The 57,909-nt window shown below is 31.6% G+C and overlaps 4 protein-coding genes across 6 annotated transcripts; 2 read left to right on the plus strand and 2 right to left on the minus strand.

The window, feature by feature from the left end:
* Positions 1–9,498: 9,498 nt before the first annotated feature.
* Positions 9,499–17,945, minus strand: LOC134725336 (uncharacterized). Of its 2 annotated transcripts, none has more exons than XM_063589063.1 (2): positions 17,840–17,945; positions 9,499–11,183 (listed from the first exon to the last, which is right to left on the minus strand). In XM_063589063.1, the coding sequence occupies exon 2, from the start codon at positions 11,168–11,170 to the stop codon at positions 9,725–9,727; it is 1,446 nt and encodes a 481-aa protein (XP_063445133.1). In that variant the 5' UTR covers positions 11,171–11,183; positions 17,840–17,945; the 3' UTR covers positions 9,499–9,724. The 2 variants fall into 2 exon arrangements, with proteins under 2 accessions (XP_063445133.1, XP_063445134.1); XM_063589064.1 differs by having other exon boundaries at positions 9,499–11,175; positions 17,840–17,879.
* Positions 17,946–20,131: 2,186 nt separating this feature from the next.
* Positions 20,132–23,154, plus strand: LOC134727154 (uncharacterized). The gene is made up of 2 exons (XM_063591536.1): positions 20,132–20,464; positions 21,192–23,154. Exons 1-2 carry the CDS (start codon positions 20,155–20,157, stop codon positions 22,832–22,834), a joined length of 1,953 nt encoding a protein of 650 aa, XP_063447606.1. The 5' UTR covers positions 20,132–20,154; the 3' UTR covers positions 22,835–23,154.
* Positions 23,155–27,551: 4,397 nt separating this feature from the next.
* On the minus strand, positions 27,552–49,551 carry LOC134725338 (RNA polymerase I-specific transcription initiation factor RRN3-like). Of its 2 annotated transcripts, XM_063589066.1 has the most exons (16): positions 49,490–49,551; positions 46,708–46,841; positions 45,762–45,818; positions 44,857–44,946; positions 42,092–42,227; positions 41,369–41,504; positions 40,419–40,587; positions 39,832–39,909; positions 38,686–38,836; positions 37,766–37,896; positions 36,314–36,444; positions 34,658–34,833; positions 33,178–33,286; positions 32,281–32,424; positions 31,662–31,734; positions 27,557–30,720 (listed from the first exon to the last, which is right to left on the minus strand). In XM_063589066.1, the coding sequence occupies exons 2-16, from the start codon at positions 46,774–46,776 to the stop codon at positions 30,577–30,579; spliced, it is 1,794 nt and encodes a 597-aa protein (XP_063445136.1). In that variant the 5' UTR covers positions 46,777–46,841; positions 49,490–49,551; the 3' UTR covers positions 27,557–30,576. The 2 variants fall into 2 exon arrangements, with proteins under 2 accessions (XP_063445138.1, XP_063445136.1); XM_063589068.1 differs by lacking the exons at positions 44,857–44,946; positions 45,762–45,818; positions 46,708–46,841; positions 49,490–49,551 and adding an exon at positions 42,937–42,968 and having other exon boundaries at positions 27,552–30,720.
* Positions 49,552–49,565: 14 nt separating this feature from the next.
* On the plus strand, positions 49,566–56,766 carry LOC134725337 (coilin-like). The gene is made up of 7 exons (XM_063589065.1): positions 49,566–49,822; positions 50,654–51,827; positions 52,124–52,267; positions 53,332–53,379; positions 54,675–54,747; positions 55,304–55,377; positions 56,579–56,766. Exons 1-7 carry the CDS (start codon positions 49,566–49,568, stop codon positions 56,624–56,626), a joined length of 1,818 nt encoding a protein of 605 aa, XP_063445135.1. The 3' UTR covers positions 56,627–56,766.
* Positions 56,767–57,909: the final 1,143 nt, after the last annotated feature.

A 57,909-nucleotide genomic window follows, 5' to 3' on the forward strand; every position in this document is an offset into this window, starting at 1 on the left:
TAATTTATAATAATTTCTAATATTTTGTAACAGCAAATTTTAATAACAAAAAAAAAATCCGAATTTTCATGCCAGTACCGAGGTCTACTGGGCTGGTGATACCCTCGGGGACTAATAGTCCACCAGCAGAGGCATCGACCCAGTGGTAGTAATAAAATTATAACATATAAACTATATTAAGAATATGGTATGTTTAATCTGGTTTTCAAGCTAGCTGTACCTCCTATTTGTGTAATAAATTGTATACCATGAAAGATCTATGCGGGTTTTTTTATAAAGTCATAAGAAGTTAAAAAAATTCGTTTCTTATAAATACATTCAGCAAATTCAATCCAAGGTATAAAAAAGTGGAAGTAAGCAGGAAATCAGGCTACGTATATAGAATTGTATTCGGTGGAGATCAATCCGAACCTTTTAGGTCAAGAATGTTGTTCTATTCTTTTTATGATATACTGTTTTGTTGGTGAGAGCATCCATTCGTTAGCATAATTAGACATTTTTTGTTTGGTTTTTTTTTTTGGTAAATTCAGAACCGTTCTGACATTTACTTTCCGTAAATCCAATACGGCGCATTAACTTTTTAATTTAGTATGATAGTGTTTCGACTTCTGAACAGCCGGAAACATTTTCAATAAATTCTAATCGAATGTAGTTTATTAGTTTGAAAAATAAATTAAGCACAAACATGTCTGAATAATTTATGATTGTCTACTGATGGTATATAAAACAAACCAGAATCTAATAACAAGTATTCCTATTTATGCCTGGAAAAACTATTATTTTAGATTTGTGGCTAGCGGCTAATCGTAGTCAATCTATGCGCAACAGAATCTAAATGAGTTGTCTGTGTATCCATAAATGTGTTTTTTTCTTTTATTTATTAAAAGTGTTGCTAGTTAATCAGCTCAATAGTTTTATACCCTTTTTAGTTTTATGCCCTTTAATGCGTGCTGTTCGGTGTGAGCCACGGCTTCATGTTGAAGACTGTACCTTGACCTATGATGATTCAATTTTATAAATTGTGACTTGGATGCAGAGTTTTCTCATTGTCACTTATACCGCATCTTCTTATATCTAATAGTGTAGCAAAATGACGAGGGTGATTTGGATGAAAATTTATGTTATTAATGTAGTTAAATTATCTATCTGAATATTACTTTCTTGGAATATCACAAACCGGATTGTATAAGGAAACTGGCAAAGGTTCATGACCGTACTGAGAACTCTAGACAAAAAATAAAATTGCATCATAAAATATTCGAAATAGAAAACCAGAAATTATTGATTTGTATCTCTAACTTGATGATAACAGATAACATAGTAAAACTGCTAAACTTTCAAGACCAGATATTACTATCTAACTCATTTCCGAAAACAGGAAACCGCAACTTTTGTTAAATGAATTTGAATAAGGAATTTTTAATTTTTCCCACAATATATACTTAATAAGTTGATTTATTAAAACCTCTCATGACAATGAAATTTAATTTAAGATGAAGAGATTAGTTAAGAGCTTCATTTAAGGGGGATCATTTAAAATTGAAAGGCGTTGTCTCTTCTACAAACACTTTCTGAATAATCGTATAGCTATGTCAATATTGATCTTGAGCTTGAAAATCAAAGACATTTTGAAACTGGTTACGTCGAGTTATAGAAACCGTTAAAAATTTGGTATAACGCAGATAATAATTGGTATATTTTTAACCAATGTGTGGCATATATCATATCTGAGAGAAAAACCTCCCCTCATTCTTAATGTGAATGTGCATGAAAAAGAGAAGTGGTGTGATTTGTACGTGAGAAAACTATCATCCTAAGTACAAATAAGTGTAACCAACAATAGATTATATTCACATGCGTTCAGCATGACCACATGGTTGTCCTTGTTACTTTTTGACATTTTGTTTTGGACAACTGCAAGATAAGATAACTAGGTTTTTGCCAAAGATTTAATGTGATAATTGTGAGAAATAATGCTCACATTTTTTTTCCTTTATGCATAGTTGTATGACACCTTGGCAAATTTTCAGGCTTACGGTTTATAAGTAAAATGTCATGCTCTTTTTCAGAAAATGTATTTTGAATTATTGTAATAAGGTTAGTTCATAATTCGGCAATGAAAGTTTTTGATTATCTTTTTTTATAATATTTCTTTTAACTTAAATTTATGATTGATGCCGAATACCTCATATGATGCAACGCGTAACAATTTATATATTTTTTTATAACATGTGGCATCAATTGCCAATGAGACAACTCTCTACCTGAGACTAAATGGCGTAGAAGTAAACGAACTATAGGTCTCTTTGTTTCGTTCACTTTTAAAATACATGCAACGACCTCCAACAATCATTTTATAAGAAATATTGAAATTAAATAGATATAAAAATGGCTTGTCTAATATACATTTAACATCTTATAGACTTTAGAGAGATATAATTATATTTGCGATGTCAAGTGCTGAACGTGATGTGTTCACAAGTTGTTTATATTTCTAGGCATTTGTTAAATAATCATATCTAAATATAGATAATCATGGACTTCCTAAGTATCAGATAGTCTGAAGGATAGAAATACTTCACAGTCCATCAATGACCTAATATGGTTTAAACACGCTCTTACCCATACAAATTAGCTTACTTGATATATACAACTTACGAAATTGACGCCCTTAGTAGTATAAATATAATGACAGTGTTCGTGGCTCATGATTGTGGCTCAAAGGTTGTAAACGTACAGTGCCTTCATGAAATACAGCGTCGTCTAATGTATTGGTTTATGTACGGGTATTGTCCTCATTACTTTATAGTTGAAAACAATCTATTCGAGGGACTGCTTCCGGAAGAAAGAAAACTCGTAGAAGTTGCATTGCATAACCTATTTCCATTGCTTCTCCGAAGCATTTTCTACCAAAAACCTAAGTTACACCTCACAGCTTTTAATGATTTTAAAGAAATAAACACACCGTTTATTGAGAGAAGTAAATCTATTTTCATATTACTCAAAATTGCCCGATCAACTTTGTCTTGGTGTACTGTGAATCAGAGTAGAAGCATAGTGCACAAAGCTTTATTCAGACTTTTACATAATAAATCTTCATATTTTACTAAAGATTTATATATGCTATTCTTTTGCTATGCAAACCAAGTTTTACCACAAGATCAACGCAATTCTTTTTATAAAGAAAACAAAAGGATGTACTCGAGTTACAAGCAGTGCATGGCTCATTTTCTTATTGGAACCAAAGTCGACGCCATGAATGGCTGGTTATTGCTAGCTTCATATTTTTATAGAATGGACAAGCCTTTAAACACCCTTAAGATTACAGAAATCCTTCTTGCGAAACCTAGAGAGGATAAAATGTTAATTGATGATGGTTATCACGAAGACGTTATGATGACATATTTAGAACAAGTGGCTGCCACCAAGTGGAATCAAAAGTTTTCATTCATGACCTGCATGAAAATTCACTGTGTTGACATGCTTTATATAATACCATGGTCAACACTGAATCTTGAAGAACTATTACCAGATGTTTATTTTAAAGTTTGCAAAATTCCGCCAGTTATATATGCACATTTTCTACGCTTTGTGTGTTATAATGCTGATGGCAACATCTCTCTACGGGAAAGAGAAATAAGTGAGATAATTAAAACGTGCCACAATAATTGTTTTCTTGGAGATTGGAAGGGAAGGGCTACTGCATATGCAATGCTAGCAAATATTTATAAATCAATAAACAAAGATCAATCTGCGGATTATTGGAAATCGCATTTCCTCCGATTCTGTAGGGAACACCCTAAATTCTAGACTAAAGCTAGCACTAGGAAACACTCGCCAGTTTTACCTTATGTTCCTTTCGCGGATAAAAATGTAATTGTTTTTTAAATGACATGTATGACTGCATTTGTAAAGTTAATTCCAAATAAACACCATTTTCGTACTCTTTTATATATGGTTTTGTTTATTTTGAATTAATGAAATTTTTTGGACAACCGTTTGAAAAACGCTAAATTCCCCTTATCTATGACAAATGGTGAAGTTGAAATCTTCCATTCAGAAATTTTACGGACGCCATCACGAGTTGGTTGACCGTCGGAATAACCGGTTCACAGATGATATCGGATATGTTCCTTACGTCGAAACTACAATCCCCTTCCCTTTCTTTGAATGTGACCTACCAAATTATACTACTTACCGGGTTTGTAATAACACGACTGGTACCACATGTGTAGCAGGATCTGCTACCCCTTACGGCACACCTGATTTCACCCCCATTTTGGGTGGGGTTCATATTGTTTAGTCTTTAGTTTTCTATGTTGTGTGAAGAGCATTTCTTTGTCTGCTTGTCTTTTTTATTTTTAGCCATGGCTTAGTCATAAATGAGACAACTCTCCACAGGGACCAAAATGACACAGCCATTAACAACTATAGATCACTGTACGGCCTTTAACAATGAGCAAATCCCATTCAGTTTAGTATCGATCTATGAGTTTGACTGTCCCTCTGGTATCTTTCACCCCACTTATATATATCAATAAATGCAATTAACAATAATGGTACGCAAACATATATCAATCCGGATTTCTTTTGTTTGGTTTACTTATTCAGTCATTGCGTTATTTCAGAGACGGGAAACATGTACATTATTTTGATATAACATTGTCAGGTGTTGAAAGTAGAAATAAACACCCTTTCTTCAGATTACAAAAAAAAGAACAAAGTTTATTGCAAAATTAAATTTTCCAGCCCTTCATCTGCCACATTTCTGAAATACATATCGAATTCGTGAAATCATGAATAAAGCTAATAATCGAGAATGTTGATTATATTTCTTGTTTAAAAATACAAAATTATGTTTAATAATTATGTTTTAGAGAAAAAGAAAGACACACATGCCCTTATTATCAAAATGAGGAGATGTGGTGTGATTTCAGATGAGACAATTATTTACAATAACAAGAACAAGAGCTGACGGGGATAAAAGCAGATATAAGTAACAGTGCAGCCTCCGACAAACCTATACAATAAAGTCAGTTTCAAATACCCCAACATTCGAAATTTTAAACGGTTCTTTCGAAAAAGGAAGCCTCATTTATGACAACACAGAGAAAGAGAATAAATATGACCAGCGGCATTACCGAATCGAAGGGACGATTATTGGGACATGCATATACAGAACCCAAAATTGTCGGTGAACATTTATTCTCCATGAACTGTAATGAAACAGCATCACATAAATATTTCTCTTATTTTAATCTTGATTTTTTTCTTCTTATTCGTTTTACGGTATTTGCACATCAGAAATTTACTTACACTTTACAAACGTCTACATACACTACTAACCTAGGAGTATGCGCAGTTACTAGAAAAAAAGACGGCAGATATAAAATTGATAATCATTTGTTGAAAATGAACTCAAAAGGCTATGGCAAAAAAACGACCCTAATACATAATTCGCATTCAAATAGAAGTCTACTAAACACAACATAGAAAACTAAAGACAGAACCCTGCAAAATAGTATACAGGTCCGTGTGCTTGACATGTTGCATCCGTCGTGTCATTTTGTACAAGTACAAATCAGGTATAAAGTCTTATCAGTCGTCCCACTGTCTATATCACTCTGTTCAGCTCTTAATATTATTCCGTATCATGTCTTTGTGACGTCAAATACTTTGACCCGGCCTTAATAACTTTGACCCGAACTTATCAAGTCATCTTTTGTGTGCTGGTGAATAAAAAAACCACTTCTGAAACACGCAAATATAGCCCGAGAAATCGATTATCAGATTATCTGCATATTGATATTGTAAAATATCAGCTGCTTGACATTATATGAAGGCTTTTTGATCTTGTTCGCTACGCTCACTCGACAAAAAGCTTCATATTATGTCTCGCAGCTGATATTTTACGATATCAACATGCAGATAACCTGATAATCGGTACTTATTCAGGAGGTAACTTTTATGGACAATAGGAATGAATTATGGTTATTGAACCATGTTTGTCGTCACCTGTAATACCGATATTCTATAACGGTTAACAAAGCTGTAATATGTCGCAAGGATGAACTTCACTAAATGGAACTTTTGTTGAAATTGTTTCTTGTAACAAGGAAACCAGGCAAATACCAGCTATGGAATAATTAATGATTGAGGGATATATACTAAATACATGAAAGCTATTTCAAAACTTATTTATTGGTGTTGGACTATGCCCCTAGGGTATCTTCAGCTGAGTAGTGAGTACTTTGGAACTGACATGATTTTTTATAAAAAAAAATCTAAAATTGTCCGTTAAAAAAATTCAAATAATAAGAAACTCCCTCAGGCAAGGTTTATCTTAGATGGATTTGGCTATTTTTTAAGGTCGTTTAGGTAATACAACTCTTCAACTGTCTCAGTTATTATACTTCCTTGGATTTTAAATATTTGGCGTTGAGCAATTCTGATGAAAGTTTATCAAGAAAGGCGCTTCGGACGTATGAGTTTTATGACTTGTTGTTTTTGTTACTATACACAATATATGTAACAATCAGAAACGTGTTCATCCTTTCCACCAAAACACACGTGTCATTTTTATAAACACCTTATTGTGTCCGTTTCTCCGAGGTTCATTTTCCCAAATGTGTCCAACTGAAGCCTTAACGTCTTCGTTTTGTGAAAGCTTTTTGGGTCCATATCTTAAAACACCTAAACGTTTCTTATCTTTTTTTTTTTGTAAATATGATGTCCAAAACATGCATGAAATATTTGCCACTGGACGTTAAGTTAAGCATTCAACAACCAATCAATCTTAAGTCATAAAGAAGCATGAAAAAAGTGCCACAGAATTGTTAGCAAGCAAAATCCCTTTATTGGTTTTCATTCAATCCATCCTTTTCTGTTAATACCAAAATATAGAGATGTAGAATGATTGTCAATGAAACATTATTCATCAATGTTCAATGAAGAGGTTCTAATCAATTAGAAGCAACTGTGCGGACTAGGCTCCGAGGAAAATTCAAAACGGAAAGTCCATAATCATAATATGCAGTATCTATTTGTATACATGTATGCTATAATTTAAATGCGTGGGAAAGGCAATGTTTGCCGAGCTTTCTCCTTTTTCGTAGCGAGTACAAATACATGTTTTATTTTCCTACAATGTACAGTACAATCAAAAGATTGAGCAGACAAGTTATAATTCACGCATGTAAACATGTATCTCTATTTTACTGACGCTACCGTTTTCATTAAAATCGACAGCCTTTTAACGTGGATCGCAAAGTAAACTGCCACATAACACTAATTCAAAGGTATCCGTTCGCAAATAGAAGAAGGATAAGACATTATTAGTATGCATATACTATTTTGTATTTATATAGCAGAATGGTCGACTGTAGGATACAAGTCCTTCTTTCAGCATGAAAAATATAATCATATTGCTTCAGCAGACAAAGAACAATTAAGTTTAAATCAATTTCTTATAAGTCGTGAACATTCGGTGTAAAAGTTGTTATTAAAATATTCCTAATCTATCTTCCGGCATGTTCATTTTTTTGTTTTATGGACAACTGTTAACGTCATTATCAAACTACGTTTCTAGCGTCTATATTTTCGCGGACCATCGGACATCAGCGTATAGAAGCATCGCACTTTAGCCTATACCATCGCACTTTAGCGTTACCATCGCACTTTAGCATGACCATCACACTTTAGAGTCCTAAATATGTACCAAAGAAGCACAAAAAGTCATTTAGACAAAGCACATAATCAAAAAATTAAAAACATGAATACAAAAATGTACAATAGCACAATAACACAATGACGGGATGTATGAGTATAGAGCCATGTCATATGTATCAAAGAAACACAAAAACATATATAGACAAAGCACCTATAATTTATAATTCCTATTATAAAAGTATGAAAAACGGCATTAAAAATAAATGTACAAAAAAGAAATTGGAGTAATCAGATTGACACAGAAACTAACAATTATTGGTCATCGTACGGCCGTCAACAATTAGCAAACCCCATACCGCATATAGTCATCTATAAGAGGCATAATTAATGTACATAAATGAACGAAAAACAAATTTGTAATACATCAACAAAACGACAACCACAGAATTTAGCGGGGTAAAACATGCTAACTGCTCACAATTAAAATTCCACTGATTGGTTGAACTACGTGACAGCAAATTTTAACAACACATTATCTGTATTTTCATACCAGTATCGCAGTACTGGCTACTGGACTGGTAATATAATCGGGGACTTGTAGCCCACTAGCAAGGGTATCGACCAAGCGGAAGTAATAATAATAACAGTTCCATTTATTTCTGTTATACTTATAACTTATTATCATGTCAAACCACATTTATACTTCGTAGGAATCAGCATTGGAGCCCGTGCAAAAGCAATTCGAATGACAGATACATTTATGGTAAAATAACATTTCCATGATATTTTATACATTTTTTTGTATGTTTTCAGAGTCACAAAATATTGACCGCACTCAGCTCTATCCCTATTGAATGAAAATCTATCGATAACTTTACACGATATTATGATTGGAGAATCGTGTAAAAGTAACAAGAAAGCTTTATAAAGTCTTAGATGATTGTACGAAAATATCATATGTGTATATCAATATAAGCAGTGGTGGTCAAGGTGGAGGTTTAAATACCCCAAATGAAGACTATGAATTAATGACAATTCTGGAGCAAATAAGTGTAAAAGAAACGATAGTTCTGTTATTGAGGAAGACCGTCCAATCATAGTTTTGATAGTCGGCATTCATACCAAGGTTTGCACACCTAAGAATAGGACAGAACCGATTTTCGAAGGAACTATTTACTTCTTGGGAATAAAATACATGTTAGGGACCTCTTATTTCAACCAACAAATTTCAGAATTATTTTCTATCACTATATCGTGATAGTGACTGTATGCTTCAAGGTCCATGGTTTTTTTTTCTGATTCACGTGGAGAGGTTGACCATCTTATTTGCCTCCGAGCTTAGTTACGGCCGATCGGCAGAAAATTCGGCTCGTTTGAAGATTGTTCTTTTGTATGGAGAGTATCATTCTCATTACAAGAAAAAGATCTGATTCATTAGTTAAACTCTGTACAATTAGTGTCCCTCATAGTGTTAAAGGACTTAAAACCAGACGGTTTTTTTAAAAAAAAGTATATTATGTTCGTATTTTGTAAAGACTACCTTATTTTGCTAATGTGAAGAGTAAGATAACAATAGTTCCGGAAAATATCGTACTGTGCCCTTCGTGAAATTCATAGACGACTATCAAGTTGGGTAAGATACGAGTAATGTCCCGATTACGTTATAGAAGGATAACGCATCAGCTTGTTTTCTACCTGTATTGTTACATATATTATATATACAATCCAACCGTCTTTGGAGACCATAGGGCTAAACGTCAAGAACGCCGAAGAAGTAACATTATCTTAATTATGTTTCCTGCAATGCTTGTAAATCATATTAACTAGGTGTATAATTTATTTATACTGTTTATTTTTCATGTGATATATAACTGTTGAAAAAGAGACTAGCAATAATGACATTTACGAACTTAGACATAGGAAGATGTGGTATGAGTGGCAATGAGACAACTCTTAACTTGTTTTTCCCTTTATATTCTTATTATTATTTAAAGCATTATTGATTAACTTTAGAACTTATTAAAAATCTTTAAAAAAATTTAATTCTTTAATTGATTTACGTATTAGTATATATTTCTTCAGAAACCAAATTACCAAGTTTGACATCAAATAACTCCTGTAAACGTTTGAAATAACGAGTAAAATGTGTATTTATTTCAGTTTCTGATATGCCTGTTGGCATTTTGTAGTCTTTTGAATCTGTAGGCATCTGAACAAAGTTGGTGTGCTTACAGTAGCATTCAATTAGGAGCATCATTGATTCTTTCATCATATAAAACTGTGCTTGGGTAGCCTCATCGTCATGGGTCTTTACCTCTCGGAGAAGCCTCTGTACTTTAAGAACAACCCTGCACCATAACTGAAGCCAACAGACAGCATACCATTCAATGCCTAGGGTCCCTTCATCCAGAAAGGTATTTGGGAACCTACCAGATCTAGTTGCTAATGCTGGAAACTTTAAAACTGGACCCCATGTATCAATGTTTCTAGACAAAAAGCAAGGCATTTTGCCTTGCCTGAAATTGTGTGCTATATAATCTAGCACAGCATAAATACATGAATGTTCGTCTTTTGAACAATTTGTTTTACCACAAACATGAAACATAAAAGCATTTTTCAACATGTATGATGATAAATTTGCGCATTTTCCTGGAAACGAAACCTCCCTTATCATAAGGTATTTCAAAACTTGATAGCATTTTTTATGTTTTGCATCCATTTCCCTCATTAGACTTGATTCAGATGTAGCTAGGGAGACATGCCAACATTTGGAGCATGGATTAAATGACTGGCAACTTTTGGCAACCAATTGACATCCTTTTTCTCTAACAAGATCACTCCATTCTGAAGGAAAACCTTCATGGGAACATACAGCTGCAATATTTGGATAATCTATAGCAAGCATGAGATCTACTCCTATTTCCATGTAAGGTAAATGAACTAGCTCTTTGCTATCGGAAACTTGATTTTCGTCGTAGTTCACTTGAAGTGTTTCCAATCTTTCATGTTTTATGTATTCTAAAAGGAGTTTACGAGATTTGCATCCTTTGGTTCTTATTGTCCCATACTTAAACGTTTCGGAAATTACTTCATTTTGACATTGAACCAATAAGCTTCCCCAAAATTTTCTGGTCAATAGTTCATTGCTTAATTTGTCCTCCGACTCCAAATAGTCTTTGTACATATCTGCATCTCTTGTGATGTGTATTTTCTTGTACCATGGTGTACATCCTTCCTCCAATTTGACTGATCCTGGTAGAGATAAAAGTTTGACGATAACCATGTAATCGAACTCATCAGGGGCTCCAACTTTTGTTTGCTCATAGAAACTTCCACCACTTACGGTTTTGGAAATTTCAAGAACAGGTGACTTCTTTGCAACTCGAACCAAAACTTTATTCACAATACTTTGGACGGTTTTTTCTATCTCATTTACTACTTCTGAATGTTCGTCAAACTTACAATGCCTTCTGTAGATATACTTAATAAAAGCTTTTTCCATTTCGTCTGAAAATCTAAAAGATATGATTATAAAGGAATCTTTAATGAAAAACAATATTCTTTTTTTTGCATGGGTATGTGTATGTTTATGCATTTAATGGCTTAAGAACATTCCTTAGTTAACCGAGACAATTAGCCAACCAAAGTACACTTTGAGATGTTTACTACATTTATTGTTTTCTATTGATTATTCTACATAAGGTAGATTCATGGTATACCGCCATCTTGAATTGTACAATCACAGTACACAATCGGTCTAGTTATATGCCCAAATCAGCAAATTTGGAAACGCATTTGCCATTTAATGGTTAAACTGTTTGCTTATATAAAGAAAACGTGTTCATTCATTTTATTATTCAAAGTATTTTAACAAATATTAACCTTTTTGGTTTTTAAAATCATTTTTTTTTTCAAATGAGCCATTTAAGGAGAGTTAAATCTTTTAGTACAAAATTTATACTAGGCTAATAGGGAAATTTTTTATTTTTACTTGTGGCAAGAAAACAACTTCGGTGACACTGTTTTTTTTTTGTTTTTTTTTTTTCTTAAAAGATATTAGGAAACCTATCTTCTCACAATTTATTTCAAAATTCTATCTCAAAGAATTTTTTTATGCACTCTTATGTGTTTTTTCACGAACAAACTAACCAAATTTAGGCAATTTTCAACGACTCATAGCTTGAAAAATAGTACGGTGACCCATACTTTTTATTATATTTTTGAAAAAAGCATAGGTAAATCTTCATTTTGGCAAATTATCAGAAAATTCTGTCTCAAAAAATGTTTACTAATGATCTACCTTATTATTGACTGATACTGACGCTTCTTCAGTTAATGTATATCACTTTATTTTCAAAATACGTACAAGGGTCTTGAAATACATTTATACAATATATTGAAAACTATATCAATAAATCACAAACTATACAAGTGTCTACTTTCAGAATTGAAAATATATGGAAAATCTCAAGGATATGTAATGATCGACAGTCTTATAATAATTTGAACAAGAATGTGTCACCAGTACACAATTGCCGTACTCGCATTATCATTTTCATTTTTTAATAGACCGTGAAATTGGGGTAAAAATTCTAATTTGGCTTTAAAATTAAAAAGATGTTATCATAGGGAAGATTTGTACTAAGTTTGAAGTCGATTGGACTACAACTTCATCAAAAACTACCTTGACCAAAAACCTGAAACGTGACAGATGGACGGACGAACAAACAAACGAACGAATGAACGAACGGACGGTACGACGGACGGACGGACGGACGAAAAAACGAATGAACGAACGGACGGACGGACGAACAAACGGACGCACAGACCAGAAAACACAATGCCCCTCTACTATCGTAGGTGGGGCATAAAAACTGGTAGTGAAGCTCATTCACATATAGCATGTCCTTCTTTTGTTGTATATATATAATGTATTTTTTAAAGTTGAATGATACAATAATGAAATATGAATCTGTATTAACTATTTTTAAACATAATATAGCTAATTACCTTTGGAGAGAAAAAAACACCCAATATTGAAAGATCACAAACTAACGGTGTAAACGCACTGTGTCTAAACCACACCGGCAGAATTTGATCGGACTCGATGGTATCTAACGTCCGGCACAATGACGGAACATCAATAGACAGAAGAAAGATAGGTTTCTCCTTATTTTCTTATTTTTTTAATTATATCGAAGAATATATATACATATACAACTATTTTCTATTGTGAGATGCAATATTTTCTTCAACCGTTCTATATTAACGAAGAAATAGGTCAAAATGCATGTCAAAATGACGAATTGAGTGAACCTTGCCTCGAAATTGTTTAATTTCTCTTTAAATTGTTCACATTGTACGGAAAGAAAGGTATGGGAAGATAGATATTGACACGGAGATTGCAAATTTAGTTATTATGAACATGTCAATAATTGTAACTCTGTGTATGGAACGAAAGATATGGGTCATGCCAAAATAGAACTGGCCGGTTTCGTCAATGTATACAACCCGGTTTCGTCATAGATTTCAAAATGCATAACCCGGTTTGGTCAAATAAAAAAAATCATAATCGCATTACATTATAATTGATTATTTAATTTCAGAGTTCAAAAGGAGTTTTGTGGGTCGTTCGAAAATAAGTTCGTTCACCGGACAGCGGCTTATTATTTATATGAGTCTCAGATTCAAATAAATAATAAGCAAATTCCTACTCTTATAGAACTAAAATATTTTAATTTTACTTTGCATTCCGAACTTTTTTAACAGCATATTGAGATTAAAGCTCTTTAAATATGCGTTTTCTATATGAGTTATGGGAAAATATGTTGAACATGTTTAAACTTGAAATTAAAGTTTACGGTCTTAAAAATCGAAACACACAATTGATATGTGATTTTCTCGCACAAAAGAATGGACACCTTTATAAGTAATCTAATCATTCCATGTATGTAATCTTTTCTACCATCGTTAAAAATAAATCTTCTTGAGGATAAACGTTGATGATAAAACAAATGTATATGCATGCATAATCGACATAGAATGTAGGATTACAACTACGGTAACCATGCATTAAAATAAAATGTATTTATCACTAATTGTAACTATACTGTTATGTACAAATTAGTATAATAGTCTCAGGTCATCGATAAAATTCAATAATAATTATTTTGTTAACATTATTAAAAAAAAACCGAGTAAGTACTGTCGCCATTGTGTTATGATGATCGTACACTGACGTTGGTCAATATATTTTGACAATATATACGGACAGACGGATTCAGTTTATTTCAGAGTGGGCGTATTTCGAACAACTTGTACATACCGCCGAGCGTAGCGAGTCGAACAATATTTTGATTATTTTTTGCTTTACAAAATCGTTAAATACAGGAATAAATATAGTTTTGGCAACCGAAGCCTTCAAGGTGGGGTCGGGGTGTGCAACCTATACGTCATCTAGATTCGCCACTTATCTTATAAAGTGTATAACGAATCAAAATATTGTAAGAAATGAGAAAACAGGGACACCCGGGAAATCGGATTATGTGAGTTGGATTATGTTTATTATAATAAATGCCGAATATCAAGTTCTTTTTATCGATTTCTATACATTTTTCTCAAATATATATAAAAGTTATATAGGAAAATGATAAGGCAGACAAATATACAAATAAATCGACTTGGCCGATATCCTAATAAAACTTATTGACCTTTAATTACGATTTTTTTTCATTTCTTTGCGTTTTTACACGCCCATCCCAATTTTGACAGGACGTATTATTGTATACACCCGTATGTCCATCCGTCCTTCCATCCGTCCGTTCCTTCATCTATCAGTCATTCGGTCCGTCCGTCTAGCTATCCGTCTATCTTTCTGTCCAGCGTAAACATGTCGCACCGTAACTTGAGAACAGCTCGATGGTATCTAACGTCCGGCACAATGACGGAACATCAATAGACAGAAGAAAGATAGGTTTCTCCTTATTTTCTTATTTTTTTAATTATATCGAAGAATATATATACATATACAACTATTTTCTATTGTGAGATGCAATATTTTCTTCAACCGTTCTATATTAACGAAGAAATAGGTCAAAATGCATGTCAAAATGACGAATTGAGTGAACCTTGCCTCGAAATTGTTTAATTTCTCTTTAAATTGTTCACATTGTACGGAAAGAAAGGTACGGGAAGATAGATACTGACACAGAGATTGCAAAACTAGTCATTATGAGCATCTCAATACTTGTATTTATGTGTATGGAACGAAAGAAATGGGTCATGTCAAATAAAAATACACCGGTTTCGTCATTGTTGTTTACTACACAACACCCGGTTTCGTCTATATATATCACCCGGTTTTTTATATTTTTTTAAAACCAACAATTTATAAAAAGCAACGTTAACACGGATCTGAACATTGTCTTTCGAAAGAATTTAAATATATATGTATTATAAAGTATAAACTTGGCGTGTTTACATTTATTTACATAGGTAATTATAGTACTACACATTTTCCTAATGAAAGTCGTATCCACTGATCTTCAAACTTATTTTAAATGGAATATAAATACTCAATAGCAAACACTGATATCTAATTATTTTTTTAACATTAACATTATGATATTTTTTTATTATATATGTTTAAGATACATCGCAGTATGTAACCCCCCCCCCCCCTTTTTTTTTTTTACAAAGAAAACCTAATTAACGCTTAAAAACAAAATTTAAAACATCACCTTAAAGTATGCAGAAGTTAAGATTTATATTACTAAGAAGTGTGTAAAGTTTGATGCAATAAAGATTAACCATTTTAAGATATGGCGCTACATGTTAAAAAAAAACACACTCCTGTTTTACTTACAAAGTTCTGTAACTCAAAAAGATTTAATTTGATTTTCGCTAAAAGGTTTACAAATCGTTTGACCATTTCAAGAAATAACTTTGTTTAGTTTCATGAAAACTATATAGATTAAGCTGTTCTCAAGTTACGGTGCGACATGTTTACGCTGGACAGAAAGATAGACGGATAGCTAGACGGACGGACCGAATGACTGATAGATGAAGGAACGGACGGATGGAAGGACGGATGGACATACGGGTGTATACAATAATACGTCCTGTCAAAATTGGGATGGGCGTGTAAAAACGCAAAGAAATGAAAAAAAATCGTAATTAAAGGTCAATAAGTTTTATTAGGATATCGGCCAAGTCGATTTATTTGTATATTTGTCTGCCTTATCATTTTCCTATATAACTTTTATATATATTTGAGAAAAATGTATAGAAATCGATAAAAAGAACTTGATATTCGGCATTTATTATAATAAACATAATCCAACTCACATAATCCGATTTCCCGGGTGTCCCTGTTTTCTCATTTCTTACAATATTTTGATTCGTTATACACTTTATAAGATAAGTGGCGAATCTAGATGACGTATAGGTTGCACGCCCCGACCCCACCTTGAAGGCTTCGGTTGCCAAAACTATATTTATTCCTGTATTTAACGATTTTGTAAAGCAAAAAATAATCAAAATATTGTTCGACTCGCTACGCTCGGCGGTATGTACAAGTTGTTCGAAATACGCCCACTCTGAAATAAACTGAATCCGTCTGTCCGTATATATTGTCAAAATATATTGACCAACGTCAGTGTACGATCATCATAACACAATGGCGACAGTACTTACTCGGTTTTTTTTTTAATAATGTTAACAAAATAATTATTATTGAATTTTATCGATGACCTGAGACTATTATACTAATTTGTACATAACAGTATAGTTACAATTAGTGATAAATACATTTTATTTTAATGCATGGTTACCGTAGTTGTAATCCTACATTCTATGTCGATTATGCATGCATATACATTTGTTTTATCATCAACGTTTATCCTCAAGAAGATTTATTTTTAACGATGGTAGAAAAGATTACATACATGGAATGATTAGATTACTTATAAAGGTGTCCATTCTTTTGTGCGAGAAAATCACATATCAATTGTGTGTTTCGATTTTTAAGACCGTAAACTTTAATTTCAAGTTTAAACATGTTCAACATATTTTCCCATAACTCATATAGAAAACGCATATTTAAAGAGCTTTAATCTCAATATGCTGTTAAAAAAGTTCGGAATGCAAAGTAAAATTAAAATATTTTAGTTCTATAAGAGTAGGAATTTGCTTATTATTTATTTGAATCTGAGACTCATATAAATAATAAGCCGCTGTCCGGTGAACGAACTTATTTTCGAACGACCCACAAAACTCCTTTTGAACTCTGAAATTAAATAATCAATTATAATGTAATGCGATTATGATTTTTTTTATTTGACCAAACCGGGTTATGCATTTTGAAATCTATGACGAAACCGGGTTGTATACATTGACGAAACCGGCCAGTTCTATTTTGGCATGACCCATATCTTTCGTTCCATACACAGAGTTACAATTATTGACATGTTCATAATAACTAAATTTGCAATCTCCGTGTCAATATCTATCTTCCCATACCTTTCTTTCCGTACAATGTGAACAATTTAAAGAGAAATTAAACAATTTCGAGGCAAGGTTCACTCAATTCGTCATTTTGACATGCATTTTGACCTATTTCTTCGTTAATATAGAACGGTTGAAGAAAATATTGCATCTCACAATAGAAAATAGTTGTATATGTATATATATTCTTCGATATAATTAAAAAAATAAGAAAATAAGGAGAAACCTATCTTTCTTCTGTCTATTGATGTTCCGTCATTGTGCCGGACGTTAGATACCATCGAGTCCGATCAAATTCTGCCGGTGTGGTTTAGACACAGTGAAACGTGTCTAATCACGTATTTTATTATACTTTTGAGAAATGATTAATGGTTTCAAGCTCATTCATTTTATCACTCTACGCCCCCATCCGTCTTTTCCTCATTAGGACTGGAGGAGGGTTATTCTAAATCCCTTGCTTCATAAGATATTTCTTTAATAGAAATAGATAGTGTACTATATAATAATCCAAAAAAACGGAGGTAATAATAAAAAGTTAACACTAGTAGGACAAAATAGTGAAATTATAGATTAAAAATTGTGTTTATCATCAAATAGTTTCATATTCTGTTAAAAGAAATAGTGTGAATTAACTTAGAATAGGAGAGAAATTAAGAAATCAACTTACAGGAAGGAGGTGTTACATGAATACACTATCGATGTTTATGGCATGTTAAATAACTTCCGGGTACAACACATAATTTAAATGCACACTACTTGATAGTATTTTGTATTGAATTAACTTCAGTTATATAATCCAAAATTGATAGTTTTTTTTTATCATAAATCACTGTGTCGCAACAAAATGTATTTTAACGTAAAAAAATCGAATTAATTTTTCATAGATATATGAGGATGCTGTATGAGTGCCAAGGAGACAACTCTCCATCCAAGTCACAATTTATAAAAGTAATCAAATAAAAGTAAAAGTATGGTCTTTAACATAGAGCCTTGACTCACACCGTACAGCAAGCTATAAAGGGCCCAAAAAATTACAAGTGTAAAGGCATTCAAATGGGAAAACCTTCGGTCTAATAGTACATTAAGGAAAAACAACCTATTTATACTTCGGTAGAAATTGCCCAGTTGTGACGTGCTGTAAATCTATGACATGCAAGTGTGTTTGGGATCCTGAAACCCCCTTAACACATTAAACCTATGGAAACAAAAAGAGCTGTATTATTTGAATATGACATAGTTATTTTCTCCAATGGTTTATATTATTATATATGTTTTAGCTATTTTCGTTCTGCTTTGTTGGCCATCAAAAACAAAGCAAGACACACAAACCGCACATGAAAACATCGGACGAAAGACATTATACAGATATAATAGACTTAGTATTTTATTGAACTTGGAAATGTTTTCCTTACAACAGAGAAAACCTTTTCAATTGAAGCGGAGCAAAAATAACAAAAGAGTCCTAATTTTTAATGTTGAATAAATACAAATGTGAGAAACGTCGAACTTAATATTAGTCTTAACAATTGTTTATGTAAATTCAACTCATTGACTTTTGAATTATCTTTATATATCATGCATTGAATAAAAATTTTATGAGCTCAGTAAGTCATCCAAATAATTGCTTCCTTAATAATTTCCGAAGCATTTCTATTTAACAACATATATCTACCCTTCAATCCTTATATCTGAAATGTGATCGCTAAGACATTAATACGTCAAAATCGTGCACGATATGACTAGATCATATAAAGGGTACATGCCTATATTGGATATGTTTTAATTTAACATGTCAGGGTTTTTTTCGGAAAATTTCACGACATGTTGACTTCTGTTCCCTTGTATATGATGTATAGACAGTTTTCTGAACTCTCTGTTTTGTCCTTGCGTTTCAACCAAACTCACACTCTTATCCCCTATGTTGCCTTTGGTAGACTTTATCACAATTGCCTTGCTTCCTTGTAATTGACAAGTAAATGAATGGTTGAGTACGAATACACAATAACATGAAAGTAAATCTATGAAACTTGATTTATATATGAATACAAAAAAGAATATGTCTTTGTCACACGAATGATTGTTATTTATAATACTTTTCCATTTATTATAATTTGGACGCAAATAAAAAAAGTTCATTATTGAAAAGTAAGTAAAATTAAACAGCTCTGCATATTTTTAATAAGCTTTGGAAATATTTTGACCTCGAGCATCACTGAAGAGATATTGATTGTTGCATCTTGTATAGAAAAATTAGTACTGTTTAAATGTATGTTTTTCACTACTAGTATATCATGTTTATAGAAAGATTCTTAGGAGAGATACATACGCGCATTACAAAAATAACTATTTAAAAGAAAATTAAAGGGTCTAATTTTATTTTTTCTAGAATTTAATAAAACTGTTCATGGTGTATATATACAATACCTGATTTCTTTCTTTCAAATCATCTATCTTCAAATCGTTAATGTAAAACATATTCAACAGTGTATTTTTGTGCTTTCAAAAGCTAAGTAAACAAATATAAAGATATATTGAATAAATAAAGGCAACAGTAGTATACCGCTGTTCGAAATTCATAAAGTGATTGAGAAAAACACAAAGTTATGATTCCGCTTAAAAGCATTCGACTGAAAATGATATCGTGCATTCAACTTTTCACTGTAAAGTTATCACATAAAAAACCGACCTAGTTCATATTATAACAATTAACGTAAGATATCAACTGTATAAAACGTTCCATGCTCGAGAAAGGCACAAAATAAATATGGCGTGGTTAAACATGTTTGCGAGAACTCAACTCGTCAGTTTGGTACAGAACATACACTCACAAATTCAGGTACACAATCAGTAATTGTCGTAAAAGTCACATGTTAGTGTTGTTAGTTGATTCATTGCATATTCAGGGGGATCTTTCTTTGTTTTAATTCAAATGTATTCACAACTTTCTAAGATGATTGAGAGTAAGACATATTGTATAGACACATGTGTATTTCTAAGGACTTGTTTATTTATTTTATTCAGATGTCACTCAATGCATATACCAACGAAGCCAGCGATGTGCTTTTTCGTTTTGATTTGTTTACCATTCCATATTCCTCTTCAAATTTTAATATTTATGCGGATGAACGTACTCGACAAAAAATGTTTGAATACCTTGGTGAATTTGAAGAGACGGACGACAGGGGGAATGTTACTTTGTTATCTGTCTTAGAACATAAACTATCAGAAGAAAGGCATGTTTGTTCACAACAGCTTCGCCTACAATCAAGTCAAATGCTGAAGTTTCTCACAGGTACGTCTAAAACCGGGTGCGAAAACCAACGTCGTTTGAAGTGTTTCGTTTGCACAAAACTGGCGAGTGAAATACATACACTTTTGTTAAAAGCTGCTTTAAGGTATAACCAAAAACCGATTTTTTTGAAACAGAACCAAAGCAATTAAGAAATCTTTAAAATTCGAAATTGGAATACATCCGCAAATCAAACATCGACTTGGGCTTTCTCTGACCACGAACCAGCATCACAATCCCGTTTATTTTAACTCCTAACAAATTGATTTGTCTATGAAAAAGCAAGAGCACTATTTAAAACTACCTAGCTGCGACGATATAAATGTAAATGTAAAGCTAAAGAACTGAATTCGAAGGTGATATTGGTCTATCAATTTTACCCGTTCATAACTAATTCATTAGTTAGTTTCTATTAGATTTCAAAACCATGATTTTAGTAATATATATGAAAGCACTTTTAATAGTTAGAAGTTTCAAAAAGACATACAATTTAAAAAGGAACGAAGAAACTAAAAAATTTACATTTTTATGCAGTTCCCCAGTGCGGATCCAGGATTTTGAAATTAGGGTCACGTGCCAAGTTATCATTGGTAGTGATACTTGTACAAAGAGTATACATTTATCATATTTTAAGCATAAGGGGGTTCGCTTGCGCCCTGCTCCCCTACCCCCTAAATTCGTCTCAGGAATATCTTATTAATTTGAGTCTCACATCCTTGTACTTTTACAGATTTTGCAGCTGGTAAATCACAAGAAACAAAACGTTCGTCATTTTTGTTATACCAGCTTTTATGTCATGTTTGTGGATCTGCCGATGCTGTTGATGGAACGCGCCTACTTTATGCAGTACTAGATGACTGTACGAAAGTAAATAGTCAGTACACAAATGTCAGTAGTGGAAGCCGAGCAGAGGGAGTGCATATACCAGACTGTGATTATGACATAATGACTATCCTGGAACAAATCGTCGTGTATGCCGTTGGTTATAAAGTCGATGACGCAAAACCTTCATTAGTTTGTAATACACAAAACTCTTATCCAGGATTTGCACATTTAACCATTCCACCGGAAAGTCGTTTTTCGGAGGAGTTGGTTCGTGTTTGGGGAGTCGAAACCGTTAATGGTCCCGTTGTATCAAACAGGCGGTTTAAACAGTATTTCATGAGCAATTATCGGGATAAAAACATCCGTATTCATGGGCCGTGCATATCACCAGAAGATGAGTCCGTTGATCATCTTTTCTGTTTTCGAAGTCAAACATGGCCGACAATATCTAGTAAATGGTTACATAGGGTTTCGGGTCGTGAATGGCCAACTATCGACGTCGTAGAGAAAATTCTAAACCAGGGTATTTTACTTGTTCCAATAGGAAGTAAGTTCGGTGCGGAAGAAGACTGTCCTACTGAATGGCGTCTTTCGTTTTCATTGGCAGAGAGAGAACTGATTCATTCGTGGAATCATACACAAGTTTTGTGTTATGTATTTTTCAAGTACATCAAGAAAGATTTAATGGCCTTCTTGCCATTTGGAAAACTTATTTGCTCATATTTCATTAAAACGACATTGTTTTGGCTCAGCGAAGAGCAATCACAAAAAGAGTGGAATCCTTACAATATTCTTGCATGTTTTCATGAACTACAAAAACGTCTCATGTACTGGTTAAGGTACGGTTTCTGTCCACATTATTTTATACCAGAGAATAATCTGTTCGACGGGATACTTAATGATGCATCCAGAATGATTTTAGAAAACGCAATAAAAAACCTTTTAACTCTTGTTTTACGAAGTACTCATTATGGTGACGCATTTAGAACTTTTCATTTTCACCAGCTTCAAAGGTACTCTTCATCAGACACAACATTTGTGGAAAAGAAGATTGCAATTCTATCTCTACTGAAGCTCTTTCGTTTAACCTTGAAATCATCTACTCGAAAGCAAATTTGTGCAATCCTATCAAAGTCTTTGCTTCGACTGCTAAAACAGAAACAATCATACTTTGCTAAAGGGATTTATCTATTAGCAGTTTGCTATGCTAATCAAATATATGCCGAAAGATTAAGTTTAGACTCACAAAATAACAAAGAAAGGTATATATCTCACAAAAACATCGTGTCACGTTTAATGATTGGTACAAATTCAGACGCAATAGCTGGCTGGTCACTGATAGCCATGTATTTTTGCAAAATTAAACAATATGGTATTGCATTACACCTCATAGAAAAAGTCTTGTTAAAGTGTTCGAAGGAAAATAAACTGTTATTAACATTTGTCGACAATATGGAGATGATGAGATATTTTGCTGTTAAAGATGGTACAAAAGGGTGCAGACATCAATCGTTTTTCAAAGCACGAAGACCTTATGCATGGATTTAATATATCAGACACCAACTTCGACATGGTTGTTAGACGAATTTTTAATAGATACTGGATTCAAATGTTGGAGGGTTCATCCTGTCATATTCACACATTTTCTACATTTTGTCATATTCTATAGAACTGGAAATATAACAAAAAGAGATCGAGCTATACGGAATATTATAATTTCAAACCGAGAAAGTCGTATTCCTGGTTTCTTTAGAGAACGACTTACTACGTTCATACTACTGACGATAGCTTACAAATTGATAAACGATGAACTGGCTGCTGAATACTGGTTATCCCATGCCTACAGATTTGGGAAGAAATTCTTTTGATATACTGTTTGTATTATTGCAATGAATTATATATTGTATCTCTAATTCTTTTAACTCTTGGTTAACTCTCGATGATGTCAGTAGATATTTCTCGAAGTTGCAAGATCATAACCTTTGTCAGTGTCGCGTTCAATATCGTAGCTGCTATGTAGTGCTACATAGATTTTTACTATTGAACGTGTAGCTATAGACTAGCTGCTACACAGATCTTAATAGCAGCTACGTAGCCGCTACGTAGCTGCCAAAATATTGACCTCAAACCAACTGGGTTGCGTTCAATATCGTATCGGCTACGTAGTGCTACGTAGATTTTGACTATTGAACGTGTAGCTATATACTAGTTGTTACATAGATATTGATAGCCGCTACGTAGCTGCTACGATATTGAACTCAACCCTGTTCTCTGGATAATAGACACTTTTATTTGTATGACGTGGAAATCAGAAATATGGAGAGCAGTTGAAGGGGATTTTCATTCATCAAAAAATTTTATAAAAATAGTTGATAATTTTTAGAGAAATCCATTTTTTTCTAATTTGGCTTCTGTTAAAAGTGCATCCAAAAATTGTGTCATGATTTGATACATTTCCTCTTTTATTTTCTTCGTTTCGTACAACCAATTTGATCAGAAGCACAGAATATAAGGACACACAATCATGCAAAAATAACTTGATTTTGAATTTGATTTTAACTACTCTTATTATTCATCCATATATCATCACACAATATGTAACTTTCACCTGATAATTGATCTTGAAACAAAGACAACCACTGAACTCCAGGCTCCTGACTTAGAATAGGCAAATAAGAAATTTGGCGGGGTTAAATAAAGGCAACAGTAGTATACTGGTGTTCAAAGACATAAATCGATTGAGAGAAAACAAATCCGGGTTACAAACTAAAACCGAGGGAAACACATCAATTATAAGTGGAAAACATGGGACAAGAGGAACATAGTAGTGCAACAAGTCGCAAAGATATTCCGTTACTGATTAACACCGTGACATCCGCCAGTTGCAGATTCTTTCGAAAATCATGATACGGAAATGAGGAACAATTTGAAAACAATAAATGACAATACTACTACAATGAAACAAATCTTGATAGCTCAGAGTTAAAACAAAAGTACACATATATTCAACTGTCAACGAATGTTCAAACATCTTTCGAGTTCATCTTTGACATTGGGTATTATTATATCAGTACATCCTATATTAAAAACTTCGAATACACACTCTAAATATCGTGTCTTCTTTATTTTGGTGCTGCTAGAATGTTTCCACCTGAAATGGAAAGTCCATTAATGGAAGTTCTTTACAGCAAAATGTCGACCATGTTTTTTTCAGCCGTGGAGTTCTGCTCTCATTTAATTGTCGCTTTTAATTTCAAGGTGAGATGCTAAGCCAACCTATTTAGAGTTGTGGTACTCTAATTCAAGTTAAGATGGATATGTGTGATAAACCGTAATTAATCTTATTTGAAAGAAATCATTAATGAAAATGTTTTAAAGACTCGAAATTGCCTTTTTCGTTATATTCCACAGTCAATCGCAAAACAAAATTACAGTTGAATCCATGTGAAAAATAAGCCAAATTATTTTCGTTTATCATCGTTTTTTTGTAATCCTATCCATTTCAATTACAAGTAATAAGTAGCACACATCAGGTTTGTATTTCCTTATACCATTGAAGTAATATTTAATGTTTCTTCTATGCTTATACTAAGCATTCAACCTACTTCGTAGCTGCATACAATCCTTTTCGTACAATTTTTCTGTCTTGCTTTTTTAATGGTGATTTGATTTTATTTCAACTTAATAAATGGTGGTAAAATAAAAATAGGGGGGAAAGTTTAAAGGTATCTTAATATCTGCGTTGTATTATATTATTACGCGGAAGTTGAAACACAATGGACACAACTTTAAGTACTGAAATAAACATGAAGTAAAGACATATGACTATTCCGAAATCGAAAGCAAGTTTCTTCTTCCTTTAAAAGTTATTAAATTGAAATTTAAAACTCATTACTGTAATATAGATTATTTGTAGAGACAGTTTCAATTAGGTGATAAAGTTCAAGGTTCCTTTGCATTTCAAACATTGTTATTTATTATTCTATATATATCAGTATTGATGAATTGATTACGTGAGGCCGTATAATTCAAGTCTAGATATGAAACATTCTTTATAAATTATGATGATTTAGTGTTATTATAAAGGAGTAGGGACCTAGTTTTGGCCCAAGAAAATGAAATGTTTGACAACTATTTCAAATTGGCACATAATGTTTAGAAATGTATAGGGTCAAGAAATATAAATGAAAAACATTATGATTTTAGCTGATGACGTCACAATTACGTCATAATATGTACTATTTTCACAAAAACGATGAAAAATATAGAATTTATGCCGTTTTCTGACTTTATCTTCGTTGTGGAAACATACTGAGAAGCCGAGAAACAAAATAATTTGACAAAAGCTTTTTTATAACTACTGACATTATCTCACCAAATATAAAGTTGTTTCTTGGGTGCGCACATACTTTTTAATTCTAAAATATACTTAAAATTTGATGAAAAAACAAGGAAAATCACGAAATTTAACAAAATATGCAAATTAGGTTATGATTTGTTGTCATGGTAGCTTGTTCGATGTCAAATTTGCATTCTAATGCATCTGAACATTAAGAGGAACACTCAGATATCAAAAGGTTCAGAGGTAGCTTTTTTTTTGTAGTTTAATATACCTTCGTTAGTATTGTATTATTCTGGATATTCTTAACAACATTTGAAAAGTCTGAATAAAAAATATATACCTTGATGCTCTAAAGAGCCTTTGTCGCTCACCTTTGTCTATTAGTTTCTTCAACAATGAACTCTCTCCATCATTATGGACTAATATGGAATTTAAGACAAAATTCTATTGTATACTTGTATTTCGTGCACATTTTAAAGACACAAATATTGCTTAAACTAAGACAAAATTCGCCTTTTTTAGGTGATAAAATATTCAGAATCTGATAACAAGTAATTGCTTTTGTTAAAATATAAATTGTTTCCTTTCTATTTATCCATTGAAAATCTTTATTTTAATACTATGGCTGACGTCTTATAGAAGTTTCAATCTACTAGCAACAAAAAAGCATAAGTGTTTATGAGTCCAGAAAATCATCATATTTTAATTTTTTAAAGTCTTCCAAGTTAAAAGGAGTGGAAAATCATAATATGGGGTTAACATCGTTTTTTAATATGAATTAAAAAAACACCCTGAAATTTCAACATTTATTTCATCAAAGTATGCTTTTAATAATTACGAACCAGATTGTATATAAGGAAAATGACAAAATTTCATGATTTTACATACTAGTAGCACTTTGAGGTAAACACAAGGATTGTATCATAAAATCCTACAAAAGAGAAAATAGGGGAAATTGTGATGTGTATCTCTAATTAAAAGATGACAAACAGGATTTGTATCAGGTTTATAAGGAAACAGGCAATATTTCAATACCAGAAATTAACATCTAAGATTTTTATCCAGACATCAGAATACAGTATACCAAAAATAAATTATAGGTTAGATAATAGCTGATAGATTCTGAATCAAGGTTTGTCATACAGATGGTCTAAAATTCAGATGTTTTTTTATTATACAATTGATAAAAGTTATTGATGAGTGAAACTTTCAAAGCTATGAAATATTATCCTACAAAACAATGTTTTATACTTAATATTTATACAATGTTTTGGGCAAATGTTTACATGTCAAAATTATAATTTTTTAAACCTGTGACTCATATTTTAGTATTTTGTTTGAATATCTTGACATAGGCAACTTCTACCTGCAGTTGGATGGTAAATAACTTTTTTATTTAACTGCACTAACTTCAAACTAACTAAATAAGCACTGTAAAACAGGCGGGTATGGTGAAATTTATGCATACGTTGGATACTTTCTTATAGCTATAACATTTTGAAAACTATTAATTTTTTTTCCTGTTCGACAAATCAATAATTTTTTTCGTTAATTTAAACATCATAAATGAAATATTCCATTGTTCACTGGCTATCAAGTGTTTTAATTACTTAGTACTTTATTTTTTTTCACAATTAAATAGATAATAATGTAAGAGTGTCAGGTTTTTGATCCTTATTAAATAGTGTCAAGTTATATAAAAGTTGCAAGTTACTCATGTTAATTTTGTAAAATAATTAGCACATCAAAGTTATGTTCAATTTTGTAACTTATCAGCTGCAACATTTACAAGAAGTGTGTACACATGTGACACTATGTATCTGTATTCTTTTGATTAACTGTATCGAAATATAATTAATGAATAAAACGTCATGCAGGTAAAACAATCATTTAATCATAAAAATAGACACTTGTTTGTCAAATTTTACAACTTTTTATCATTTTAGTATCCACCAAAATATTTTTAATTTTGATTAAGGAATCCACCAGAATAAAAACTGTTCCTTTTGATTGGTTAATGAGACAAGAGTGCACACACTGAAATGTCTCGCCTTCTTTAATAATCATTGATATTATGTTGATAGTAATAATAATAAAGCATTAATACAACTGTCACATAAACTTAACATAAACCAAGAAAACTAAACATTGACCTTTAAACCATGAAAATGAGGTCAAGGTCAGATGAACCATGCCAGGTAGGCATGTACAGCTAACAATTCTTCCATACAACAAATAAAATTGTCTTATTGCTTATAGTTTAAGAAAAACAGACCAAAACACAAAAGCTTAACACTGAGCAATGAACCGTAAAAAATGAGGCCAAGGTCAAATTAAACCTGTGCGACTGACATGTAGATCATGAAATATTTCCATACACCAAATATAGTTGACCTATTGCATATAGTATTAGAAAAAAAGGCCAAAACTCCAAAACTTAACTTTGACCACTGAACCATGAAAATGAGGTCAAGGTCATATGACACCTACCAGGTAGACCTGTACACCTTACAACCATTCCATACACAAAATATAGAAGACCTATTGCATACAGAATAAGAAAAACAGACCAAAACACAAAAACTTAACTATAACGACTGAACCATGAAAATGAGGTCAAGGTCAGATGACACCTGCCAGTTGGACATGTACACCTTACAGTGCTTCCATACACCAAATATACTAAACCTATTGCTTATAGTATCTCAGATATGGACTTGACCACCAAAACTTAACCTTGTTCACTGATCCATGAAATAAGGTCGAGGTCAAGTGAAAACTGTCTGATGGGCAAGAGGACCTTGCAAGGTACGCACATACCAAATATAGTTATCCTTTTACTTATAATAAGAGAGAATTTAACATTACAAAAATTTTAACTTTTTTTTCAAGTAGTCACTGAACCATGAAAATGAGGTCAAGGAAATTGGACATGTGACTGACGGAAACTTCGTAACATGAGGCATCCATATACAAAGTATGAAGCATCCAGGTCTCCCACCTTCTAAAATATAAAGCTTTTAAGAAGTGAGCTAACACCGCCGTGGCCGCCGGATCACTATCCCTATGTCGAGCTTTCTGCAACAAAAGTCGCACGCTCGACAAAAAAATGCACTTCATGTTCAGAAGGGTTGTGAAATGTACGATTTTCTTGTTTCCTACTGTTAAATATCATGAATATACTCAGAAATAACAACCATGGCTTTATCAAATAAACCTTTTCAATAACATCAATATATATTATATATTTATTTGAAACAACTTTATTCATAAATGATACTATAGAATTGAGGTTGAATCTTGCAAGACAGAAAAAGAATACTGTAGAGTCTTTAAATAATGAGTGGAGACTCTTGGTGCCTGCATTGGTTAATTGATAACCATTATAAACAATGCCCTCTCTACAACCCTAAATCCTGCTGAATCCCCTCAATTTCATGAGCTTAATACCAATTTTTCAGAAATTTCAAAACTGGATCAGAATTAATACTTACTCTTACCTACAAGTATATGCTTGGAAAACAAAAATATATAAAACGATGTTCTGTTAATTTTGAAACTTCTCCATATGGTTAAAAATGAAAAGTTAGAATCATGTTGATAGAAATCTTTTGGAGATCTGGAGATCTATGACAACTAGCCTACCTTTTATAATATCAATGACAAAAATGACTAGGTACAAAATGTTGAAAAGCTGAGAAAGAACATAATTCAAATACGTCAAAAACAAAAGATGAATTTCTGTAATATGTATGCAATAATTGGTAACATCTGAATAATGATGAAGGAACGCCATTGAAGTAACATGTAACTTCAAATGGGTATCATGTTAATCTTTTAATGACAAAAATGATATGGGAAAGCTGATATTTTGTCATTCTAAAAATATGATTGAAATTGGAAGTACATATCTTTACTTTGAGTGCAAATCAAGGAACAAAGTTTGAATAACACTAAAGGAAAATGTTCAAGTTATACATGAGACAAATTAGTTACCCTCTATGTGTGTTTCAAACAGACAGATGGACAGATGGAGCAATAAACTAGACCTACTCTTGCTGCTCAACATGCAAGAAAAACAGATGATGGTTGCCAAGTAACAGCAAAAGCTCAAACAAGCCAGATGAGCAAAAATGCAGGTTAACATCATTTTAGATTTTATTTACTGTGACTTAATTATAACCGTTTCTCTTCACCTATTGCAATTCAATTTTAATTAGTTTTAACAAATCAATCTATGTAGTATATTTTTTTTTTAAACTTTGGTTTCAATAACTGTGGTTTCTTTACAGTATTGAGTTGAAGTTTCTGACAAGTTTAGCAGTTTGATTTGATGAAACAAATTACAATTGGGTCAGAATTTTGTATGCTATAGATGGTAAGTAAGACTATCAAATACTGTTATATTGTAAACCGACTAAAACTCTGGCCAATCTATTGTCTTCAGATTATAATCTTAATTTAAAATGCCTGAGCAAATATCCTCACATAAATTTTGCAGGTAAGTTAGTGAAACTTTCGTTCAACATGGGTTTATTTAATAATTCCAAGAAAATACAAGCATATTATCTCTAAACAGGAAGAAAATTTAAAAGGGATGAGACGTTATTTTGAAAAAATAATAAAGAAGGCAAAGACAAAGAATTGTGGCCATAAGAATAACATATATAATAAATATCACATTATATTATAACAATAATTAAATCTTATTAAACAAATAAAACAAATACTATCTTAAAAATTTCTATTTCAGTTTGTCTTGGTATTTCAGGAAATTCAGCTTTCAATGAAGTTCTCAATAAATGTGATGCACAATGCTGATGTCTGTTAAGATATTTCACATAAATTCTAATCACAGACCAATCTATATCTCTATCTGCTAATGGTAATGCTAACATTATAACCAAATATGCCATGTGAGAGATGACACTCACATCCCAATCTCATATCAAGTCATATCTTGAACATGCTTAAAACCTGGTGACACTCCATATTCCATTAAATCTGATGGTGTCTTACTCAAACTTCCTATTGTGAACTTTCCAATTGAAGGTGATATAATATCTTCTGTAATGAAATCATCTTCTTCATTCTGAAATGAGAAATTAGCAGGTTATTTCAAAGAAATTCAGGAGTTGCTTTGTGAAGTAAGGCTACATTATCTTCAAGACAAATTGTGACCAAATTAGTTTTTGTTAAAAATATTTCAGTTTTAGGGACTAAGTAATTCCCTTTCTGTACATATTCTAAACCCAATATATAATGTTGTTCTATGAAATTACTATTTAAGCCAGGTTTTATCAGGAAAATTTGTATTTCTGTATTGGCATGGCATGGCAATTGAACAGGCTGTAATCAAGCCAAGATTTGTCAAAATTTTACAAAACTGACACAACATGAATACTGTAAATTCAGAAATTATTGTGTGCATTTATTATTGCCATTTTGTCATTTTAGACTTTAATGCAATTTAAGTTATAAGGATTAGGAGAAAAATCGTTTTTAATTCATATAAAAATATTTCAAATGTGAGTTTAAATTATTATGTTTACAACGTTGTCGTATTTCTAGCAAAAATAAAAACCTCCCAAAAATTTCTGAATTTACAGTAATTACTAATGTGTGCATGAAACTAATTATGGACCAGTTTTGTGAAGCCCTTCAGAACTCATTCAATACTTAAACCAGTAGTATTTTCTTTTACAGTTTATTTGGAACCAAAAATGAACAGTATTCTGAACTTTTTTTGTTATTATTTGTGAATTTGTATAATATAAAATTGGGTTTGTTTATCTTATGCATTAGCCATTTATTAAAAAATGCAGTTGTTTTAAAATTTAAAAACACAAAAATACTGAACTCCGAGGAAAATTCATAAGCCATCACTTGTATGTCTGATAACTAGTACTGTAACAACAAATCTTCTAAAAAGAACATTGAAGACCTGCCATACTCATCACGACAGACAAGAACCCCTCCAAAGAGCAGAAAAAAACTCTATTATAAAAATCTAGTAAACACCTGTATACATACCTCTTCTTCATCTTCTCCTTCCTCTATAGAACCTTGAAACTCTCTGTATAATGGTAATATATATTTCCTTGACCTATAATGTAAACATAACTTTTATATTATCTAAATGTCATCTTTGATACTCTCTGCATAATGGTAATTTATATTTCCTTGATCTATAAGCTAGTTAAGGAAACACAAAATTCATATTATTACTACAATGTAAAGACAAATTTCAATTTTTACCATTTTTGATCAAAATGTTCTACCAAAATAATGCTTCTACAGCTTAGATGATTCAATTTTATTACTTGAGTGCTCTATTACAAGGGTTTTATCCAAATTTGGCAGTTTAATGCATGGAAGTTTGATAGTGACAGTAGTACTGGTCTATGATGTTCTTTGTATACATATTGAAATAAGAATAATTCTTATTTGGTCTTGACATCACTATTCTTGGCATCTGACAGAAAAATAAGTGAATCTGTATATCATTTTTTTTTAGTAATTCTAAAACCATCTTTAAACTTGCACATCTCTTAAACCCCTCACATTTCATCAAAAAAGGAAAAAAAAACAAAAATAGATAAAATACACAGTCACATTGTAGACAGACCCCTTAGTATAAAATAACTATTACCTGCTTAATATATAAGGATCAAAAGGGAAGAAAGAATCCAGGATTTTCCCTCCAAAATCTGAGTTACCATTGGTACAGGCAACTGGTAGTACTTGTCTGTTATTTCTTTCTATAATAGTATCACAGAAAGCAAGCTGGTGACTCCTGAAATCAAACAATTAAAAATATTAGTTATCTGCTCATTTTAACACACCTTCCAAGAGCATTGCTGTTGTTGACTTGGACAATCTTGGCTATCAACAATCTCTTTCAAAATGAAATAAAATACAGAATTTTAAACTACATTACATCAAGATTGAGATTACCCTTGTGTTAACTTGAAAGATTCTCTTTTATATGGAGAAGAAGACAAAAATCAAGAGCAAAAGGGACCATCCCTTTATAGGTGTTCTTCAACTAACAGTCTGGATGACCTGAAATGCTAACACCTCAGAGGGGTTGCTCTTATCACATGTTCCAGTAGAATGCTTTACTAAATTCTAATAACACTACATCCTTGCAAATGCAAGATAATACTTACAAATTACAGATTGTAAGAGAAGGGTAGTAAAAAGAAATCACTATTAATATCACTAGTATAAATTACAAAAAAAATAAAATCATTAATTCAACTACAGGAGTCCTCAAAATGTATGTTAAATAATTTGGCAGCAAATGATGTATATATACAGGAAGTTGTTGAGTGATGAATCTGAAAAAGCATCACACGCTATAACTGACTAATATAAATCCTGACACCAATTTCAGACATCCTTGTCAAGTAGTTCCTGAGAAAGATGCGACAAAAATATTAATGGGATTGAATGACAGACGGACTGACAGACAGAGGTAAAACAGCATACCCAACTTTTTTAAAGCGGGGGTATAAAAAATGCATACAGAAGAATTCATATTTACCTTGCAACTGAAGCAAAGGTCTGTACAACCACAGGTAGGCAAAACTTCAATGGGTTAAGTCGACAGGTAACTATTCTCTGAAAGTTCAATTTTTCTGCCCATTTTAAACCTAGATAAAAAAAAAAAACTTGCATTAATATTTCTTACATGCATATGTCATGTATGTAACAACATTGAAATGTAAAACAACAAACACAAAACTGTAGAAACATACACTAAAATCAGAAATAATTGCCTGCATTTTCTATTGTGAGTTTGGAAAATGGGAAAAAAATTGTTATTATTGTAATTTCAGATAATGTGCATTTAGATATATGTATATGTATCCAGGGTTTCCGCTGGCGGTCGCCATTTTCGCAATTTGCGAAAAAATAATAATTGTGGCGATTAAAATTCGTCATTGGCGAAAGAATTTGGCAAAAGAAATATATATAACGATTTATTTTCAGCCATCTTGTTTGTTTACTTTTTTAGGGTTTCTCTGACTTTACCGATCAGACAATACTCGGAATTCACCTTGAACTCGTTAAGATTTCGACAGAAAATCAATAATGAGCTGATTGCATTTATAGCTATCGACATCAAAGGACTAATTAATAAAGGTGTTGATTGTATGATATGACAAAATGATATGGTTAAATGGCTTGTGTCACATGTCTCAAAAGGGATCAATTTACCGCTTTGCGACGCACGTGTTTGAAGCAAAATTTACGCTTCCTCTCCTTCTTTTGAAAAGAAAATTATTGTTATGACGAAAAATGTTCAAAAGCTAGAAAGGTCTCTGATTTTAAACTTTATCATTTAACTTTCATATAGATCATTGATTTGAGTGGATACTTCAAAGTCGTTTCAGTAACACAGGTGTTTCAAGCATATAGTTTTACATATTTACAATGGTCTAGAAAAGAAAACTGTCGTTATGAAGAAATCTATTTAAAAGGTTGGCATGAGAATTATAACCCTTCAATGTAATGACTACACCTTACACGAGGGATCAATTCCAAGTAATAAGATTCTTTGTAATTGTTGTACAAAAAAACACTTCTTAATTTTTTTGGGGGGGGGGGGGGGGGGGTGCTGGAAAAAAAGAAAATTTTAAAGTAAAAATATATTTGGCGAAAAAAATAATAAAGTGGCAAAAAATATATTGTTTTGGCGAAAGAGGTGGCGAAAAAAATAATTGACCCAGGGGAAACCCTGTATGTATCAGATATCAGAAAGAGTCTTCTCTAGTTTTTGTGATAGTTTAACATTTCTTAATGGTTGTGGAAAAAAATATTTCTCCTCACTAGTGAGATATCTGTTCGTTCTTAGCAAAGAATTGGTTGAAATTTAATTATGACGACAATTTTTCTTGGTTTCTTCTGAATATTCCGATTGTGAAGTCATCAAAAAAGGGGACCATGCCTGATGATGTCATATAAAAACTACACAAACTATCTTCAAAACTTTAAAAAGGAATGATAAAAATTCTTCATACCTTTGCAAGATTCAAATATATCTTTGTTCCTAAATACAAAAACATAAAGTATGGCCTGAACAACAGCATAAAATGGCCCATGATGTGTGACATCTGCAAATAAGGTCACATCTCCTGTCTGGTCCAAATACTTGTGTATCCAATTACACATCATTTCTAAACATGTTTTTACAGTACTGAAAATATAAAGATAAACAAAGATAAATACCTGTACATAATGAAAAGTTATACTGCAGTATAGGCTTTGATCATTGTTGAATGGTGTACGGTAACTTATAGCTGTTAATTTCTATGTCATTTGGTCTCTTGAGGAAAGTTGTTTCATTGACAATCATATCCAATCTTCTTATCCATATACAGATTTTGATTTTGATTTCATGTCATTTTAACGCTCGCCTCTCTTTTAATGCCTATCTATCTTTACCCCCCTTTTCTGAGACTCTTTACTGCCAATGTTGTTTTTATAAACTTAATTATAATAAAAAAAAAAACATTTTACATATAAAAAAAACAATATTATGTAGATATAGGAAGATGTGGTGTGAGTGCCAATGAGACAACTCTCGATCCAAATAACAATTTAAAAAAAAAAAGTAAACCATTATAGGCCAATATATCTACTACACATAATTACACTCCTTTACAACAAAAAGACAAATAATATGTGTTCTATCAATGAAGGAGGAACAACTCCTATCAGATTATAATTGTAGTATTTTAAAGGTTTACCATAACCATTTGGCAAGTATTGATGTATTGACATCATACATTTAATGTACAGACAAACCAGGGACTGGTCAAATTTCAAAATAACTTAAATTTTAAATGCACTATATATTTCCGAACATAATTTATAATTTATTTTTTAAGAATAAAGTTCAGTAACTTCTCAATGTCATATCAATAATTGATGAAAACATAAAGAGGGTTATCTTAACTGATATATACCAGTCACCAAAGTTTAATAAAAACTGCTCAAAGCACTTTTATTTAAAGGTATTGTCCGAAAAACTGGAAAGTCACAGAATTTTCAGAATTGTAAAATCTTAAATTTATAAAAATTGACGGGGAGCTTGTATAAATAGATATCAACATTTTTCCAAAGTTTCATGAAAACTGTTGAAGCATTTTTGAGATATCGTCCAAAAACTGGGAAATCTCAATTTTTTTTCAATGAATAAAACTCCACAACTCTGAAAAGTAATATCTAAAATTTACAAAAAACAAAAGGGAAGTCACGTCAATAGATATGAACAATTCACTAAGGTTTTATGCAAATTGGTTGAGAAGTTTTTGAGTTAATGTCCGACATGTTGCATATAAAAAAGGAATTTCAAAATTCAGGTACAAGTAGCTTTTAAATTTTCTGAAATGTAACATGCATTTGAAATTAAATCATTTAGTCCCTTCCATACCTTTAACTTTACCAGAGTCACTGGTGTGCCTGTGCTTAGAGAAAATTTTGTGGTGTAAACACTGCTGCTTTTTTTCACTTTTTATGATGAATTTTGGTACAGAAAAAAAGATATTAAAATAGCATTCAAAATTTAAAAACATGCATGTATATTTTTAAAACAGAACACAATCAATGTTATACACAACTATATTCTGAGCTTCAGTAAAACATTAATTCCACAAATACATCAGTATAGATACCTTAGTGGGACAAATATTCCCCTGGAAAGAAGACTTCCCATATAACATACAGATATCTGTCTATATACAGGTTGGGCAATAGGATCCTGCACTTTCTTCCATAAATAATCTAAAAATCCTTCACAAATTGGCTGAAATAAAAAAAGATAATCTAAATCATAGAGTTATGTAAAATACAAACCAGAGACCTATCATTTCTTCAAGAAAATAATTGAAAACAAACTTAGGACAAAGGTTTCAATGATACTTTTTGCATTTTTGATGAGTTCAGATGCAAAATTAAATCTTGCAGATACACACATGTGTAATACATGTAGTTTAAAAAGTAACTCATATCTGTGATCATTGCACTAAAATAATTGACTAAACATTGAGGTTTGAGATTTCACAAAACATGTTAATCTGCAGTGCTTTTCATTTGCGCCAATTGGCATTTCATTTGCGCCAAAAAAATCTTTCATTTGCGCCACAAACCATATTTCATTTGCGCCAAAAACTAAATCTTTCATTTGCGCCAATATTACAGGTAAGTACAGGTAAATACAGGTAATAATAGTATAAAACATAAAAAAATCCAAAAAGTCTTTTAATAATTAAGAAACATATTCCTCAGAAATACAGGTAATAAAAGTATAAAACATAAAAAATTTCTTTACAACGTCAACATAAATAAACATGTTTGGATGTTTTGAATAAAATTGTTCATTAAAATGTGCATGGAATGACTCCGGTCCATTGTTGGTTCGTTTGAAATTAGCAGTGGGTGTAGCAGCTCAAAATCACGGTGGATATCTAGATTCCGGGCTTATATAAGTTTCCAAAACATAGTCAGCAAATGTTATGCATCTGCTATCAGTTGGAGATACTGGTCATATGAACACTATATATATAATTATAATCTTAGCGACTCTCAGTTTTGTATTAGAAATGAGTATGAACTCACACATATATCCAGGGGGAGTTCTGTACAAACAAAAAACAAAATAAATCGTAAATAATGTTATAAATCCTGTCATACCTGTAAAATGGCGCAAATGAAGGGCTTTTTTTTTGGCGCAAATGATATATAACCTTGTGGCGCAAATGAAAGGTTTGATTTTTTAAAAATTGGCGCAAATGAAATGCGCCCGTTAATCTGGCAAAATTTTGAACCTGCTCCAAGCCAAGAACCTCTGGCAGTTGTTAGTCTTGTATGGTTTCTTTTCAATTTCTGTTCAATTATATGTTTCTGAGTTAAGGGTGACATTCATTTTCTATGAAATGGTACAAATTTTTGTGAGGAGCCTGCCTCCAGGTGCTTGATTTTCTCGCTGTGTTGAAGACTCATTGATGGCCTTAGACTGTTTTCTGCTCTTTAGTCGTGTTGTTGTTTACTTGTCACATGCCCTGTTTCTGTTCTTAATTTTACTTTTAATCAGATACAAATACAGAAGGTCCAAGTTAAATGTTTACCTGTTTTAAACTACAAATATAAAACATAATAAACTGAACATGACAGGATGCGTGGGTAGGTAAAATTAATGTCTCAAATATCAGTAACAATTCTCTGTACAATAACTTGGTAGCTTCCCAGTCTAACTCTCCTGTAAGAAATGAAACAAATATTTATTTTTAAAGTTTTCAATTACATGTTAAATAAAACAGATTCTCAAGTAACATAAAAATAAGCAGCAAAACTGAAAACTCAGAAACAAAAAGATTGGAAAATTATAAAAAAGAAAAGGATAAATATAATTTATTAGACGAAAACATGACTTGGATGGAGAGTTGTCTCATTGGCACTCATACCAGATCTTCTTATATCTACTTACTGATATGTAAATGTGAGCAATTATTGAAAGTAACAAATCTCCTGTTTTATGTCAGTGTTTGAAGATTTTATTTCTTTTTGCATACTTCTATTTGTTTTACTTATATTACCAAAGAGTCAAGTTATCATTCTTTGTGGTATTTAAATTTCAACCAACAGCAAATATTGCAAACTTACAAGTGATCAGTGAATATAAGTGTGTATATTTCTCCATATCTTATAAGTATATATCATATCTCAGGGTATTTTTGCTATCTAAAATAACATAGAGAACATGTGCACATTTCACAAAAAAACACACTTCATGTGTACATTTCTTTCTTTTTTGGGGAGAAAGATTGTTTTGTCCATTTTATAGCATTTTAAAGTCAATGCTATTTTTTTCTTGCTGTAAAATGGATAAAAACTGCACAAAAAATGATATCAATTTGAGTGAAATTTAATAGATTATGTTACTCAAATTCAATGACAATCGTCTGAACTATTTTGCTTATACTTTTTTAGGTTGATTCCACAAATCTACTTTCATAAAGCAAAAGATAATACATATACACATGTATACCTTCAGAGTAACATGAATTCTGTATATATCTGAATGTGATCTCCATTAGAACATCTAATTTATGTCCTTCTTTATGTGACATTGGTACTGTTTCTACTATTGACAGCATATCTACTGACGATACTATCTCTTTCTGTACTGAGACATCATCCTATATAAAAACATAATTTACATCAAACCTCAGTTGAGATTAGTTTTATACTCTGATGTTATCCTCTTTAAATAAGTATTTATATTACTGTGGATTCATTAATTTTCATGGATACCACATTTCTTGGATAAAGGAAAACATTCATGTTCGTGGATACTTAATTTTGTAGTTTTGCCAAGGTCTGCATTTATATAAGCCTATAGAAAATGTGTTATTCGTTGAGCAGTAAATTTCAATTCATCATTCACCTGTACCCACAAATCCAAGAATTTGTTATCAAAGAATAATAATGAATCCACATTATTACTAATATTATAAACCATATATTATTAAAGAGTACTCATAATTTTTTGAGGTATAAAAAATGGATAGTATCTTTGCTCTCATAGGCAATATAGGAAAGGTGTACTGACATAAGTAGTCTCTAAACACATTAGCTCCAAATGGAGATTTCGTTAGTAGAAGCCATGCATATTAACTATGTGTATCAGTGAGAAAAATGTAAAAGCATAAAAATATAGTATATATACCAATACACATAATTAACAGCGCCTGGTGATGTTTTATAGCCTCACAGGCGCTGTTAATTATGTGTATTGGTATATATACTATATTTTTATCTTTGCTCTCATAATTAATATAACTTTATCTTGTATTCCATTCTAATATTATTTCAACATAAGATTACAGATGTGACAAGGCTGATTGCTTTAAAGTGGCGTCACAGCATGAACTGCAAATTATATAATGGATTATTACTACTTTGACTTCATACATCAATAAGTGTCCAAAAAGTTGCATTCAATAAAAGAGTAAAGAATAGCAAACAGTTAAATTCTTTACCGTTTCAACTTTATACGCATTTAAGGTAACCAAATGAATATTTAATCAAAGATTTCAAATGATGAAAACTATAAAAAATATTCAACAAACGAAAAAAACTGACACCTAACACATGCCCTACATGCTTTCCTAAATTAATGTATTATTTTTACCATTTCAAATATGATGTCTTCCATGTCTTCATCCTCCTCTCTCTGTAATTCTTCTATTTCTTCTCTAGGGGATCTCACCTGTACAAAATTCAAAAGATAAACTTCCAAAGAACACGACTTTCATTTATGGCTATTCAAATTAAGCCTAAAGAATTTAAAATGCAAAATGTTTGAATGATTTTCTGTGCATTTTATCATCTAATTCTAAATTTCTCTATTTTTTGCTTTAAAAAAAAAGTTTCATTAGTTTGTTATTGTTTTTTGAAGTGAATAATTTTTTTTTGTAGTAGTGAAAAATTACGTCAATCACCATGAACTATAATGAAGTGTCAAGTCTAACCTATAATAATAATTGCATGGGAAGACTAAGTATGACTTAAGCAACCTTTGATTATCTTGAAATCAGATGATTTATAGTGAGAGCACCTTATCATTTTCTATTAAGTCTTCTAGCTGATGAGAAAATGTCGTCTCACTTACATTTTTCTGCAAATAACTGAAAAAATCTCTTTACAAATGACAGGTTTCATAATATTTGGTGCATTTCAGATAATGATAATTTGAAATAAACTGCTGGCAGCACTTACATCAAACTTTAGTAATCTTTCAATCACAATTTCCATAATTTTTTGCCTCATCTTTGGTAAATAATGTGTAATCTGCAAGAGATTTTTGACATAACATTCCTGTATATAAACATCCTTATTGAAGAATGGAAACAGCTCACCCAGTAATGGTATTAATACTTTGGGAGTCCTGAAAAATAAAAGAAACATTTACAAGAGGTATTAACAAGAGATTTCTTCCAAAAATTCACAAAATATGATGATGTCTTGAAAGAGGGGTAGATTGTTTTCTTTTAATGTAAGAATGCTTTCCATCATCTATAAGCTTTTTTTCATTTTATTTTATTGTTTGCAATAAAACTGAGAATGGAAATGGTGAATATTTCAGAGACAATAACCTGAACAAAGACCAGAAAACAGCTGAAGGACACCAATGGGTCTTCAATACAGCGAGCAAAATCCAGAACCAGGAGGCCTGCTTCAGCTGGCCCCAAAGTTTGATATTACTACAACTAAAACAGTGTATAAATTTCTTGATATCTGCATTATTAATGATCCATAAAAAATTTGTATGTACTTGACGACAAATGATTTTATAAAAATTGGAAATGTCAAAAGAAAGATCTTATATTACTTGCTTTTAAAAACGTCTCAATGTAAAAAAATACATATATCTGTCTATATAGATTTAATATTGTATTCAGTTTGATTCAAAAATTGGAACAAAAGTTGGACAGAGTGTTGTCAGATCATACATGTGTCATAGAAAGCAAAACCATATTTTAATCAGTTTTTTAGGCACCATGGTATAATGGCGCTGTCTGGATACATTTCCTAACAGAAGTTAGTATATATTTGAACATGCTGGTTGGAAAACTGCCATATAAATCTCCAGGTGAGATAAAAAAGAATTTGAAAAAATGCAGAAAAAGGTGTTTTAAACAGTAAACACAGACAGTAACAATACTCACATAGGTACTATTTGTGTAATGGCTTTAAGAACCAGGTGGACATTTACAAACATTAAATCATGTTTCTGTCTCAGAGAATCATCAACTGTTATCTCAACATTTTTATCACCACTATCTCCTGTCTTAGTAACAATGGCTGGAAAAAAGTCAGAACATTAAATAAAATAATAAAAACAAAATATACGAACACAAAAAAAAACCATCTACAACTGTAAATGAAATCACAAAAAGCTATATCCTACCGTTATAAGATTAATAAATTGAGGTTTTAAAAGTGATTTTGCTTATCTCCCCTTAAATCAGTTGTATCAGCAATGATTCAGCATTATATTCCTTCACGTCCTTGGTGGACATCTTAATTAAGTGTACTACAACCATGACAGCAGTGTAACAATATCTGTCCATTTACATTTGTAGCTACGAAGATTTAATCAAACACTAATTTTATTCATATGATGGTAAAGTTCTACAAGTATCTAATTGGACATTAACAAAACTCTTTTAACAGGAAAGCTGTCAGTTATATATGACCCTGTTTGTCTAGAAAATAAATAAATGTTTTGAGCATACAGAATTTGCAGGTCAGAGAATTTTGATCATAAGACAGCAATTATTTTCTTTGGCAGCATGCCCTAAGCTTTTAATAGACAATTGCTAATCCCTGATGCAGTAAAGGTACATCAAATAATAAAATAATGAACATGTGACAGTGTATATACTTACTAAGATGTGACATAAAATGTTTGACAAGCATCCTAACTCCAGCTCTAAGATAGTATGTGTGAGCTGATACTAAATTCAGTAAAAAAGCTTGATATTCTTTTATGAGGCATGATTCTCTAGTTGCCCAGTTCAGTTTCTGAAAATAAAACAAATCTTATGCATTACCAGATTTTGTACTTCATGCAGTTTTCTGTATTATTTTTATCCTGGTGACAAACAGACACATGAAGATGATTAAATTTTCTGCAGCAGTCCTTAGTGTTAATATACTTTTTATATTTTATGTTGTTTTTTTTATCATTATGACCCTACATTCCTGAGGTATCCACTTCAGCGACTCTAACATACTTCATATTCACAAGGTGTTGGTTCACTTTTTTTGTATTATATACATGTATTATGACTTTCCTTAAAAGAGAATGTCTACAGAAAAATTGAGAATGGAAATGGGGAATGTGTCAAAGAGACAACAACCCGACCAAATAAAAAAACAACAGCAGAAGGTCACCAACAGGTCTTCAATGTAGCGAGAAATTCCCGCACCCGGAGGTGTCCTTCAACTGGCCCCTAAACAAATATATACTAGTTCAGTGATAATGAACGCCATACTAATTTCCAAATTGTACACAAGAAACTAAAATTAAAATAATACAAGACTAACAAAGGCCAGAGGCTCCTGACTTGGGACAGGCGCAAAAATGTGGCGGGGTTAAACATGTTTGTGAGATCTCAACCCTCCCCTATACCTCTAACCAATGTAGAAAAGTACATACACATAAACTTACCAACATAATTCCTACTAAAACTTCATAATCTGTGTCAAGATGGAGTACATGTGAACTTACCAACATAATTCCAACCAAAACTTCATAATCTGTGTCAAGATGGAGTACATGTGAACTTACCAACATAATTCCAACCAAAACTTCATAATCTCTGTCAAGATGGAGTACATGTGAACTAACCAACATAATTCCAACCAAAACTTCATAATCTCTGTCAAGATGGAGTACATGTGAACTAACCAACATAATTCCAACTAAAACTTCATAATCTCTGTCAAGATGGAGTACATGTGAACTTACCAACATAATTCCAACCAAAACTTCATAATCTCTGTCAAGATGGAGTACATGTGAACTAACCAACATAATTCCAACTAAAACTTCATAATCTCTGTCAAGATGGAGTACATGTGAACTTACCAACATAATTCCAACTAAAACTTCATAATCTCTGTCAAGATGGAGTACATGTGAACTTACCAACATAATTCCAACCAAAACTTCATAATCTCTGTCAAGATGGAGTACATGTGAACTTACCAACATAATTCCAACCAAAACTTCATAATCTCTGTCAAGATGGAGTACATGTGAACTTACCAACATAATTCCAACCAAAACTTCATAATCTCTGTCAAGATGGAGTACATGTGAACTAACCAACATAATTCCAACTAAAACTTCATAATCTCTGTCAAGATGGAGTACATGTGAACTTACCAACATAATTCCAACTAAAACTTCATAATCTCTGTCAAGATGGAGTACATGTGAACTTACCAACATAATTCCAACCAAAACTTCATAATCTCTGTCAAGATGGAGTCCATGTGAACTTACCAACATAATTCCAACCAAAACTTCATAATCTCTGTCAAGATGGAGTACATGTGAACTTACCAACATAATTCCAACCAAAACTTCATAATCTCTGTCAAGATGGAGTACATGTGAACTAACCAACATAATTCCAACTAAAACTTCATAATCTCTGTCAAGATGGAGTACATGTGAACTTACCAACATAATTCCAACTAAAACTTCATAATCTCTGTCAAGATGGAGTACATGTGAACTTACCAACATAATTCCAACCAAAACTTCATAATCTCTGTCAAGATGGAGTCCATGTGAACTTACCAACATAATTCCAACCAAAACTTCATAATCTCTGTCAAGATGGAGTACATGTGAACTTACCAACATAATTCCAACCAAAACTTCATAATCTCTGTCAAGATGGAGTACATGTGAACTTACCAACATAATTCCAACCAAAACTTCATAATCTCTGTCAAGATGGAGTACATGTGTACTTACCAACATAATTCCAACCAAAACTTCATAATCTCTGTCAAGATGGAGTACATGTGAACTTACCAACATAATTCCAACCAAAACTTCATAATCTCTGTCAAGATGGAGTCCATGTGAACTTACCAACATAATTCCAACCAAAACTTCATAATCTCTGTCAAGATGGAGTCCATGTGAACTTACCAACATAATTCCAACCAAAACTTCATAATCTCTGTCAAGATGGAGTACATGTGAACTTACCAACATAATTCCAACCAAAACTTCATAATCTCTGTCAAGATGGAGTCCATGTGAACTTACCAACATAATTCCAACCAAAACTTCATAATCTCTGTCAAGATGGAGTACATGTGAACTTACCAACATAATTCCAACCAAAACTTCATAATCTCTGTCAAGATGGAGTACATGTGAACTTACCAACATAATTCCAACCAAAACTTCATAATCTCTGTCAAGATGGAGTACATGTGTACTTACCAACATAATTCCAACCAAAACTTCATAATCTCTGTCAAGATGGAGTACATGTGAACTTACCAACATAATTCCAACCAAAACTTCATAATCTCTGTCAAGATGGAGTCCATGTGAACTTACCAACATAATTCCAACCAAAACTTCATAATCTCTGTCAAGATGGAGTCCATGTGAACTTACCAACATAATTCCAACCAAAACTTCATAATCTCTGTCAAGATGAGTCACACACTTTCTAATGCTCCTAATGTAAGTCTGTAGCTCTGATGTCTGAAATAAAATGTTATAAAAAAGTGATTGAATAACAAAATATAACTCAATATAATACTTAAAGTACACAACAACAGTATACAACTAAACATTAAAATGGTAATACATGTACAACATTTCACAAATTGTCTATCCATCTTCTAGAAATTGGTATGCATTAATCATACCCTGATGCCTATCAAATTGCAGTTTGCACAACAAGTTTTTTTTCTCATTACACAAAAACAATTACTGCATTAAAATCTGTCTCAATTACATCTCATTTAAGCAGTGTTCTCTTTTCAAGTCATTCAGTTACAGCTCTCTAAAGTAAAAGCAATCTTGTTTTGCTTGAAAGGATCTACAACACTTCATTCTACTTTCTGTATTGTTTCTTACTACATCAGCCAATGAAATTTCTATCTACAAAAATCATTGGGATAAAAACAGATGATCCCCAAAACTCTGTTAAACAGAAAGTAGGTTGGAGCACAGTTAGACCATTGTAAGCATATATATGTGTAGTGTGTAAAAAAGATCTGCCTTTTTAATCAAATTGAAATAAAGATATCTTATTCTTAGAAGGCAGATGCATATACGTGTGCTTATAATTTATAAACAGTCCATATACATGATATATAGCATCAAGATATATAGAATACTCAGAATTCACAAAAGGCAAATGAAAATTTTCACGCTATGTTGAAAACTCATTATGGCCTTGGGTTGTTTTCTGCTCTTTAGTCTGGCTGTTGTCTCTTTAAAAAACTTCCTTGTTTTCCATGTTCCATGTTTGTAATTTGTACAAATACATGACATATTAATTGCAAGCTTACCTCTATTTCAGGATCACTTAGTCTGCTTGACAGCCAATCATAATCTTTATAATAACCCTACACAATAAACAGAAATTGATCCAAATTAATAAATGATCTATACAGAATGGAAAAAAATCAGTTATATTACCCATTCATAGGCTGGTATGATTAATTTAATTATGGTGCACAAAATCATTAAATGTATATACCCATACTATAAATTATATTTTGGCTACACATAAGAAAAATAACTTTCACCTTGTATTTATATTTATAATGATATACCAGTGGGAAAAAAAAGGATGAAAATGACTTTGATATATCTTATAAATGTCATCTTATACATTGTTAAATTCTGTTAGTAATGTGCTTCCCATAGGCATGATTGACATGGAATAAAGGCTTTGATCTTACATCACTTCATTTGAACTTTGGCATGTTTGGAGGATAGAGTTGCCTCATTGGCAATCATACCACATCTCTTTAATTTTTGTGTTTTTATATTTACTGTTTTTCTTTAAAATCATTTAAGAAATCTGTGTACAAAACATAACATGTCAAACATAACAAATTGTTGCTAGGGTTAAAATACTCTGAAATTAATCAGATTAAACATGATAAAAATAAGCAATTTCAAAGAGCATGAATAGTGGGTTTTGAATATTCCAGTGTTACTTATAATTCATAGTGATTTTGTTATATTTGAGATGCATTATCATGATTATTGATCTTCTTTTTTCTTCTTTTTAATCACTCTTAATACAGAATACACAAATTGTGAAAACTTGTTGAAACTGGGAAAAATTTATGCTTTTTTTAATTTATAAACAGTCCATATACATGATATATAGCATCAAGAAAGCTAAAATAACAAGCTTTTATTGAGTTAATTAAAGACTTGTTGATAATGTGATTTTTGCTCATTATGCAAATAAAATTTACCTCTCTGTTGATTTGAACTAACCTGTTTCTGTTTCTCAAGGATAGATTCAAAATCTAGTTTTGAAGAATTACTGCTTGTTGCCATAGCCATATTTTACAATTACCGCTGAATTATTTCACATATATATAACTTATATTACAGTTGTGTGGACAAACCTACAAAGAAAAAATAGTAAGTGACTATCTACTTTGTTAAATGATAACTATAGAATAGAAGATGTGATATGATTGCCAACGAGACATCTCTCAAAATGCAGAAATGGATGGGTCACTGTGAAAACTGTCAAATTATGAGAAAATAAAGGTTGGCAGGTAGGTGAAACTTACATTAACGAAGAGATAAATGAAAAATGAAGAGATTGATGCCCAAACTATATAATTCCAAGGCCCTCAGTCGGCTCCAGAAGCAACAAAGCAGGGCATCTATTTTGGGTGGGCAAATATCCACTTTTTGATATGGGACGAGCTCTGACGTCCCACGGCCCAAGCTTGTCTGGCAAAACAGCCGTTGGACATCAGAGTAATCTCGGACTAACTAAGTATCTACCACATGTTCTCTCACACAAACATACCCTAGCTAGATTTCCTCTCTAACTACTGTGGGTTTTTTAGTTGGACACCAATGTAACCGGAGAGCATGATTGCACTTGCAAAATCAAAATGTCTCCACCAGGACTTAAACATGGGAACTCTGTGTTACAAGGCAGTGCGTTAACTGTTTGAGCCAAAGAAGTTCTTTAATACATTTGTAGCTCAAACGCTTCCGGCTGACCAAGTGTCCACCAGGATACATGTCAACTCGTACTTTCGGCAACTCGTACTCAGCCAACTCGTACTTTCGGTAACTCGTACTTCTACCAACTCGTACTTCTACTAAGTCGTACCCAATATTTTTTCAGCATTATGATATAAGTTTTCTACGTTTATATCCTTAGATATGGATATTTTAACTCCCTGAAGTATCCCAGTGCACCCTGAGGTAGATCCATAGAATATGAAAAGGGTATTTTAGTGAACATTGCGTTGAACATGTCTTAGTTTTTTCGTGTTAGTAGAAAATATTTTCAACATTATAATGCTTCATATTTGATTATTTATATACCTACTGATTTATCTACTGATAGGATTTATATCTAAAAAAAATCCTCAAGTGTCAAAGTGTGCTCGATCCTTTGAATATTTGAAGAGATTTTTTACTGAATATTGCGATAAACACTTTGTTTTTTGTTCTTTTTTTTATATGAGTATGACAGTCAGTTCGTTTTCTCGTTTGAATTGTTATACATGGTCATTTTATAGCTGACTATGTGGTATGGGTGGGCTTTGTTCATGGTTGAAGACTGTATGATTACCTATAGTTATTCATTGATCTTTGTTTCACACCTGAAGCATGTCGATTATCAGTAAATCAGCCCTTATTCACACACGAAGCGTGCCATTAATCAACCGTTATCAAAACAACTTCACACATGATCTAAATCTTTCTGCATGTACGTTTGCACAATATTTTAAAATGTATATTTCATCACAATATTATACTACTATCATTTATATACGTATTGACATCAATTATACTGTAGCACATTTGGATTGTAAAAGTATAAAAGTTGAAATAAAAATTAAGCCAATATTTAGAAGAATTACGTGAGACGTATTAAAAAAAAATCTAGTATCACTAATATTTACACACACATTGTAAGAGTTTAATCATAAAACATTTTTACAAGGCTTTATTGCTATTAATAATAGTAATATGGGTCCTACAAATACAGCTTTTTGAAATAAATACTCTTATTGGACTCAAAACATAGACCCAATAACAGGATTAGGTAAAATATTATTGAGATACACAATTTAATCGTAACCGTCTTCTTGCATACATTACAACGTGGACGAACCATGATTGCAATTGAAGATGATCATACATTTCACCATAGTTTATATATTTTTTCTCAAAGCTTGTTTTTTACAACGTTAAAGCCATGCATTTTCTTTTCGGTGAGGATGGTGATTGTTTAAGTATAACTCAACGGTCTTTGATGTTCATAGCGCCGCACTTTTACCGATTTTTTGTTTTCATTTACTTCTCTCTGTTTATTCTACTTTTAACAAATCCATTCTATTTTTGTAGGTATGTTATCCACTAAGACCACTGATTAGCATATTGTGTAATCATAACTAATTTAATGTGCATATCAAATAAATTGCCGTCCAAACAATTTCAAACAATCAATTCTAAGGAATACTAATGATTATAACGATTAGCATTTTATAAGCTTATTTAAAACAATTATGATTGCATTTTATAAACAATGAAAGTTGTTTTTTTATTTGTATTTTGCTATATAATGATATACGAAAGAAAGATACAATAACTATGCATATTAACTAGATAAATAATATCAAATAAAACATGGTTACGAGTTGGCTGAGTACGACTTGCCAAAAGTACGAGTTGTCGTGTACCCGTCCACCACATGTTCTACAGAAGCAATCCCGTCACAAAAGCTTATCATGTATTGTACATTGTGGTATGTGTTCTTGTTTGTCTTTCCTTGTACATTATCTTGGTAGATTATGTTGTTGGTGATGTATAATCCTAATATGACTGACCATAACTAAATTACTTAATTAGATAATCAGTAATTCAGTATGTCAACAAATTAATTATGTCAAATTATGTTTTTATCTGTTATATTAATTCATAATTCTTGTGAAAAAGAATGTATATCGTTAAGAAAGTATAACACTATATATTCTGAAAGGACGAGTGTCTGAATTTAAGTAACTTATTTGAAAAGTACCTGTCACACTTTTTAAAATCGTGCTGTTGATGTAATGATCTTCTGCATTGGAGGCGAGTTTACCCCGAAAATCAAGATGGCTGCGCCCATGGTCACACACGTTCGAATTAAAGTGTATTTTGAAAACAACGAGTTTGATGCTTCGTGGTTATTAATCGATACAGATGATCTCAGGACAATGAAAGATGTACAGAGACATATATCCTTGAAATTTCTTGGAAAAGCTGTCCCTCTTTATTTATCTTTACAAGGATGTTTACTTCCAGATTGGGAGAAGTCAGTTATTTTAAGAGACAATGATTGTGTTAATGCCAAGTGTATCCATCAAGATAGGTAAATTATAAGTAGAAAAGGAAGAGACTATTATATTTTCATTGATAGCATGCAATTCTTAGAGAGGAATTGGCAATCATTAATTTATACTACTTCATGTACTTGGTCATGAAATACTTGCCACTGGACGTTAAGCAACTAACAATTAATCAATCAATCATGAACTTATATATGAAGCATGAAGACTTATTGGAGAGTTGCTTCAGTTAACATAGAAATTATTTTTCTTGTTATTACATTCTATTACTGTCATGACTGTAGAAAGATGAGAATGAAAGTACAATGTACATGATCATGATGATATTGTGTGAAGTATTTACCCATTAAGTTTCTGTTAAGATGAGTTCAAATTTGTTTTTCCAGTCCAAAAATCCCCTTTTTATAGTGCTTAGCACGCCTTATCCCTGCGTGTAAGAAAATGGGTAGCCATCGTACTAGACTAATAACAAATGAATAATATAAAACACTGTCAATATATACAGTTGATACATTTTTTATATACCATGTATACCGTTACATTATTTTTGGATTATAAAGATGATGAAAGAAAGCAAGCACAATTTCATACGTTTCAACACTCCAAAATCAATATAAAACATGAAAATAGCAGTTACTAAATGTAGGATTAATAGCAAGCTAGAAAACAAAGATGATTAATAATCGAATTCCACATGTTTGCCAAATTACACAACAAGAATTAGGAAACTGCCTTTTTTGTCATACATATCATATAAAGAGTAACTCAGTCTAACATCAGATTCTACTGAGGATATTGAAGGGATGTTCTAAAAAAAAATCTCAATTTGTCATGGTTTTAACTTTATATTTCAGCTTTGAAAACCAAACTATTTTACTATTGAATGAACAAGATGGGGACATTATTGTCAAATCTGATAAAAAGAAAAAACATAAACATGATAAAGAAAAAAGTGAAGATAAACTAACATCTAATTATGCAGAAAACAAGGACACATATTCAAATGAGAAGGACATGCAAATTGCAACAAGTAGTAGTGTTCCCATGGAAACTTCACCACCAAAACAAAAACACAAGAAAAAGAAGCATAAGCATAAACATGAAACTGTTGATAACATGCAAACTGAACAACAAACAGAAAAGAAAAGAAAAAGGAAACACTGTCCTGAGGAAAAAATAGAAGATGTCAGCTTTGATGAGCCTGTTGGTAAGAAAAAGGCAGTTAATTCATGTGAACTTGAACTGTCATTGAAACCAAGTATGTCACAAAAAAACAATTCCATTGAAAGATTTCCAGATTCAGATTCTGCTCCAACTAACATGACTAAGCTGAGTAGTATCAGTGTTGCAGGTGAAAATAAAATTGAAAATACAATTTTATTAGGTGAACATGGAAAAGGAAGTGAAAAGAAAGAGAAAAGGAAAAGGGTAAGAAAAAGGAAAAGAAAAAGTGTAACAGAGACTCCTCCTCAAACACAGAACTTGGACACTAATGTTGTTAAAAATGCATGGAATTGGAACACAGGAAAAACCTTTAATAGTGAACCAATAAATTCAAAAGCAAACGGAAAACACAAGAAATTTACGTCTGACAGTAATGATAGTAGTGAGGAAGACGCTCTCACTAATAAGAGTGAGAAACATAATTCCTCAATTAATTATTCATATGATTATGGTAACACTACGGAAAATAAGGATCTGACTCAAACTGATACTACAGTAACATATAACAATTCATATTCAAGACAGTCTAAATCAGACAACCAGATTATATGTGATAGAAAAACAGACTGGAATAAATCAGTAAATAGATCTGGTTATGCAGAAGAGACAGTCCAAAGTCCAAATAAGAGAAGTGAAAAGATTGCAGACCAACCATCAGTATTATCAACAAGTTATTTATCAAATGGAGTTGCTGTATATTCAAGAAATCGGCGAAAACAACAACAGAATTCAAAACAATATCCTGAGCTGACTAAAGAAGATCAATTGAATACAAAACTGACAAATGTGTCAGTTATTTTACAGGTAATATACAACCTATGAAAATGATTGTGATATATACAATTTTCAAAGAGGATAGCTTATTAAAAAAATTATCTTCTTTAAATCTCAATGAAAACATCAGCTGTTTTCAACAGTATGCTTTAAAATTACATGTATTAACAAATTTAAAAAGAACTAATTTTATTGGAACTGTTTTGCAAATATTGACATATATATGACATAACTTGATAAGTATTAAGCATAAAATGTCAAGTTTAAGTCAGTACAGTCAAGGATTTGTGACATAATAGATTGCCTATCTTAAACTTTTTTTGCAGAATACATCATTTGATAACAAACAGCAAGGTAATGAGTACCCTGAAAAAGAGACATCAGCAATTTATGAAGCAGTACCAGTAGATTACAGCAAGTTTCCAGATTTGATTGGTCCACCCAGACCTGGAGATAGACTGGCATATAAAGTTAGTTAGTAAAGAAACATGGGCTAGTGTTTTCAATGAAAGCAATGGCATTTTTTTGTCGATATATGTATAGAATAGACTCTTGTCATTTAAGCACCTTTTGACCTCAGAGTTTATTTTTTTATCAACATCTTGCCTACTTTTTGGTACAAAATATTGTACCCAGCCAAGTAAGAGCAACTTAGATAAGAAAAAATGAAGTTTATGATTGGTCAATTTGAGGTAAAAAGTAAATGTTCCCCCCAAATTGCATAGATTATTTATATTTTGCTTCTTTTTGGTTATTTTTACTTGACCAAGTAGCAGGATATCCTACCACAGAGTAGGTTATCTGTTGAAAAAATTAGATAATCCTGATTTGAAAGTTGGTAATAGTAAAAAAGTCTTCAGAGCAAAAGACCTTTTACAGGGAACTGTGCATGTGCTAGTAATGGAAAGGAGATAGGGACATTGTTTTTATTTTTATTTGAGCAAATTGTTTCTGGAATTTGCTTCCTAGCTTTATGACATACTTTTATTTCGTAAGGTGATCTTTGTGAAGGGACATAACTCTTGAACAACACTACATTTTGTAGTACTTTTGGATCAACTGATTTTACAAATATACTCTTGACTTCTATGTAAATTCATTTTTTTATAATTCTGTTTCACACCAATACAACAAAGCTGAATCTAAGTTTAGCTATTATACATGTTTTAAATTAATAATCATTACAATGATAACAATACGCCATGAAACACAGTCCAGAGAAATTATTTGGAGCATTAGATTTTGGGAACTTTGTAGATTACTATAGGTGTTTATATCAATACGAGACAGTTTTGGTATTAAGTGTATGAGACAGCAACCTTATAACATATTATAAAGCAGAACATACACCTAAAGATTATCCAATTTTTGTTTGTTATTGCAAGAGTTTTCTTTTGTGAAAATGTTACACATTTTAAAAATACTATTGATACAATGCTGTTTATTGAATATATTTCATCACAGGGTTTACCATAGGAATCCTGAAACATAGGATGTTCCTTATATAACATGATTTATATTATATTTTTAACAGGTTATTGAATTGTCAGAGACATATACGCCTGAAGTTTCTGATTATAAGGTATGTTTTCATATTTTCAATATTAATTGTTAAAGCTGTATATATTATTTAGAAATTTATTAATAATGAATTGGTGTTAAGTTTGAAAATCCTAAAATATAAGTGTGAATCCTTCTCTGAAGACCTTTCTCGTCAAAGGAAGGTCAACATGTTACTGTATTTGTTATGATTGTAGTATTGGTCACATAAAGAGATGTGGGTATAAATCAATGAGATATTTTGAATACCCAAAGGACTAAAAGAAATTTAAAGTCAATATGCACCATTTTACAAGAAAACGTGTCTATAAAATATGTCAAGACCAAAGCTCTAAAACTTCAGGACCATGGAGTGTTTAAAAAAAATTGAAAGGGAAAATAAAGACGTGTCTCCTTGTTTTTTTCTAAAGGAGAAAAAACATCAAAATATGTCCAAAGACACTCCCTTTACCATTTTACAAACTTGGAACAGCCACATAGACACACAACTATTGGTAATTTTGCATGTCAGATTATAAAATTTAAAAAGAATATCAGATGAGAACATTATATAAATATGTAAGATGATTGATATATTTTTATACTGCAACTACCTGTGTTTATTTCCTAAATATAGTAACATAGCTCTATTTTGTTTAATGTCAATTTCATCATGGAACACTTTCTCCACAGTCAGGGGTCTATTAAGGAATGAAAATGTGTTTGACATTTGTGTTATGATTTTAAAAGCTATCAATGTATTTATTTAAGCTGCAGTATAAAAACTATATAAGGTCAATGTCATAAAAAAATATAAACTTTTTTTTACTCTGCGCAAAAATGGGGAAGGGCTCAGTAGAACCTCGCCCTTCCCCAGTTTCACAGCCTTATACAAAAAAGTTTATATTTTCCTGACATTGAACTAATATTGTATATTTAAGAATTGAATGCTTCTTTTTGTAAATTAATTGGGGTGTAAAAGCGTTGACCGAAGTACATTTTGTATGAAGCGCGGAAGCGCTTCATTCTAAAAATGTACGCATGGTCAACGCTTTTACAACCCTATAAAGTTACAAAAAGAAGCATTCAATACTTATAATTACATTTTTTAGCTATAGGATTATAAAAACACGATTTTCATGAAGTTTAATATTTAAATTCACCTGTGCACTTTATTGTGGGACCTCGTGTCATCATGAATGAAATGTTATTGTCTCATGCAATTGCTTACGGAATAACGTGTGATGTGCAATTAGCCAATCAGAATAACGTATTACATATAATGAAACATACATCTAATGTAATTATGTATTAATAACAGAGCAACATTATTTTTAGGAGGCCATAGTTGTCAGTTACATCCCAGCAACAAAAACTGTCGAGTTAGAGAATCAACAGGAAGGAAAGTCAAGTAGGTTAAAAACTAAATTTTAAAGGGAAAATACAGACCTTGATTTTTCATTAAAATAAATAGAAAAATATGTTCTTTTTTATGGATTAAATTGAAAAAACTTTTTAAAATTTTTCATTTTAGAGTAAACAGTAAAAGATAGAATGGTTAAAATACAACAAGAGAAATGCTTTTCATTATTACAACGAAATAGAAAGTAGAAAGAAAGGGTTACAGATCATTTATCCTTGAAAAATTTAAAAAAACATTTTTTCCTATCAAATTCATTATAGTTATCTGCTCTTGATCTTCAAAGAATTTTTTTGGAACATTTGAATGTATGTATGTTATCTAATTGAATAATGCTTGGTAAAATATTTTTAAACCAGTAAACAGTATTTTAGCTACATTCCCAAAAATGGATGCTCAGAAAAAATATACCCAATCAACCTTAAATTCTGTTTGATGTTAATTTTTATGAAAATTACTATGTAAATGATACTTTGTTGAAGTTAATGATGTAATAAAACAAATAACGGAAACAGCCTAAAAGTATTAATTCATATTTTCATTCCAGAACTGAATATGAATGGAAAATTTGAAGTAGTTTTTGAAGATGAAGAAAACATTGCAACAGAAACAGATTTAAAGGTACACTTGTCATGTTTAAAAAAACTTTGCCAATATGAGTAAAGGTATATGTTGTTTAATAGAAAAAAAGTATTAGTTATTTTTCTTGCCTTAAGATTGGTTTCATATGACACATTAATCATTTTCTGAAATCGTCAAGTAAAATCATGAATGTTGAGTAGTGTAAAATTATATTGACATGAACCATGAAACATGAAATCTGTGTAAATGTCCAATATTTTGTTGACATCTTTACATCAGAATTATGTCCCCTTTCAAGCAAAATTCCAGCATAGTTTTGTCATTTCAAAGGAAAGAAATAATACTCATTATATGTATAGTATATATTTCTTGACTGATTCAGAGGAAACTTTTGTACAGATAGGAAAAATGATATTCATGATCTTTAAAATATTTCATGAAACTGATTATTATAATCTGAAGTAATTTACCCTTTAGTTTTCTCAGTACAAAAAAATTAGTTTGACAGTAATGAGTTGTAACGATTTAGCATTTTCGAATATGTCAGAGTAATCAGACACCTAATTCCCATTTTCCAATACTCTAAAAAAAAATATTATTATCTTTTTTCTTCATATTGATGAGGATCTTGACAGTGATGAGTTGTAACGTGTGAGCATACCAAAATGTTGCATTAAAGTCCAATTAGTTAAATCAAATTTTATTTCCATTAAAATTCATTTTTTTTGTTGATTTCTGTAGCTCTTTGAAATGAAATTTTTTTAACAATGAAATTTTCAGTTATAAAGGGAGATAATTTCATTATTCAAATTATTTCTTCCATCACCAGAAAAATCTTATATTTCGACTATTTTTTCATCATATTCACATTTTCTGGGCAAACTGGATCCCTTTATTTTAGAATTGAAAAGGTCTGCTGAAATGCATATTTTATCATTTGTTATCTTTATCTTTGTAATTGATGAACATACTGATGTAGATTTTATGTCATACAAACCCATATTTGATATCAAATAGCATATTATAAAAAATTATTTGATGGAATTAAATAATTTGAAGTGACAATTGAAGTATTTTTTGTATCAATAATTGTAGGGCTTTTTAGTCATATTAGTCATGGACACTTTATTTGGTACCTCAAAATGTGAAAATTGGTAAAATTCATTATAAAAACAAATTGAATCTTAATAGAAGTTAGTGTGTGTATATTTTGGATGTATGAATTGTTTTTCTTTTTCAGGTTTTCCTACCACTAGAATCATTGATAGAACCAAAACTGTTATCCTAATGATGAAGAGTGTTAAAAAAACAGGAAGAATTCATAAGCAATGAAACAATGCATCTTCTTTCTGTTTTAAAGTGATGTGTTCAAATTTCATGTACATAAGATATGTGATGAAATCTTTTTTTTTACAAAAAAGTCAATAAAATAATGAAAATAAGTGCATTGATCATCATTATTATTAGTTTTACAAATGGGGGAATGTTTACTACAGACTGTTCATCACTTGGTACCTATCACATCATTTATAAATCAAAATGACCTCAGTATTATAAAGGATATTTTCTAAGAGTTAATTCCAATCAATTGCACAGTTATGTCAAACAAGAATGCACACACTGAAATGTCTCACCTGCTTTTCTAATCATTGTTGAATTTATGTTGTGTCTTTAAAAAAAGTTTAGCCAAGTATCACATAAACTTATATATTCAACGATACATGTAAATGAGGTCAAGGTTAGAGGAACCCTGCCTCTTGGAGATTTACAACATGCTATCGTTCAATAATCCATATACAATGAACTGATTTCTAATAGTATCTGAGAAACAGACCTTACCACAAAAATCTGTCAACAATAAACCATGAAAATTAGTTAAGGTTAGTGAAATCCTGCCAGACAGATATGTACACCATATAATCAAAATTCCATACACCAAATAAAGTTGAAATTTGCTAAAAATATATAAGATGCAAATGGTTTCTCTTTAAAATTGTTTTGCATTTGTCATTTCATGGCCTTTTATAGCTTGCCATATGATATGTGTTTTCTCATTGTTATAAATGGTGCAGTGACCTATAGTTAATTTTGCCCCCTTTAAAAAAGTGAGGGATACTGTTTTGCCTCTGTCTGTCTGTACCTCCATCCGTCCGATAAATATTTTTCTTTGTCTCATCTTTCTCAAGAACTATAATACAAGGATCTCTGAAATTTGGTTTCAGGTTTATGTAAATCACCTTAGAAGTGTGATGAGTTTTCAGATTCATCACTTTACAACTCTTGTTTACCGAACACTGGTATCATTTTACACATGATAGCAAGGTTGAAAATATTAGTCACATTTTTCTCAGGACCTATAATACAAGTATTTCTAAATTTGGTTTCAGGATTTATATGTCACTTTACCTTTTTACCGAAATATTTGGTTGGAGAATCAATAGTGAGGAGTAGCTCACAGTTTCACTTGTTTCTTCTATATGTAAGTCATTGTGGTCACTTGGGACAATATCCCTAATGCGCCTTGAAATGAGGAACACAAAAGTCATGTGTAAACAAAAAATCTCTGTGTAG

This window comes from Mytilus trossulus, chromosome 7 (genome assembly GCF_036588685.1).
Source record: "Mytilus trossulus isolate FHL-02 chromosome 7, PNRI_Mtr1.1.1.hap1, whole genome shotgun sequence".
NCBI lineage: Eukaryota > Metazoa > Mollusca > Bivalvia > Mytilida > Mytilidae > Mytilus > Mytilus trossulus.

Bases quoted from the DNA above. Each gene is read 5' to 3' on its own strand.
- LOC134725336 (XM_063589063.1), bottom strand. From the start codon at position 11,170: ATGGAAAAAGCTTTTATTAAGTATATCTACAGAAGGCATTGTAAGTTT.
- LOC134727154 (XM_063591536.1), top strand. From the start codon at position 20,155: ATGTGTATTTCTAAGGACTTGTTTATTTATTTTATTCAGATGTCACTC. The intron at 20,465-21,191 runs GTACGTCTAAAA...GTACTTTTACAG, and splicing joins AATGCTGAAGTTTCTCACAG to ATTTTGCAGCTGGTAAATCA.
- LOC134725338 (XM_063589066.1), bottom strand. From the start codon at position 46,776: ATGGCTATGGCAACAAGCAGTAATTCTTCAAAACTAGATTTTGAATCT. The intron at 40,588-41,368 runs GTGAGTATTGTT...TTTATTTTTCAG, and splicing joins ATTACACAAATAGTACCTAT to GACTCCCAAAGTATTAATAC. The intron at 32,425-33,177 runs GTAAATATGAAT...GTTTGATTTCAG, and splicing joins ACCTTTGCTTCAGTTGCAAG to GAGTCACCAGCTTGCTTTCT.
- LOC134725337 (XM_063589065.1), top strand. From the start codon at position 49,566: ATGGCTGCGCCCATGGTCACACACGTTCGAATTAAAGTGTATTTTGAA. The intron at 49,823-50,653 runs GTAAATTATAAG...TTTATATTTCAG, and splicing joins AAGTGTATCCATCAAGATAG to CTTTGAAAACCAAACTATTT. The intron at 52,268-53,331 runs GTTAGTTAGTAA...TATTTTTAACAG, and splicing joins GAGATAGACTGGCATATAAA to GTTATTGAATTGTCAGAGAC.